The sequence below is a fragment of the Apteryx mantelli genome, unplaced genomic scaffold (genome assembly GCF_036417845.1).
Source record: "Apteryx mantelli isolate bAptMan1 unplaced genomic scaffold, bAptMan1.hap1 HAP1_SCAFFOLD_34, whole genome shotgun sequence".
Classification (NCBI taxonomy): Eukaryota; Metazoa; Chordata; class Aves; order Apterygiformes; family Apterygidae; genus Apteryx; species Apteryx mantelli.
The window spans coordinates 3,610,108-3,678,043 of record NW_027118693.1 but is presented as its reverse complement, the minus strand read 5'-3'; positions in this window follow the sequence as shown (position 1 = coordinate 3,678,043).

Below are 67,936 nucleotides of genomic sequence, written 5' to 3'. Positions count from 1 at the left end.
GCCTGATAGGCCAGTGCTGGTGATGTGGGTGCAGTTTGTGTTTGTGATGTCACTTGTGGCTCAGTGCCTGATAGGCCAGTGCTGGTGCTGTGGGTGCAGTTTGTGTTTGTGATGTCACTTGTGGCTCAGTGCCTGATAGGCCAGTGCTGGTGCTGTGGGTGGAGATTGTGTTTGTGATGTCACTTGTAGCTGAGTGCCTGATAGGCCAGTGCTGGTGCTGTGGGTGCAGTTTGTGTTTGTGATGTCACTTGTGGCTCAGTGCCTGATAGGCCAGTGCTGGTGCTGTGGGTGGAGTTTGTGGTTGTGATGTCACTTGTGGCTGAGTGCCTGATAGGCCAGTGCTGGTCCTGTGGGTGGGGTTTGTGTTTGTGATGTCACTTGTGGCTGACTGCCTGATAGGCCTGTGCTGGTCCTATGGCTGCAGTTTGTTTTTGTGATGTCACTTGTGGCTCAAGCCTGATAGGCCAGTGCTGGTCCTGTGGCTACAATTTGTAGTTGTAATGTCACCTGTGGCTGAGTGCCTGATAGGCCAGTGCTGGTGATGTGGGTGGAGTTTGTGCTTGTGATGTCACTTGTGGCTCAGTGCCTGATAGGCCAGTGCTGGTGCTGTGGGTGGAGTTTGTGTTTGTGATGTCACTTGTGGCTGAGTGCCTGATAGGCCAGTGCTGGTGCTGTGGGTGCAGTTTGTGTTTGTGATGTCACTTGTGGCTCAGTGCCTGATAGGCCAGTGCTGGTGCTGTGGGTGGAGTTTCTGGTTGTGATGTCACTTGTGGCTCAGTGCCTGATAGGCCAGTGCTGGTGCTGTGGGTGCAGTTTGTGGTTGTGATGTCACTTGTGGCTGAGTGCCTGATAGGCCAGTGCTGGTGCTGTGAGTGGGGTTTGTGGTTGTGGTGTCACTTGTGGCTGAGTGCCTGATAGGCCAGTGCTGGTGATGTGGGTGCAGTTTGTGTTTGTGATGTCACTTGTGGCTGAGTGCCTGATAGGCCAGTGCTGGTCCTGTGGGTGGGGTTTGTGTTTGTGATGTCACTTGTGGCTGACTGCCTGATAGGCCTGTGCTGGTCCTATGGCTGCAGTTTGTTTTTGTGATGTCACTTGTGGCTCAGTGCCTGATAGGCCAGTGCTGGTCCTGTGGCTACAATTTGTAGTTGTAATGTCACCTGTGGCTGAGTGCCTGATAGGCCAGTGCTGGTGATGTGGGTGCAGGTTGTGGTTGTGATGTCACTTGTGGCTGAGTGCCTGATAGGCCAGTGCTGGTCCTGTGGGTGGGGTTTGTGGTTGTGATGTCACTTGTGTCTGAGTGCCTGATAGGCCAGTGCTGGTGCTGTGGGTGCAGTTTGTGGTTGTTAGGTCACTTGTGGCTCAGTGCCTGATAGGCCAGTGCTGGTGATGTGGGTGAGGTTTGTGCTTGTGATGTCACTTGTGGCTGAGTGCCTGATAGGCCAGTGCTGGTGCTGTGGGTGGATTTTGTGTTTGTGATGTCACTTGTGGCTGAGTGCCTGATAGGCCAGTGCTGGTGCTGTGGGTGCAGGTTATGGTTGTGATGTCACTTGTGGCTGAGTGCCTGATAGGCCAGTGCTGGTGCTGTGGGTGTAGTTTGTGGTTGTTAGGTCACTTGTGGCTGAGTGCCTGATAGGCCAGTGCTGGTGCTGTGGGTGGAGTTTGTGTTTGTGATGTCACTTGTGGCTGAGTGCCTGATAGGCCAGTGCTGGTGCTGTGGGTGCAGTTTGTGTTTGTGATGTCACTTGTGGCTCAGTGCCTGATAGGCCAGTGCTGGTGCTGTGGGTGCAGTTTGTGTTTGTGATGTCACTTGTGGCTGAGTGCCTGATAGGCCAGTGCTGGTGATGTGGGTGGGGTTTGTGCTTGTGATGTCACTTGTGGCTCAGTGCCTGATAGGCCAGTGCTGGTGCTGTGGGTGCAGTTTGTTGTTGTGATGTCACTTGTGGGTCAGTGCCTGATAGGCCAGTGCTGGTCCTGTGGGTGCAATTTATGTTTGTGATGTCACTTGTGGCTGACTGCCTGATAGGCCTGTGCTGGTCCTATGGCTGCAGTTTGTGTTTGTGATGTCACTTGTGGCTCAAGCCTGATAGGCCAGTGCTGGTCCTGTGGCTACAATTTGTAGTTGTAATGTCACCTGTGGCTGAGTGCCTGATAGGCCAGTGCTGGTGATGTGGGTGCAGGTTGTAGTTGTGATGTCACTTGTGGCTGAGTGCCTGATAGGCCAGTGCTGGTGCTGTGGGTGCAGTTTGTGTTTGTGATGTCACTTGTGGCTCAGTGCCTGATAGGCCAGTGCTGGTGCTGTGGTTGGAGTTTGTTTTTGTGATGTCACTTGTGGCTCAGTGCCTGATAGGCCAGTGCTGGTGCTGTGGGTGGAGTTTGTGCTTGTGATGTCACTTGTGGCTCAGTGCCTGATAGGCCAGTGCTGGTGCTGTGGGTGGAGTTTGTGGTTGTGATGTCACTTGTGGCTGAGTGCCTGATAGGCCAGTGCTGGTGCTGTGGCTGCAGTTTGTGCTTGTGATGTCACTTGTGGCTCAAGCCTGATAGGCCAGTGCTGGTCCTGTGGCTACAATTTGTAGTTGTAATGTCACCTGTGGCTGAGTGCCTGATAGGCCAGTGCTGGTGATGTTGGTGGAATTTGTGTTTGTGATGTCACTTGTGGCTCAGTGCCTGATAGGCCAGTGCTGGTGCTGTGGGTGGAGTTTGTGGTTGTGATGTCGCTTGTGGCTGAGTGCCTGATAGGCCAGTGCTGGTGCTGTGAGTGGGGTTTGTGGTTGTGATGTCACTTGTGGCTGAGTGCCTGATAGGCCAGTGCTGGTGCTGTGGCTGCAGTTTGTGCTTGTGATGTCACTTGTGGCTGAGTGCCTGATAGGCCAGTGCTGGTGATGTGGGTGGAGTTTGTGGTTGTGATGTCGCTTGTGGGTCAGTGCCTGATAGGCCAGTGCTGGTGCTGTGGGTGCAGTTTGTGGTTGTGATGTCACTTGTGGCTGAGTGCCTGATAGGCCAGTGCTGGTGATGTGGGTGGAGTTTGTGTTTGTGATGTCCCTTGTGTCTCTGTGCCTGCTAGGCCAGTGCTGGTGCTGTGGGTGGAGTTTGTGGTTGTGATGTCACTTGTGGCTCAGTGCCTGATAGGCCAGTGCTGGTGCTGTGGGTGCAGTTTGTGGTTGTGATGTCACTTGTGGCTCAGTGCCTGATAGGCCAGTGCTGGTGCTGTGGGTGCAGTTTTTGGTTGTGATGTCACTTGTGGCTCAGTGCCTGATAGGCCAGTGCTGGTGCTGTGGGTGCAGTTTGTGGTTGTGATGTCACTTGTGGGTCAGTGCCTGATAGGCCAGTGCTGGTGCTGTGGCTGCAGTTTGTGATTGTGGGGTCACTTGTGGCTCAGTGCCTGATAGGCCAGTGCTGGTGCTGTGGGTGCAGTTTGTGTTTGTGATGTCACTTGTGGCTCAGTGCCTGATAGGCCAGTGCTGGTGCTGTGGGTGCAGTTTGTGTTTGTGATGTCACTTGTGGGTCAGTGCCTGATAGGCCAGTGCTGGTGCTGTGGGTGGAGTTTGTGTTTGTGATGTCACTTGTGGCTGAGTGCCTGATAGGCCAGTGCTGGTGCTGTGGGTGGAGTTTGTGGTTGCGATGTCACTTGTGGCTGAGTGCCTGATAGGCCAGTGCTGGTGCTGTGGGTGCAGTTTGTGTTTGTGATGTCACTTGTGGCTGAGTGCCTGATAGGCCAGTGCTGGTGCTGTGGGTGCAGTTTGTGTTTGTGATGTCACTTGTGGGTCAGTGCCTGATAGGCCAGTGCTGGTGCTGTGGGTGCAGTTTGTGTTTGTGATGTCACTTGTGGCTCAGTGCCTGATAGGCAAGTGTTGGTAATGTGGGTGGAATTTGTGTTTGTGATGTCACTTGTGGCTCAGTGCCTGATAGGCCAGTGCTGGTCCTGTGGGTGCAGGTTGTGTTTGTGATGTCACTTGTGGCTGACTGCCTGATAGGCCTGTGCTGGTCCTATGGCTGCAGTGTGTGTTTGTGATGTCACTTGTGGCTCAAGCCTGATAGGCCAGTGCTGGTCCTGTGGCTACAATTTGTAGTTGTAATGTCACCTGTGGCTGAGTGCCTGATAGGCCAGTGCTGGTGATGTGGGTGCAGGTTGTGGTTGTGATGTCACTTGTGGGTCAGTGCCTGATAGGCCAGTGCTGGTCCTGTGGGTGGGGTTTATGGTTGTGATGTCACTTGTGTCTGAGTGCCTGATAGGCCAGTGCTGGTGCTGTGGGTACAGTTTGTGGCTGTGAGGTCACTTGTGGCTCAGTGCCTGATAGGCCAGTGCTGGTGCTGTGGGTGCAGGTTATGGTTGTGAGGTCACTTGTGTCTGAGTGCCTGATAGGCCAGTGCTGGTGATGTGGGTGGAGTTTGTGGTTGTTAGGTCACTTGTGGCTGAGTGCCTGATAGGCCAGTGCTGGTGCTGTGGGTGGGGTTTGTGGTTGTGATGTCACTTGTGGCTGAGTGCCTGATAGGCCAGTGCTGGTGCTGTGGGTGCAGTTTGTGTTTGTGATGTCCCTTGTGTCTCTGTGCCTGATAGGCCAGTGCTGGTGCTGTGGCTGCAGGTTGTGGTTGTGATGTCACTTGTGGGTCAGTGCCTGATAGGCCAGTGCTGGTGCTGTGGGTGGAGTTTGTGGTTGTGATGTCACTTGTGGCTCAGTGCCTGATAGGCCAGTGCTGGTGCTGTGGGTGGAGTTTGTGTTTGTGATGTCCCTTGTGTCTCTGTGCCTGATAGGCCAGTGCTGGTGCTGTGGCTGCAGGTTGTGGTTGTGATGTCACTTGTGGGTCAGTGCCTGATAGGCCAGTGCTGGTGCTGTGGGTGGAGTTTGTGGTTGTGATGTCACTTGTGGCTGAGTGCCTGATAGGCCAGTGCTGGTCTCATGGCTGCAGTTTTTGTTTGTGATGTCACTTGTGGCTGAGTGCCTGATAGGCCAGTGCTGGTGCTGTGGGTGGAGTTTGTGGTTGTGATGTCACTTGTGGCTCAGTGCCTGATAGGCCAGTGCTGGTGCTGTGGGTGCAGTTTGTGTTTGTGATGTCACTTGTGGCTGAGTGCCTGATAGGCCAGTGCTGGTGATGTGGGTGGGGTTTGTGGTTGTGGTGTCACTTGTGGCTGAGTGCCTGATAGGCCAGTGCTGGTGATGTGGGTGCAGTTTGTGTTTGTGATGTCACTTGTGGCTGAGTGCCTGATAGGCCAGTGCTGGTCATGTGGGTGGAGTTTTCGTTTCTGATGTCACTTGTGGCTGAGTGCCTGATAGGCCAGTGCTGGTCCTGTGGCTGCAGTTTGTGGTTGTGATGTCACTTGTGGCTCAGTGCCTGATAGGCCAGTGCTGGTGCTGTGGGTGCAGTTTTTGTTTGTGATGTCACTTGTGGCTGAGTGCCTGATAGGCCAGTGCTGGTGCTGTGGGTGCAGTTTGTGTTTGTGATGTCACTTGTGGCTCAGTGCCTGATAGGCCAGTGCTGGTGCTGTGGGTGCAGTTTGTGTTTGTGATGTCACTTGTAGCTGAGTGCCTGATAGGCCAGTGCTGGTGCTGTGGGTGGAGTTTGTGGTTGTGATGTCACTTGTGGCTCAGTGCCTGATAGGCCAGTGCTGGTGATGTCAGGGGAGTTTGTGTTTGTGATGTCACTTGTGGCTGAGTGCCTGATAGGCCAGTGCTGGTGCTGTGGGTGGAGATTGTGTTTGTGATGTCACTTGTGGCTCAGTGCCTGATAGGCCAGTGCTGGTGCTGTGGGTGGAGTTTGTGGTTGTGATGTCACTTGTGGCTGAGTGCCTGATAGGCCAGTGCTGGTGCTGTGGGTGGAATTTGTGTTTGTGATGTCACTTGTGGCTGAGTGCCTGATAGGCCAGTGCTGGTGATGTCAGGGGAGTTTGTGTTTGTGATGTCACTTGTGGCTCAGTGCCTGATAGGCCAGTGCTGGTGCTGTGTGTGCAGGTTATGGTTGTGAGGTCACTTGTGGCTCAGTGCCTGATAGGCCAGTGCTGGTGATGTGCGTGCAGTTTGCGTTTGTGATGTCACTTGTGGCTCAAGCCTGATAGGCCAGTGCTGGTCCTGTGGCTACAATTTGTAGTTGTAATGTCACCTGTGTCTGAGTGCCTGATAGGCCAGTGCTGGTGCTGTGGGTGGAGATTGTGTTTGTGATGTCACTTGTGGCTCAGTGCCTGATAGGCCAGTGCAGGTGCTGTGGGTGGAGTTTGTGCTTGTGATGTCACTTGTGGCTGAGTGCCTGATAGGCCAGTGCTGGTGCTGTGGGTGCAGTTTGTGTTTGTGATGTCACTTGTGGCTGAGTGCCTGATAGGCCAGTGCTGGTGATGTGCGTGCTATTTGTGTTTGTGATGTCACTTGTGGCTCAGTGCCTGATAGGCCAGTGCTGGTGCTGTGGGTGCAGTTTGTGTTTGTGATGTCACTTGTGGCTCAGTGCCTGATAGGCCAGTGCTGGTGCTGTGGGTGGAGATTGTGTTTGTGATGTCACTTGTAGCTGACTGCCTGATAGGCCAGTGCTGGTGCTGTGGGTGCAGTTTGTGTTTGTGATGTCACTTGTGGCTGAGTGCCTGATAGGCCAGTGCTGGTGATGTCAGGGGAGTTTGTGCTTGTGATGTCACTTGTGGCTGAGTGCCTGATAGGCCAGTGCTGGTGATGTGGGTGGAGTTTGTGTTTGTGATGTCACTTGTGGCTCAGTGCCTGATAGGCCAGTGCTGGTGATGTCAGGGGAGTTTGTGCTTGTGATGTCACTTGTGGCTGAGTGCCTGATAGGCCAGTGCTGGTGATGTGGGTGGAGTTTGTGTTTGTGATGTCACTTGTGGCTCAGTGCCTGATAGGCCAGTGCTGGTGCTGTGGGTGGAGTTTGTGGTTGTGATGTCACTTGTGGCTGAGTGCCTGATAGGCCAGTGCTGGTGCTGTGGGTGCAGTTTGTGTTTGTGATGTCACTTGTGGCTGAGTGCCTGATAGGCCAGTGCTGGTGATGTCAGGGGAGTTTGTGTTTGTGATGTCACTTGTGGCTCAGTGCCTGATAGGCCAGTGCTGGTGCTGTGGGTGCAGTTTGCGTTTGTGATGTCACTTGTGGCTCAAGCCTGATAGGCCAGTGCTGGTCCTGTGGCTACAATTTGTAGTTGTAATGTCACCTGTGGCTGAGTGCCTGATAGGCCAGTGCTGGTGCTGTGGGTGGAGATTGTGTTTGTGATGTCACTTGTGGCTGAGTGCCTGATAGGCCAGTGCTGGTGATGTGGGTGCAGTTTGTGTTTGTGATGTCACTTGTGGCTCAGTGCCTGATAGGCCAGTGCTGGTGCTGTGGGTGCAGTTTGTGGTTGTGAATTCACTTGTGGCTGAGTGCCTGATAGGCCAGTGCTGGTGCTGTGGGTGGAGATTGTGTTTGTGATGTCACTTGTGGCTGAGTGCCTGATAGGCCAGTGCTGGTGCTGTGGGTGCAGTTTGTGTTTGTGATGTCACTTGTGGCTCAGTGCCTGATAGGCCAGTGCTGGTGCTGTGGGTGGAGTTTGTGGTTGTGATGTCACTTGTGGCTCAGTGCCTGATAGGCCAGTGCTGGTGATGTCAGGGGAGTTTGTGTTTGTGATGTCACTTGTGGCTGAGTGCCTGATAGGCCAGTGCTGGTGATGTGGGTGCAGTTTGTGTTTGTGATGTCACTTGTGGCTCAGTGCCTGATAGGCCAGTGCTGGTGCTGTGGGTGCAGTTTGTGTTTGTGATGTCACTTGTGGCTCAGTGCCTGATAGGCCAGTGCTGGTGCTGTGGGTGGAGATTGTGTTTGTGATGTCACTTGTAGCTGAGTGCCTGATAGGCCAGTGCTGGTGCTGTGGGTGCAGTTTGTGTTTGTGATGTCACTTGTGGCTCAGTGCCTGATAGGCCAGTGCTGGTGCTGTGGGTGGAGTTTGTGGTTGTGATGTCACTTGTGGCTGAGTGCCTGATAGGCCTGTGCTGGTCCTATGGCTGCAGTTTGTGTTTGTCATGTCACTTGTGGCTCAAGCCTGATAGGCCAGTGCTGGTCCTGTGGCTACAATTTGTAGTTGTAATGTCACCTGTGGCTTAGTGCCTGATAGGCCAGTGCTGGTCCTGTGGGTGCAGGTTATGGTTGTGATGCCACTTGTGGCTCAGTGCCTGATAGGCCAGTGCTGGTCCTGTGGGTGGGGTTTGTGGTTGTGATGTCACTTGTTGCTGAGTGCCTGATAGGCCAGTGCTGGTGCTGTGGGTACAGTTTGTGGCTGTGAGGTCACTTGTAGCTCAGTGCCTGATAGGCCAGTGCTGGTGATGTGGGTGGAGTTTGTGGTTGTGATGTCACTTGTGGCTGAGTGCCTGATAGGCCAGTGCTGGTGCTGTGGGTGCAGTTTGTGTTTGTGATGTCACTTGTGGCTCAGTGCCTGATAGGCCAGTGCTGGTGATGTGGGTGGAGTTTGTGTTTGTGATATCACTTGTGGGTCAGTGCCTGATAGGTCAGTGCTGGTGCTGTGGGTGGAGTTTGTGTTTGTGATGTCACTTGTGGGTCAGTGCCTGATAGGCCAGTGCTGGTGCTGTGGGTGGAGTTTGTGTTTGTGATGTCACTTGTGGCTCAGTGCCTGATAGGCAAGTGTTGGTAATGTGGGTGGAATTTGTGTTTGTGATGTCACTTGTGGCTGAATGCCTGATAGGCCAGTGCTGGTGCTGTGGGTGCAGTTTGTGTTTGTGATGTCACTTGTGGCTGACTGCCTGATAGGCCTGTGCTGGTCCTATGGCTGCAGTTTGTGTTTGTGATGTCACTTGTGGCTGAGTGCCTGATAGGCCAGTGCTGGTCCTGTGGCTACAATTTGTAGTTGTAATGTCACCTGTGGCTGAGTGCCTGATAGGCCAGTGCTGGTGATGTGGGTGGAGTTTGTGGTTGTGATGTCACTTGTGGCTGAGTGCCTGATAGGCCAGTGCTGGTCCTGTGGGTGGGGTTTGTGGTTGTGATGTCACTTGTGGCTGAGTGCCTGATAGGCCAGTGCTGGTGCTGTGGGTGCAGTTTGTGTTTGTGATGTCACTTGTGGGTCAGTGCCTGATAGGCCAGTGCTGGTGCTGTGGGTGCAGTTTGTGTTTGTGATGTCACTTGTGGCTCAGTGCCTGATAGGCCAGTGCTGGTGCTGTGGGTGCAGTTTGTGGTTGTGATGTCACTTGTGGCTGACTGCCTGATAGGCCTGTGCTGGTCCTATGGCTGCAGTTTGTTTTTGTGATGTCACTTGTGGCTCAAGCCTGATAGGCCAGTGCTGGTCCTGTGGCTACAATTTGTAGTTGTAATGTCACCTGTGGCTGAGTGCCTGATAGGCCAGTGCTGGTGATGTGGGTGCAGGTTGTAATTGTGATGTCACTTGTGGCTGAGTGCCTGATAGGCCAGTGCTGGTCCTGTGGGTGGGGTTTGTGGTTGTGATGTCACTTGTTGCTGAGTGCCTGATAGGCCAGTGCTGGTGCTGTGGGTACAGTTTGTGGCTGTGATGTCACTTGTGGGTCAGTGCCTGATAGGCCAGTGCTGGTGCTGTGGGTGCAGGTTATGGTTGTGATGTCACTTGTGGCTGAGTGCCTGATAGGCCAGTGCTGGTGCTGTGGGTGCAGTTTGTGTTTGTGATGTCACTTGTGGGTCAGTGCCTGATAGGCCAGTGCTGGTGCTGTGGGTGCAGTTTGTGTTTGTGATGTCACTTGTGGCTCAGTGCCTGATAGGCCAGTGCTGGTGATGTGGGTGCAGTTTTTGTTTGTGATGTCACTTGTGGCTGAGTGCCTGTTAGGCCAGTGCTGGTGCTGTGGGTGGAGTTTCTGGTTGTGATGTCACTTGTGGCTCAGTGCCTGATAGGCCAGTGCTGGTGCTGTGGCTGCAGGTTGTGGTTGTGATGTCACTTGTGGGTCAGTGCCTGATAGGCCAGTGCTGGTGCTGTGGGTGGAGATTGTGTTTGTGATGTCCCTTGTGGCTGAGTGCCTGATAGGCCAGTGCTGGTGATGTGGGTGGAGTTTGTGGTTGTGATGTCACTTGTGGCTCAGTGCCTGATAGGCCAGTGCTGGTGATGTGCGTGCTATTTGTGTTTATGATGTCACTTGTGGCTCAGTGTCTGATAGGCCAGTGCTGGTGCTGTGGGTGGAATTTGTGGTTGTGATGTCACTTGTGGCTGAGTGCCTGATAGGCCAGTGCTGGTGCTGTGGGTGCAGTTTGTGTTTGTGATGTCACTTGTGGCTGACTGCCTGATAGGCCTGTGCTGGTCCTATGGCTGCAGTTTGTGTTTGTGATGTCACTTGTGGCTCAAGCCTGATAGGCCAGTGCTGGTCCTGTGGCTACAATTTGTAGTTGTAATGTCACCTGTGGCTTAGTGCCTGATAGGCCAGTGCTGGTGATGTGGGTGCAGGTTGTGGTTGTGATGTCACTTGTGTCTCAGTGCCTGATAGGCCAGTGCTGGTGCTGTGGCTGCAGGTTGTGGTTGTGATGTCACTTGTGGCTGAGTGCCTGATAGGCCAGTGCTGGTGCTGTGGGTGCAGTTTTTGTTTGTGATGTCACTTGTGGCTCAGTGCCTGATAGGCCAGTGCTGGTGCTGTGGGTGCAGTTTGTGGTTGTGATGTCACTTGTAGCTCAGTGCCTGATAGGCCAGTACTGGTGCTGTGGGTGCAGTTTGTGGTTGTGATGTCACTTGTGGCTCAGTGCCTGATAGGCCAGTGCTGGTGCTGTGGGTGCAGTTTTTGTTTGTGATGTCACTTGTGGCTGAGTGCCTGATAGGCCAGTGCTGGTGCTGTGGGTGCAGTTTTTGTTTGTGATGTCACTTGTGGCTCAGTGCCTGATAGGCCAGTGCTGGTGCTGTGGGTGCAGTTTGTGGTTGTGATGTCACTTGTGGCTCAGTGCCTGATAGGCCAGTGCTGGTCCTGTGGGTGGAGATTGTGTTTGTGATGTCACTTGTGGCTCAGTGCCTGATAGGCCAGTGCTGGTGCTGTGGGTGCAGTTTGTGGTTGTGATGTCACTTGTGGCTGAGTGCCTGATAGGCCAGTGCTGGTGCTGTGGCTGCAGTTTGTGCTTGTGATGTCACTTGTGGCTCAGTGCCTGATAGGCCAGTGCTGGTGCTGTGGGTGCAGTTTGCGTTTGTGATGTCACTTGTGGGTCAGTGCCTGATAGGCCAGTGCTGGTGCTGTGGGTGCAGTTTGCGTTTGTGATGTCACTTGTGGCTGAGTGCCTGATAGGCCAGTGCTGGTCCTGTGGCTACAATTTGTAGTTGTAATGTCACCTGTGGCTGAGTGCCTGATAGGCCAGTGCTGGTGCTGTGGGTGGAGATTGTGTTTGTGATGTCACTTGTGGCTCAGTGCCTGATAGGCCAGTGCTGGTGCTGTGGGTGGAGTTTGTGGTTGTGATGTCACTTGTGGCTGAGTGCCTGATAGGCCTGTGCTGGTCCTATGGCTGCAGTTTGTGTTTGTCATGTCACTTGTGGCTCAAGCCTGATAGGCCAGTGCTGGTCCTGTGGCTACAATTTGTAGTTGTAATGTCACCTGTGGCTTAGTGCCTGATAGGCCAGTGCTGGTCCTGTGGGTGCAGGTTATGGTTGTGATGCCACTTGTGGCTCAGTGCCTGATAGGCCAGTGCTGGTCCTGTGGGTGGGGTTTGTGGTTGTGATGTCACTTGTTGCTGAGTGCCTGATAGGCCAGTGCTGGTGCTGTGGGTACAGTTTGTGGCTGTGAGGTCACTTGTAGCTCTGTGCCTGATAGGCCAGTGCTGGTGCTGTGGGTGGAGTTTGTGCTTGTGATGTCACTTGTGGCTCAGTGCCTGATAGGCCAGTGCTGGTGATGTGGGTGGAGTTTGTGTTTGTGATGTCACTTGTGGCTGAGTGCGTGATAGGCCAGTGCTGGTACTGTGGGTGCAGTTTGTGGTTGTGATGTCACTTGTGGGTCAGTGCCTGATAGGCCAGTGCTGGTGCTGTGGGTGGAGATTGTGTTTGTGATGTTACTTGTGGCTCAGTGCCTGATAGGCCAGTGCTGGTGCTGTGGGTGCAGTTTGTGTTTGTGATGTCACTTGTGGGTCAGTGCCTGATAGGCCAGTGCTGGTGCTGTGGGTGCAGTTTGTGGTTGTGATGTCACTTGTGGCTGAGTGCCTGATAGGCCAGTGCTGGTGCTGTGGGTGCAGTTTGTGTTTGTGATGTCACTTGTGGGTCAGTGCCTGATAGGCCAGTGCTGGTGCTGTGGGTGGAGTTTGTGTTTGTGATGTCACTTGTGGCTCAGTGCCTGATAGGCAAGTGTTGGTGCTGTGGGTGGAGATTGTGTTTGTGATGTCACTTGTGGCTGAGTGCCTGATAGGCCAGTGCTGGTCCTGTGGGTGCAGTTTGTTTGTGATGTCACTTGTGGCTGACTGCCTGATAGGCCTGTGCTGGTCCTATGGCTGCAGTGTGTGTTTGTGATGTCACTTGTGGCTCAAGCCTGATAGGCCAGTGCTGGTCCTGTGGCTACAATTTGTAGTTGTAATGTCACCTGTGGCTGAGTGCCTGATAGGCCAGTGCTGGTGATGTGGGTGCAGGTTGTGGTTGTGATGTCACTTGTGGGTCAGTGCCTGATAGGCCAGTGCTGGTCCTGTGGGTGGGGTTTATGGTTGTGATGTCACTTGTGTCTGAGTGCCTGATAGGCCAGTGCTGGTGCTGTGGGTACAGTTTGTGGCTGTGAGGTCACTTGTGGCTCAGTGCCTGATAGGCCAGTGCTGGTGCTGTGGGTGCAGGTTATGGTTGTGAGGTCACTTGTGTCTGAGTGCCTGATAGGCCAGTGCTGGTGATGTGGGTGGAGTTTGTGGTTGTTAGGTCACTTGTGGCTGAGTGCCTGATAGGCCAGTGCTGGTGCTGTGGGTGGGGTTTGTGGTTGTGATGTCACTTGTGGCTGAGTGCCTGATAGGCCAGTGCTGGTGCTGTGGGTGCAGTTTGTGGTTGTGATGTCACTTGTGGCTGAGTGCCTGATAGGCCAGTGCTGGTGCTGTGGGTGGAGTTTGTGTTTGTGATGTCACTTGTGGCTGAGTGCCTGATAGGCCAGTGCTGGTGCTGTGGGTGGAGTTTGTGTTTGTGATGTCCCTTGTGTCTCTGTGCCTGATAGGCCAGTGCTGGTGCTGTGGCTGCAGGTTGTGGTTGTGATGTCACTTGTGGGTCAGTGCCTGATAGGCCAGTGCTGGTGCTGTGGGTGGAGTTTGTGGTTGTGATGTCACTTGTGGCTCAGTGCCTGATAGGCCAGTGCTGGTGCTGTGGGTGGAGCTTGTGTTTGTGATGTCCCTTGTGTCTCTGTGCCTGATAGGCCAGTGCTGGTGCTGTGGCTGCAGGTTGTGTTTGTGATGTCACTTGTGGGTCAGTGCCTGATAGGCCAGTGCTGGTGCTGTGGGTGGAGTTTGTGGTTGTGATGTCACTTGTGGCTGAGTGCCTGATAGGCCAGTGCTGGTCTCATGGCTGCAGTTTTTGTTTGTGATGTCACTTGTGGCTGAGTGCCTGATAGGCCAGTGCTGGTGCTGTGGGTGGAGTTTGTGCTTGTGATGTCACTTGTGGCTGAGTGCCTGATAGGCCAGTGCTGGTGATGTGGGTGGGGTTTGTGGTTGTGGTGTCACTTGTGGCTGAGTGCCTGATAGGCCAGTGCTGGTGATGTGGGTGCAGTTTGTGTTTGTGATGTCACTTGTGGCTGAGTGCCTGATAGGCCAGTGCTGGCCATGTGGGTGGAGTTTTCGTTTCTGATGTCACTTGTGGCTGAGTGCCTGATAGGCCAGTGCTGGTCCTGTGGCTGCAGTTTGTGGTTGTGATGTCACTTGTGGGTCAGTGCCTGATAGGCCAGTGCTGGTGATGTGGGTGGAGTTTGTGGTTGTGATGTCACTTGTGTCTCTGTGCCTGATAGGCCAGTGCTGGTGCTGTGGGTGCAGTTTGTGGTTGTGATGTCACTTGTGGCTGAGTGCCTGATAGGCCAGTGCTGGTGATGTGGGTGGAGTTTGTGTTTGTGATGTCCCTTGTGTCTCTGTGCCTGATAGGCCAGTGATGGTGCTGTGGCTGCAGGTTGTGGTTGTGATGTCACTTGTGGCTCAGTGCCTGATAGGCCAGTGCTGGTGCTGTGGGTGGAGTTTGTGGTTGTGATGTCACTTGTGGCTCAGTGCCTGATAGGCCAGTGCTGGTGCTGTGGGTGCAGTTTGTGGTTGTGATGTCACTTGTGGCTCAGTGCCTGATAGGCCAGTGCTGGTGCTGTGGGTGCAGTTTGTGGTTGTGATGTCACTTGTGGCTCAGTGCCTGATAGGCCAGTGCTGGTGCTGTGGGTGCAGTTTGTTGTTGTGATGTCACTTGTGGGTCAGTGCCTGATAGGCCAGTGCTGGTGGTGTGGGTGCAGTTTGTGTTTGTGATGTCACTTGTGGGTCAGTGCCTGATAGGCCAGTGCTGGTGCTGTGGGTGGAGATTGTGTTTGTGATGTCACTTGTGGCTCAGTGCCTGATAGGCCAGTGCTGGTGCTGTGGGTGCAGTTTGTGTTTGTGATGTCACTTGTGGGTCAGTGCCTGATAGGCCAGTGCTGGTGCTGTGGGTGGAGTTTGTGTTTGTGATGTCACTTGTGGCTGAGTGCCTGATAGGCCAGTGCTGGTGCTGTGGGTGGAGTTTGTGGTTGCGATGTCACTTGTGGCTGAGTGCCTGATAGGCCAGTGCTGGTGCTGTGGGTGCAGTTTGTGTTTGTGATGTCACTTGTGGCTCAGTGCCTGATAGGCCAGTGCTGGTGATGTGGGTGCAGTTTGTGTTTGTGATGTCACTTGTGGCTCAGTGCCTGATAGGCCAGTGCTGGTGATGTGGGTGGGGTTTGTGCTTGTGATGTCACTTGTGGCTCAGTGCCTGATAGGCCAGTGCTGGTGCTGTGGGTGCAGTTTTTGTTTGTGATGTCACTTGTGGCTGAGTGCCTGATAGGCCAGTGCTGGTGCTGTGGGTGGAGATTGTGTTTGTGATGTCACTTGTGGCTGAGTGCCTGATAGGCCAGTGCTGATGATGTGGGTGGAGTTTGTGGTTGTGATGTCACTTGTGGCTGAGTGCCTGATAGGCCAGTGCTGGTGCTGTGGGTGCAGTTTGTGTTTGTGATGTCACTTGTGGGTCAGTGCCTGATAGGCCAGTGCTGGTCCTGTGGGTGCAATTTATGTTTGTGATGTCACTTGTGGCTGACTGCGTGATAGGCCTGTGCTGGTCCTATGGCTGCAGTTTGTGTTTGTTATGTCACTTGTGGCTCAAGCCTGATAGGCCAGTGCTGGTCCTGTGGCTACAATTTGTAGTTGTAATGTCACCTGTGGCTGAGTGCCTGATAGGCCAGTGCTGGTGATGTGGGTGCAGTTTGTGGTTGTGATGTCACTTGTGGCTGAGTGCCTGATAGGCCAGTGCTGGTGCTGTGGGTGCAGTTTGTGGTTGTGAATTCACTTGTGGCTGAGTGCCTGATAGGCCAGTGCTGGTGCTGTGGGTGGAGTTTGTGCTTGTGATGTCACTTGTGGCTGAGTGCCTGATAGGCCAGTGCTGGTGCTGTGGGTGCAGTTTGTGGTTGTGATGTCACTTGTGGCTGAGTGCCTGATAGGCCAGTGCTGGTGCTGTGGGTGCAGTTTGTGGTTGTGAATTCACTTGTGGCTGAGTGCCTGATAGGCCAGTGCTGGTGCTGTGGGTGGAGTTTGTGCTTGTGATGTCACTTGTGGCTGAGTGCCTGATAGGCCAGTGCTGGTGATGTGGGTGCAGGTTGTGGTTGTGATGTCACTTGTGGCTGAGTGCCTGATAGGCCAGTGCTGGTGCTGTGGGTACAGTTTGTGGCTGTGAGGTCACTTGTGGCTCAGTGCCTGATAGGCCAGTGCTGGTGATGTGGGTGGAGTTTGTGGTTGTTAGGTCACTTGTGGCTGAGTGCCTGATAGGCCAGTGCTGGTGCTGTGGGTGGAGTTTGTGTTTGTGATGTCACTTGTGGCTGAGTGCCTGATAGGCCAGTGCTGGTGCTGTGGGTGGAGTTTGTGTTTGTGATGTCCCTTGTGTCTCTGTGCCTGATAGGCCAGTGCTGGTGCTGTGGCTGCAGGTTGTGGTTGTGATGTCACTTGTGGGTCAGTGCCTGATAGGCCAGTGCTGGTGCTGTGGGTGGAGTTTGTGGTTGTGATGTCACTTGTGGCTCAGTGCCTGATAGGCCAGTGCTGGTGCTGTGGGTGGAGTTTGTGTTTGTGATGTCCCTTGTGTCTCTGTGCCTGATAGGCCAGTGCTGGTGCTGTGGCTGCAGGTTGTGGTTGTGATGTCACTTGTGGGTCAGTGCCTGATAGGCCAGTGCTGGTGCTGTGGGTGGAGTTTGTGGTTGTGATGTCACTTGTGGCTGAGTGCCTGATAGGCCAGTGCTGGTCTCATGGCTGCAGTTTTTGTTTGTGATGTCACTTGTGGCTCAGTGCCTGATAGGCCAGTGCTGGTGCTGTGGGTGGAGTTTCTGGTTGTGATGTCACTTGTGGGTCAGTGCCTGATAGGCCAGTGCTGGTGCTGTGGGTGCAGTTTGTGTTTGTGATGTCACTTGTGGCTGAGTGCCTGATAGGCCAGTGCTGGTGATGTGGGTGGGGTTTGTGGTTGTGGTGTCACTTGTGGCTCAGTGCCTGATAGGCCAGTGCTGGTGATGTGGGTGCAGTTTGTGTTTGTGATGTCACTTGTGGCTGAGTGCCTGATAGGCCAGTGCTGGTCATGTGGGTGGAGTTTTCGTTTCTGATGTCACTTGTGGCTGAGTGCCTGATAGGCCAGTGCTGGTCCTGTGGCTGCAGTTTGTGGTTGTGATGTCACTTGTGGCTGAGTGCCTGATAGGCCAGTGCTGGTCCTGTGGGTGGGGTTTGTGTTTGTGATGTCACTTGTGGCTGACTGCCTGATAGGCCTGTGCTGGTCCTATGGCTGCAGTTTGTTTTTGTGATGTCACTTGTGGCTCAAGCCTGATAGGCCAGTGCTGGTCCTGTGGCTACAATTTGTAGTTGTAATGTCACCTGTGGCTGAGTGCCTGATAGGCCAGTGCTGGTGATGTGGGTGGAGTTTGTGCTTGTGATGTCACTTGTGGCTCAGTGCCTGATAGGCCAGTGCTGGTGCTGTGGGTGGAGTTTGTGTTTGTGATGTCACTTGTGGCTGAGTGCCTGATAGGCCAGTGCTGGTCATGTGGGTGGAGTTTGTGTTTGTGATGTCACTTGTGGCTGAGTGCCTGATAGGCCAGTGCTGGTGCTGTGGGTGGAGTTTCTGGTTGTGATGTCACTTGTGGGTCAGTGCCTGATAGGCCAGTGCTGGTGCTGTGGGTGGAGTTTGTGGTTGTGATGTCACTTGTGGCTGAGTGCCTGATAGGCCAGTGCTGGTGATGTGGGTGGGGTTTGTGGTTGTGGTGTCACTTGTGGCTGAGTGCCTGATAGGCCAGTGCTGGTGATGTGGGTGCAGTTTGTGTTTGTGATGTCACTTGTGGCTGAGTGCCTGATAGGCCAGTGCTGGTGCTGTGGGTGGGGTTTGTGTTTGTGATGTCACTTGTGGCTGACTGCCTGATAGGCCTGTGCTGGTCCTATGGCTGCAGTTTGTTTTTGTGATGTCACTTGTGGCTCAAGCCTGATAGGCCAGTGCTGGTGCTGTGGCTACAATTTGTAGTTGTAATGTCACCTGTGGCTGAGTGCCTGATAGGCCAGTGCTGGTGATGTGGGTGCAGGTTGTGGTTGTGATGTCACTTGTGGCTGAGTGCCTGATAGGCCAGTGCTGGTCCTGTGGGTGGGGTTTGTGGTTGTGATGTCACTTGTGTCTGAGTGCCTGATAGGCCAGTGCTGGTGCTGTGGGTGCAGTTTGTGTTTGTGATGTCACTTGTGGCTCAAGCCTGATAGGCCAGTGCTGGTCCTGTGGCTAAAATTTGTAGTTGTAATGTCACCTGTGGCTGAGTGCCTGATAGGCCAGTGCTGGTGATGTGGGTGCAGTTTTTGTTTGTGATGTCACTTGTGGCTCAGTGCCTGATAGGCCAGTGCTGGTGCTGTGGGTGCAGTTTGTGTTTGTGATGTCACTTGTGGCTCAGTGCCTGATAGGCCAGTGCTGGTGATGTGGGTGCAGTTTGTGTTTGTGATGTCACTTGTGGGTCAGTGCCTGATAGGCCAGTGCTGGTGCTGTGGGTGCAGTTTGTGGTTATGATGTCACTTGTGGGTCAGTGCCTGATAGGCCAGTGCTGGTGCTGTGGGTGCAGTTTGTGTTTGTGATGTCACTTGTGGGTCAGTGCCTGATAGGCCAGTGCTGGTGCTGTGGGTGGAGTTTGTGGTTGTGATGTCACTTGTGGCTGAGTGCCTGATAGGCCAGTGCTGGTGCTGTGGCTGCAGTTTGTGCTTGTGATGTCACTTGTGGCTCAAGCCTGATAGGCCAGTGCTGGTCCTGTGGCTACAATTTGTAGTTGTAATGTCACTTGTGGCTGAGTGCCTGATAGGCCAGTGCTGGTGCTGTGGCTGCAGTTTGTGCTTGTGATGTCACTTGTGGGTCAGTGCCTGATAGGCCAGTGCTGGTGATGTGGGTGGAGTTTGTGGTTGTGATGTCGCTTGTGGGTCAGTGCCTGATAGGCCAGTGCTGGTGCTGTGGGTGCAGTTTGTGGTTGTGATGTCACTTGTGGCTGAGTGCCTGATAGGCCAGTGCTGGTGATGTGGGTGGAGTTTGTGTTTGTGATGTCCCTTGTGTCTCTGTGCCTGATAGGCCAGTGATGGTGCTGTGGCTGCAGGTTGTGGTTGTGATGTCACTTGTGGCTCAGTGCCTGATAGGCCAGTGCTGGTGCTGTGGGTGGAGTTTGTGGTTGTGATGTCACTTGTGGCTCAGTGCCTGATAGGCCAGTGCTGGTGCTGTGGGTGCAGTTTGTGTTTGTGATGTCCCTTGTGGCTGAGTGCCTGATAGGCCAGTGCTGGTGCTGTGGGTGCAGTTTGTGGTTGTGATGTCACTTGTGGCTGAGTGCCTGATAGGCCAGTGCTGGTGCTGTGGGTGCAGTTTGTTGTTGTGATGTCACTTGTGGGTCAGTGCCTGATAGGCCAGTGCTGGTGCTGTGGGTGCAGTTTGTGTTTGTGATGTCACTTGTGGCTCAGTGCCTGATAGGCCAGTGCTGGTGATGTGGGTGGAGTTTGTGTTTGTGATGTCACTTGTGGCTCAGTGCCTGATAGGCCAGTGCTGGTGATGTGGGTGGAGTTTGTGTTTGTGATGTCACTTGTGGCTCAGTGCCTGATAGGCCAGTGCTGGTGCTGTGGGTGCAGTTTGTGTTTGTGATGTCACTTGTGGCTGAGTGCCTGATAGGCCAGTGCTGGTGATGTGGGTGGGGTTTGTGGTTGTGGTGTCACTTGTGGCTGAGTGCCTGATAGGCCAGTGCTGGTGCTGTGGGTGCAGTTTGTGTTTGTGATGTCACTTGTGGCTGAGTGCCTGATAGGCCAGTGCTGGTCATGTGGGTGGAGTTTTCGTTTCTGATGTCACTTGTGGCTGAGTGCCTGATAGGCCAGTGCTGGTCCTGTGGGTGCAGTTTGTGGTTGTGATGTCACTTGTGGCTGAGTGCCTGATAGGCCAGTGCTGGTCCTGTGGGTGGAGATTGTGTTTGTGATGTCACTTGTGGCTGACTGCCTGATAGGCCTGTGCTGGTCCTATGGCTGCAGTTTGTTTTTGTGATGTCACTTGTGGCTCAAGCCTGATAGGCCAGTGCTGGTCCTGTGGCTACAATTTGTAGTTGTAATGTCACCTGTGGCTGAGTGCCTGATAGGCCAGTGCTGGTGATGTGGGTGGAGTTTGTGGTTGTGATGTCACTTGTGGCTGAGTGCCTGATAGGCCAGTGCTGGTCCTGTGGGTGGGGTTTGTGGTTGTGATGTCACTTGTGTCTGAGTGCCTGATAGGCCAGTGCTGGTGCTGTGGGTGCAGTTTGTGGTTGTGATGTCACTTGTGGCTGAGTGCCTGATAGGCCAGTGCTGGTCCTGTGGATGGGGTTTGTGGTTGTGATGTCACTTGTGGCTGAGTGCCTGATAGGCCAGTGCTGGTGCTGTGGGTGCAGTTTGTGTTTGTGATGTCACTTGTGGCTGAGTGCCTGATAGGCCAGTGCTGGTGCTGTGGGTGCAGTTTGTGGTTGTGATGTCACTTGTGGCTGACTGCCTGATAGGCCAGTGCTGGTGCTGTGGGTGAGGTTTGTGGTTGTGATGTCACTTGTGGCTGAGTGCCTGATAGGCCAGTGCTGGTGCTGTGGGTGGAGTTTGTGTTTGTGATGTCACTTGTGGGTCAGTGCCTGATAGGCCAGTGCTGGTGCTGTGGGTGGAGTTTGTGATTGTGATGTCACTTGTGTCTGAGTGCCTGATAGGCCTGTGCTGGTCCTATGGCTGCAGTGTGTGTTTGTGATGTCACTTGTGGCTCAAGCCTGATAGGCCAGTGCTGGTCCTGTGGCTACAATTTGTAGTTGTAATGTCACCTGTGGCTGAGTGCCTGATAGGCCAGTGCTGGTGATGTGGGTGCAGGTTGTGGTTGTGATGTCACTTGTGGCTCAGTGCCTGATAGGCCAGTGCTGGTGCTGTGGGTGCAGTTTTTGTTTGTGATGTCACTTGTGGCTGAGTGCCTGATAGGCCAGTGCTGGTGCTGTGGGTGCAGTTTTTGTTTGTGATGTCACTTGTGGCTCAGTGCCTGATAGGCCAGTGCTGGTGCTGTGGGTGCAGTTTGTGGTTGTGATGTCACTTGTGGCTCAGTGCCTGATAGGCCAGTGCTGGTCCTGTGGGTGGAGATTGTGTTTGTGATGTCACTTGTGGCTCAGTGCCTGATAGGCCAGTGCTGGTGCTGTGGGTGCAGTTTGTGGTTGTGATGTCACTTGTGGCTGAGTGCCTGATAGGCCAGTGCTGGTGCTGTGGCTGCAGTTTGTGCTTGTGATGTCACTTGTGGCTCAGTGCCTGATAGGCCAGTGCTGGTGCTGTGGGTGCAGTTTGCGTTTGTGATGTCACTTGTGGCTCAGTGCCTGATAGGCCAGTGCTGGTGCTGTGGGTGGAGTTTGCGTTTGTGATGTCACTTGTGGCTCAAGCCTGATAGGCCAGTGCTGGTCCTGTGGCTACAATTTGTAGTTGTAATGTCACCTGTGGCTGAGTGCCTGATAGGCCAGTGCTGGTGCTGTGGGTGGAGATTGTGTTTGTGATGTCACTTGTGGCTGAGTGCCTGATAGGCCAGTGCTGGTGATGTGGGTGCAGTTTGTGTTTGTGATGTCACTTGTGGCTCAGTGCCTGATAGGCCAGTGCTGGTGCTGTGGGTGCAGTTTGTGTTTGTGATGTCACTTGTGGCTCAGTGCCTGATAGGCCAGTGCTGGTGCTGTGGGTGGAGATTGTGTTTGTGATGTCACTTGTAGCTGAGTGCCTGATAGGCCAGTGCTGGTGCTGTGGGTGGAGTTTGTGTTTGTGATGTCACTTGTGGCTCAGTGCCTGATAGGCCAGTGCTGGTGCTGTGGGTGGAGTTTGTGGTTGTGATGTCACTTGTGGCTCAGTGCCTGATAGGCCAGTGCTGGTGATGTCAGGGGAGTTTGTGTTTGTGATGTCACTTGTGGCTGAGTGCCTGATAGGCCAGTGCTGGTGATGTGGGTGGAGTTTGTGTTTGTGATGTCACTTGTGGCTCAGTGCCTGATAGGCCAGTGCTGGTGCTGTGGGTGGAGTTTGTGGTTGTGATGTCACTTGTGGCTGAGTGCCTGATAGGCCTGTGCTGGTCCTATGGCTGCAGTTTGTGTTTGTCATGTCACTTGTGGCTCAAGCCTGATAGGCCAGTGCTGGTCCTGTGGCTACAATTTGTAGTTGTAATGTCACCTGTGGCTTAGTGCCTGATAGGCCAGTGCTGGTCCTGTGGGTGCAGGTTATGGTTGTGATGCCACTTGTGGCTCAGTGCCTGATAGGCCAGTGCTGGTCCTGTGGGTGGGGTTTGTGGTTGTGATGTCACTTGTTGCTGAGTGCCTGATAGGCCAGTGCTGGTGCTGTGGGTACAGTTTGTGGCTGTGAGGTCACTTGTAGCTCAGTGCCTGATAGGCCAGTGCTGGTGATGTGGGTGGGGTTTGTGCTTGTGATGTCACTTGTGGCTCAGTGCCTGATAGGCCAGTGCTGGTGCTGTGGGTGCAGGTTGTGGTTGTGATGTCACTTGTGGCTGAGTGCCTGATAGGCCAGTGCTGGTGCTGCGGGTGCAGTTTGTGGTTGTGATGTCACTTGTGGCTGAGTGCCTGATAGGCCAGTGCTGGTGCTGTGGGTGGAGTTTGTGCTTGTGATGTCACTTGTGGCTCAGTGCCTGATAGGCCAGTGCTGGTGATGTGGGTGGAGTTTGTGTTTGTGATGTCACTTGTGGCTGAGTGCCTGATAGGCCAGTGCTGGTGCTGTGGGTGCAGTTTGTGTTTGTGATGTCACTTGTGGGTCAGTGCCTGATAGGCCAGTGCTGGTGCTGTGGGTGGAGTTTGTGTTTGTGATGTCACTTGTGGCTCAGTGCCTGATAGGCAAGTGTTGGTAATGTGGGTGGAATTTGTGTTTGTGATGTCACTTGTGGCTGAATGCCTGATAGGCCAGTGCTGGTCCTGTGGGTGCAGTTTGTTTGTGATGTCACTTGTGGCTGACTGCCTGATAGGCCTGTGCTGGTCCTATGGCTGCAGTGTGTGTTTGTGATGTCACTTGTGGCTCAAGCCTGATAGGCCAGTGCTGGTCCTGTGGCTACAATTTGTAGTTGTAATGTCACCTGTGGCTGAGTGCCTGATAGGCCAGTGCTGGTGATGTGGGTGCAGGTTGTGGTTGTGATGTCACTTGTGGGTCAGTGCCTGATAGGCCAGTGCTGGTCCTGTGGGTGGGGTTTATGGTTGTGATGTCACTTGTGTCTGAGTGCCTGATAGGCCAGTGCTGGTGCTGTGGGTACAGTTTGTGGCTGTGAGGTCACTTGTGGCTCAGTGCCTGATAGGCCAGTGCTGGTGCTGTGGGTGCAGGTTATGGTTGTGAGGTCACTTGTGTCTGAGTGCCTGATAGGCCAGTGCTGGTGATGTGGGTGGAGTTTGTGGTTGTTAGGTCACTTGTGGCTGAGTGCCTGATAGGCCAGTGCTGGTGCTGTGGGTGGGGTTTGTGGTTGTGATGTCACTTGTGGCTGAGTGCCTGATAGGCCAGTGCTGGTGCTGTGGGTGCAGTTTGTGGTTGTGATGTCACTTGTGGCTGAGTGCCTGATAGGCCAGTGCTGGTGCTGTGGGTGGAGTTTGTGTTTGTGATGTCACTTGTGGCTGAGTGCCTGATAGGCCAGTGCTGGTGCTGTGGGTGGAGTTTGTGTTTGTGATGTCCCTTGTGTCTCTGTGCCTGATAGGCCAGTGCTGGTGCTGTGGCTGCAGGTTGTGGTTGTGATGTCACTTTTGGGTCAGTGCCTGATAGGCCAGTGCTGGTGCTGTGGGTGGAGTTTGTGGTTGTGATGTCACTTGTGGCTCAGTGCCTGATAGGCCAGTGCTGGTGCTGTGGGTGGAGCTTGTGTTTGTGATGTCCCTTGTGTCTCTGTGCCTGATAGGCCAGTGCTGGTGCTGTGGCTGCAGGTTGTGTTTGTGATGTCACTTGTGGGTCAGTGCCTGATAGGCCAGTGCTGGTGCTGTGGGTGGAGTTTGTGGTTGTGATGTCACTTGTGGCTGAGTGCCTGATAGGCCAGTGCTGGTCTCATGGCTGCAGTTTTTGTTTGTGATGTCACTTGTGGCTGAGTGCCTGATAGGCCAGTGCTGGTGCTGTGGGTGCAGTTTGTGTTTGTGATGTCACTTGTGGGTCAGTGCCTGATAGGCCAGTGCTGGTGCTGTGGGTGGAGTTTGTGTTTGTGATGTCACTTGTGGCTCAGTGCCTGATAGGCAAGTGTTGGTAATGTGGGTGGAATTTGTGTTTGTGATGTCACTTGTGTCTGAGTGCCTGATAGGCCAGTGCTGGTGATGTGGGTGGGGTTTGTGGTTGTGGTGTCACTTGTGGCTGAGTGCCTGATAGGCCAGTGCTGGTGATGTGGGTGCAGTTTGTGTTTGTGATGTCACTTGTGGCTGAGTGCCTGATAGGCCAGTGCTGGTCATGTGGGTGGAGTTTTCGTTTCTGATGTCACTTGTGGCTGAGTGCCTGATAGGCCAGTGCTGGTCCTGTGGCTGCAGTTTGTGGTTGTGATGTCACTTGTGGGTCAGTGCCTGATAGGCCAGTGCTGGTGATGTGGTTGGAGTTTGTGGTTGTGATGTCGCTTGTGGGTCAGTGCCTGATAGGCCAGTGCTGGTGCTGTGGGTGCAGTTTGTGGTTGTGATGTCACTTGTGGCTGAGTGCCTGATAGGCCAGTGCTGGTGATGTGGGTGGAGTTTGTGTTTGTGATGTCCCTTGTGTCTCTGTGCCTGATAGGCCAGTGATGGTGCTGTGGCTGCAGGTTGTGGTTGTGATGTCACTTGTGGCTCAGTGCCTGATAGGCCAGTGCTGGTGCTGTGGGTGGAGTTTGTGGTTGTGATGTCACTTGTGGCTCAGTGCCTGATAGGCCAGTGCTGGTGCTGTGGGTGCAGTTTGTGGTTGTGATGTCACTTGTGGCTCAGTGCCTGATAGGCCAGTGCTGGTGCTGTGGGTGCAGTTTGTGGTTGTGATGTCACTTGTGGCTCAGTGCCTGATAGGCCAGTGCTGGTGCTGTGGGTGCAGTTTGTTGTTGTGATGTCACTTGTGGGTCAGTGCCTGATAGGCCAGTGCTGGTGGTGTGGGTGCAGTTTGTGTTTGTGATGTCACTTGTGGCTGAGTGCCTGATAGGCCAGTGCTGGTGCTGTGGGTGGAGATTGTGTTTGTGATGTCACTTGTGGCTCAGTGCCTGATAGGCCAGTGCTGGTGCTGTGGGTGCAGTTTGTGTTTGTGATGTCACTTGTGGCTCAGTGCCTGATAGGCCAGTGCTGGTGCTGTGGGTGGAGTTTGTGTTTGTGATGTCACTTGTGGCTGAGTGCCTGATAGGCCAGTGCTGGTGCTGTGGGTGGAGTTTGTGGTTGCGATGTCACTTGTGGCTGAGTGCCTGATAGGCCAGTGCTGGTGCTGTGGGTGCAGTTTGTGTTTGTGATGTCACTTGTGGCTCAGTGCCTGATAGGCCAGTGCTGGTGATGTGGGTGCAGTTTGTGTTTGTGATGTCACTTGTGGCTCAGTGCCTGATAGGCCAGTGCTGGTGATGTGGGTGGGGTTTGTGCTTGTGATGTCACTTGTGGCTCAGTGCCTGATAGGCCAGTGCTGGTGATGTGGGTGCAGTTTGTTGTTGTGATGTCACTTGTGGGTCAGTGCCTGATAGGCCAGTGCTGGTGCTGTGGGTGCAGTTTTTGTTTGTGATGTCACTTGTGGCTGAGTGCCTGATAGGCCAGTGCTGGTGCTGTGGGTGGAGATTGTGTTTGTGATGTCACTTGTGGCTGAGTGCCTGATAGGCCAGTGCTGATGATGTGGGTGGAGTTTGTGGTTGTGATGTCACTTGTGGCTGAGTGCCTGATAGGCCAGTGCTGGTGCTGTGGGTGCAGTTTGTGTTTGTGATGTCACTTGTGGCTCAGTGCCTGATAGGCCAGTGCTGGTGCTGTGGGTACAGTTTGTGGCTGTGAGGTCACTTGTGGCTCAGTGCCTGATAGGCCAGTGCTGGTGCTGTGGGTGCAGGTTATGGTTGTGAGGTCACTTGTGTCTGAGTGCCTGATAGGCCAGTGCTGGTGATGTGGGTGGAGTTTGTGGTTGTTAGGTCACTTGTGGCTGAGTGCCTGATAGGCCAGTGCTGGTGCTGTGGGTGGAGTTTGTGTTTGTGATGTCACTTGTGGCTCAGTGCCTGATAGGCCAGTGCTGGTGCTGTGGGTGGAGTTTGTGTTTGTGATGTCCCTTGTGTCTCTGTGCCTGATAGGCCAGTGCTGGTGCTGTGGCTGCAGTTTGTGGTTGTGATGTCACTTGTGGGTCAGTGCCTGATAGGCCAGTGCTGGTGCTGTGGGTGGAGTTTGTGGTTGTGATGTCACTTGTGGCTGAGTGCCTGATAGGCCAGTGCTGGTGCTGTGGGTGGAGTTTGTGTTTGTGATGTCCCTTGTGTCTCTGTGCCTGATAGGCCAGTGCTGGTGCTGTGGCTGCAGGTTGTGGTTGTGATGTCACTTGTGGCTGAGTGCCTGATAGGCCAGTGCTGGTGCTGTGGGTGGAGTTTCTGGTTGTGATGTCACTTGTGGGTCAGTGCCTGATAGGCCAGTGCTGGTGCTGTGGGTGCAGTTTGTGTTTGTGATGTCACTTGTGGCTGAGTGCCTGATAGGCCAGTGCTGGTGATGTGGGTGGGGTTTGTGGTTGTGGTGTCACTTGTGGCTCAGTGCCTGATAGGCCAGTGCTGGTGCTGTGGGTGCAGTTTGTGTTTGTGATGTCACTTGTGGCTGAGTGCCTGATAGGCCAGTGCTGGTCATGTGGGTGGAGTTTTCGTTTCTGATGTCACTTGTGGCTGAGTGCCTGATAGGCCAGTGCTGGTCCTGTGGCTGCAGTTTGTGGTTGTGATGTCACTTGTGGCTGAGTGCCTGATAGGCCAGTGCTGGTCCTGTGGGTGGGGTTTGTGTTTGTGATGTCACTTGTGGCTGACTGCCTGATAGGCCTGTGCTGGTCCTATGGCTGCAGTTTGTTTTTGTGATGTCACTTGTGGCTCAAGCCTGATAGGCCAGTGCTGGTCCTGTGGCTACAATTTGTAGTTGTAATGTCACCTGTGGCTGAGTGCCTGATAGGCCAGTGCTGGTGATGTGGGTGGAGTTTGTGCTTGTGATGTCACTTGTGGCTGAGTGCCTGATAGGCCAGTGCTGGTGCTGTGGGTGGAGTTTGTGTTTGTGATGTCACTTGTGGCTGAGTGCCTGATAGGCCAGTGCTGGTCATGTGGGTGGAGTTTGTGTTTGTGATGTCACTTGTGGCTGAGTGCCTGATAGGCCAGTGCTGGTGCTGTGGGTGGAGTTTCTGGTTGTGATGTCACTTGTGGGTCAGTGCCTGATAGGCCAGTGCTGGTGCTGTGGGTGCAGTTTGTGGTTGTGATGTCACTTGTGGCTGAGTGCCTGATAGGCCAGTGCTGGTGATGTGGGTGGGGTTTGTGGTTGTGGTGTCACTTGTGGCTGAGTGCCTGATAGGCCAGTGCTGGTGATGTGGGTGCAGTTTGTGTTTGTGATGTCACTTGTGGCTGAGTGCCTGATAGGCCAGTGCTGGTGCTGTGGGTGGGGTTTGTGTTTGTGATGTCACTTGTGGCTGACTGCCTGATAGGCCTGTGCTGGTCCTATGGCTGCAGTTTGTTTTTGTGATGTCACTTGTGGCTCAAGCCTGATAGGCCAGTGCTGGTGCTGTGGCTACAATTTGTAGTTGTAATGTCACCTGTGGCTGAGTGCCTGATAGGCCAGTGCTGGTGATGTGGGTGCAGGTTGTGGTTGTGATGTCACTTGTGGCTGAGTGCCTGATAGGCCAGTGCTGGTCCTGTGGGTGGGGTTTGTGGTTGTGATGTCACTTGTGTCTGAGTGCCTGATAGGCCAGTGCTGGTGCTGTGGGTGCAGTTTGTGGTTGTGATGTCACTTGTGGCTCAAGCCTGATAGGCCAGTGCTGGTCCTGTGGCTACAATTTGTAGTTGTAATGTCACCTGTGGCTGAGTGCCTGATAGGCCAGTGCTGGTGCTGTGGGTGCAGTTTTTGTTTGTGATGTCACTTGTGGCTCAGTGCCTGATAGGCCAGTGCTGGTGCTGTGGGTGCAGTTTGTGTTTGTGATGTCACTTGTGGCTCAGTGCCTGATAGGCCAGTGCTGGTGATGTGGGTGCAGTTTGTGTTTGTGATGTCACTTGTGGGTCAGTGCCTGATAGGCCAGTGCTGGTGCTGTGGGTGCAGTTTGTGGTTGTGATGTCACTTGTGGGTCAGTGCCTGATAGGCCAGTGCTGGTGCTGTGGGTGCAGTTTGTGTTTGTGATGTCACTTGTGGGTCAGTGCCTGATAGGCCAGTGCTGGTGCTGTGGGTGGAGTTTGTGGTTGTGATGTCACTTGTGGCTGAGTGCCTGATAGGCCAGTGCTGGTCCTATGGCTGCAGTTTGTGCTTGTGATGTCACTTGTGGCTCAAGCCTGATAGGCCAGTGCTGGTCCTGTGGCTACAATTTGTAGTTGTAATGTCACTTGTGGCTGAGTGCCTGATAGGCCAGTGCTGGTGCTGTGGCTGCAGTTTGTGCTTGTGATGTCACTTGTGGGTCAGTGCCTGATAGGCCAGTGCTGGTGATGTGGGTGGAGTTTGTGGTTGTGATGTCGCTTGTGGGTCAGTGCCTGATAGGCCAGTGCTGGTGCTGTGGGTGCAGTTTGTGGTTGTGATGTCACTTGTGGCTGAGTGCCTGATAGGCCAGTGCTGGTGATGTGGGTGGAGTTTGTGTTTGTGATGTCCCTTGTGTCTCTGTGCCTGATAGGCCAGTGATGGTGCTGTGGCTGCAGGTTGTGGTTGTGATGTCACTTGTGGCTCAGTGCCTGATAGGCCAGTGCTGGTGCTGTGGGTGGAGTTTGTGGTTGTGATGTCACTTGTGGCTCAGTGCCTGATAGGCCAGTGCTGGTGCTGTGGGTGCAGTTTGTGTTTGTGATGTCCCTTGTGGCTGAGTGCCTGATAGGCCAGTGCTGGTGCTGTGGGTGCAGTTTGTGGTTGTGATGTCACTTGTGGCTCAGTGCCTGATAGGCCAGTGCTGGTGCTGTGGGTGCAGTTTGTTGTTGTGATGTCACTTGTGGGTCAGTGCCTGATAGGCCAGTGCTGGTGCTGTGGGTGCAGTTTGTGTTTGTGATGTCACTTGTGGCTCAGTGCCTGATAGGCCAGTGCTGGTGATGTGGGTGGAGTTTGTGTTTGTGATGTCACTTGTGGCTGAGTGCCTGATAGGCCAGTGCTGGTGATGTGGGTGGAGTTTGTGTTTGTGATGTCACTTGTGGCTCAGTGCCTGATAGGCCAGTGCTGGTGCTGTGGGTGCAGTTTGTGTTTGTGATGTCACTTGTGGCTGAGTGCCTGATAGGCCAGTGCTGGTGATGTGGGTGGGGTTTGTGCTTGTGGTGTCACTTGTGGCTGAGTGCCTGATAGGCCAGTGCTGGTGATGTGGGTGCAGTTTGTGTTTGTGATGTCACTTGTGGCTGAGTGCCTGATAGGCCAGTGCTGGTCATGTGGGTGGAGTTTTCGTTTCTGATGTCACTTGTGGCTGAGTGCCTGATAGGCCAGTGCTGGTCCTGTGGGTGCAGTTTGTGGTTGTGATGTCACTTGTGGCTGAGTGCCTGATAGGCCAGTGCTGGTCCTGTGGGTGGAGATTGTGTTTGTGATGTCACTTGTGGCTGACTGCCTGATAGGCCTGTGCTGGTCCTATGGCTGCAGTTTGTTTTTGTGATGTCACTTGTGGCTCAAGCCTGATAGGCCAGTGCTGGTCCTGTGGCTACAATTTGTAGTTGTAATGTCACCTGTGGCTGAGTGCCTGATAGGCCAGTGCTGGTGATGTGGGTGGAGTTTGTGGTTGTGATGTCACTTGTGGCTGAGTGCCTGATAGGCCAGTGCTGGTCCTGTGGGTGGGGTTTGTGGTTGTGATGTCACTTGTGTCTGAGTGCCTGATAGGCCAGTGCTGGTGCTGTGGGTGCAGTTTGTGGTTGTGATGTCACTTGTGGCTGAGTGCCTGATAGGCCAGTGCTGGTGCTGTGGGTGGGGTTTGTGGTTGTGATGTCACTTGTGTCTGAGTGCCTGATAGGCCAGTGCTGGTGCTGTGGGTGCAGTTTGTGGTTGTGATGTCACTTGTGTCTGAGTGCCTGATAGGCCAGTGCTGGTGATGTGGGTGGGGTTTGTGGTTGTGGTGTCACTTGTGGCTGAGTGCCTGATAGGCCAGTGCTGGTGCTGTGGGTGCAGTTTGTGTTTGTGATGTCACTTGTGGCTGAGTGCCTGATAGGCCAGTGCTGGTGCTGTGGGTGCAGTTTGTGGTTGTGATGTCACTTGTGGCTCAGTGCCTGATAGGCCAGTGCTGGTGCTGTGGCTGCAGTTTGTGATTGTGGGGTCACTTGTGGCTCAGTGCCTGATAGGCCTGTGCTGGTGCTGTGTGTGCAGGTTGTGTTTGTGATGTCACTTGTGTCTCAGTGCCTGATAGGCCAGTGCTGGTGATGTGGGTGCAGTTTGTGGTTGTGATGTCACTTGTGGCTGACTACCTGATAGGCCAGTGCTGGTGCTGTGGGTGAGGTTTGTGGTTGTGATGTCACTTGTGGCTGAGTGCCTGATAGGCCAGTGCTGGTGCTGTGGGTGCAGTTTGTGTTTGTGATGTCACTTGTGGGTCAGTGCCTGATAGGCCAGTGCTGGTGCTGTGGGTGGAGTTTGTGATTGTGATGTCACTTGTGTCTGAGTGCCTGATAGGCCTGTGCTGGTCCTATGGCTGCAGTGTGTGTTTGTGATGTCACTTGTGGCTCAAGCCTGATAGGCCAGTGCTGGTCCTGTGGCTACAATTTGTAGTTGTAATGTCACCTGTGGCTGAGTGCCTGATAGGCCAGTGCTGGTGATGTGGGTGCAGGTTGTGGTTGTGATGTCACTTGTGGCTGAGTGCCTGATAGGCCAGTGCTGGTCCTGTGGGTGGGGTTTGTGTTTGTGATGTCACTTGTGTCTGAGTGCCTGATAGGCCAGTGCTGGTGCTGTGGGTACAGTTTGTGGCTGTGAGGTCACTTGTGGCTCAGTGCCTGATAGGCCAGTGCTGGTGCTGTGGGTGCAGGTTATGGTTGTGATGTCACTTGTGGCTCAGTGCCTTATAGGCCAGTGCTGGTCCTGTGGGTGCAGTTTGTGGTTGTTAGGTCACTTGTGGCTGAGTGCCTGATAGGCCAGTGCTGGTGCTGTGGGTGGGGTTTGTGGTTGTGATGTCACTTGTGGCTGAGTGCCTGATAGGCCAGTGCTGGTCATGTGGGTGGAGTTTTCGTTTCTGATGTCACTTGTGGCTGAGTGCCTGATAGGCCAGTGCTGGTGATGTGGGTGCAGTTTGTGGTTGTGATGTCACTTGTGGCTGAGTGCCTGATAGGCCAGTGCTGGTCCTGTCGGTGGAGATTGTGTTTGTGATGTCACTTGTGGCTGACTGCCTGATAGGCCTGTGCTGGTCCTATGGCTGCAGTTTGTTTTTGTGATGTCACTTGTGGCTCAAGCCTGATAGGCCAGTGCTGGTCCTGTGGCTACAATTTGTAGTTGTAATGTCACCTGTGGCTGAGTGCCTGATAGGCCAGTGCTGGTGATGTGGGTGGAGTTTGTGGTTGTGATGTCACTTGTGGCTGAGTGCCTGATAGGCCAGTGCTGGTCCTGTGGGTGGGGTTTGTGGTTGTGATGTCACTTGTTGCTGAGTGCCTGATAGGCCAGTGCTGGTGCTGTGGGTGCAGTTTGTGTTTGTGATGTCACTTGTGGCTGAGTGCCTGATAGGCCAGTGCTGGTGCTGTGGGTGGGGTTTGTGGTTGTGATGTCACTTGTGTCTGAGTGCCTGATAGGCCAGTGCTGGTGCTGTGGGTGCAGTTTGTGGTTGTGATGTCACTTGTGGCTGAGTGCCTGATAGGCCAGTGCTGGTGATGTGGGTGGGGTTTGTGGTTGTGGTGTCACTTGTGGCTGAGTGCCTGATAGGCCAGTGCTGGTGCTGTGGGTGAAGTTTGTGTTTGTGATGTCACTTGTGGCTGAGTGCCTGATAGGCCAGTGCTGGTGCTGTGGGTGCAGTTTGTGGTTGTGATGTCACTTGTGGCTGAGTGCCTGATAGGCCAGTGCTGGTGATGTGGGTGGGGTTTGTGGTTGTGGTGTCACTTGTGGCTGAGTGCCTGATAGGCCAGTGCTGGTGATGTGGGTGCAGTTTGTGTTTGTGATGTCACTTGTGGGTCAGTGCCTGATAGGCCAGTGCTGGTGCTGTGGGTGGGGTTTGTGTTTGTGATGTCACTTGTGGCTGACTGCCTGATAGGCCTGTGCTGGTCCTATGGCTGCAGTTTGTTTTTGTGATGTCACTTGTGGCTCAAGCCTGATAGGCCAGTGCTGGTCCTGTGGCTACAATTTGTAGTTGTAATGTCACCTGTGGCTGAGTGCCTGATAGGCCAGTGCTGGTCCTGTGGGTGGGGTTTGTGTTTGTGATGTCACTTGTGTCTGAGTGCCTGATAGGCCAGTGCTGGTGCTGTGGGTGCAGTTTGTGGTTGTTAGGTCACTTGTGGGTCAGTGCCTGATAGGCCAGTGCTGGTCCTGTGGGTGGGGTTTGTGTTTGTGATGTCACTTGTGGCTGAGTGCCTGATAGGCCAGTGCTGGTGCTTTGGCTGCAGTTTGTGCTTGTGATGTCACTTGTGGCTGAGTGCCTGATAGGCCAGTGCTGGTGATGTGGGTGGAGTTTGTGGTTGTGATGTCACTTGTGTCTCTGTGCCTGATAGGCCAGTGCTGGTGCTGTGGGTGCAGTTTGTGGTTGTGATGTCACTTGTGGCTGAGTGCCTGATAGGCCAGTGCTGGTGATGTGGGTGGAGTTTGTGTTTGTGATGTCCCTTGTGTCTCTGTGCCTGATAGGCCAGTGATGGTGCTGTGGCTGCAGGTTGTGGTTGTGATGTCACTTGTGGCTGAGTGCCTGATAGGCCAGTGCTGGTGCTGTGGGTGGAGTTTGTGCTTGTGATGTCACTTGTGGGTCAGTGCCTGATAGGCCAGTGCTGGTGCTGTGGGTGCAGTTTTTGTTTGTGATGTCACTTGTGGCTCAGTGCCTGATAGGCCAGTGCTGGTGCTGTGGGTGCAGTTTGTGGTTGTGATGTCACTTGTGGCTGAGTGCCTGATAGGCCAGTGCTGGTGATGTGGGTGGGGTTTGTGGTTGTGGTGTCACTTGTGGCTGAGTGCCTGATAGGCCAGTGCTGGTGCTGTGGGTGCAGTTTGTGGTTGTGATGTCACTTGTGGCTCAGTGCCTGATAGGCCAGTGCTGGTGCTGTGGCTGCAGTTTGTGATTGTGGGGTCACTTGTGGCTCAGTGCCTGATAGGCTAGTGCTGGTGCTGTGGGTGGAGTTTGTGGTTGTGATGTCACTTGTGGCTCAGTGCCTGATAGGCCAGTGCTGGTGCTGTGGGTGCAGTTTGTGTTTGTGATGTCCCTTGTGTCTCTGTGCCTGATAGGCCAGTGCTGGTGCTGTGGGTGCAGTTTGTTTGTGATGTCACTTGTGGCTGACTGCCTGATAGGCCAGTGCTGGTGCTGTGGGTGCAGTTTGTTGTTGTGATGTCACTTGTGGCTGAGTGCCTGATAGGCCAGTGCTGGTGATGTGGGTGGGGTTTGTGGTTGTGGTGTCACTTGTGGCTGAGTGCCTGATAGGCCAGTGCTGGTGATGTGGGTGCAGTTTGTGTTTGTGATGTCACTTGTGGCTGAGTGCCTGATAGGCCAGTGCTGGTCATGTGGGTGGAGTTTTCGTTTCTGATGTCACTTGTGGCTGAGTGCCTGATAGGCCAGTGCTGGTCCTGTGGGTGCAGTTTGTGGTTGTGATGTCACTTGTGGCTGAGTGCCTGATAGGCCAGTGCTGGTCCTGTGGGTGGAGATTGTGTTTGTGATGTCACTTGTGGCTGACTGCCTGATAGGCCTGTGCTGGTCCTATGGCTGCAGTTTGTTTTTGTGATGTCACTTGTGGCTCAAGCCTGATAGGCCAGTGCTGGTCCTGTGGCTACAATTTGTAGTTGTAATGTCACCTGTGGCTGAGTGCCTGATAGGCCAGTGCTGGTGATGTGGGTGGAGTTTGTGGTTGTGATGTCACTTGTGGCTGAGTGCCTGATAGGCCAGTGCTGGTCCTGTGGGTGGGGTTTGTGGTTGTGATGTCACTTGTGTCTGAGTGCCTGATAGGCCAGTGCTGGTGCTGTGGGTGCAGTTTGTGGTTGTGATGTCACTTGTGGCTGAGTGCCTGATAGGCCAGTGCTGGTCCTGTGGGTGGGGTTTGTGGTTGTGATGTCACTTGTGTCTGAGTGCCTGATAGGCCAGTGCTGGTGCTGTGGGTGCAGTTTGTGGTTGTGATGTCACTTGTGTCTGAGTGCCTGATAGGCCAGTGCTGGTGATGTGGGTGGGGTTTGTGGTTGTGGTGTCACTTGTGGCTGAGTGCCTGATAGGCCAGTGCTGGTGCTGTGGGTGCAGTTTGTGTTTGTGATGTCACTTGTGGCTGAGTGCCTGATAGGCCAGTGCTGGTGCTGTGGGTGCAGTTTGTGGTTGTGATGTCACTTGTGGCTCAGTGCCTGATAGGCCAGTGCTGGTGCTGTGGCTGCAGTTTGTGATTGTGGGGTCACTTGTGGCTCAGTGCCTGATAGGCCTGTGCTGGTGCTGTGTGTGCAGGTTGTGTTTGTGATGTCACTTGTGGCTCAGTGCCTGATAGGCCAGTGCTGGTGATGTGGGTGCAGTTTGTGGTTGTGATGTCACTTGTGGCTGACTACCTGATAGGCCAGTGCTGGTGCTGTGGGTGAGGTTTGTGGTTGTGATGTCACTTGTGGCTGAGTGCCTGATAGGCCAGTGCTGGTGCTGTGGGTGCAGTTTGTGTTTGTGATGTCACTTGTGGGTCAGTGCCTGATAGGCCAGTGCTGGTGCTGTGGGTGGAGTTTGTGATTGTGATGTCACTTGTGTCTGAGTGCCTGATAGGCCTGTGCTGGTCCTATGGCTGCAGTGTGTGTTTGTGATGTCACTTGTGGCTCAAGCCTGATAGGCCAGTGCTGGTCCTGTGGCTACAATTTGTAGTTGTAATGTCACCTGTGGCTGAGTGCCTGATAGGCCAGTGCTGGTGATGTGGGTGCAGGTTGTGGTTGTGATGTCACTTGTGGCTGAGTGCCTGATAGGCCAGTGCTGGTCCTGTGGGTGGGGTTTGTGTTTGTGATGTCACTTGTGTCTGAGTGCCTGATAGGCCAGTGCTGGTGCTGTGGGTACAGTTTGTGGCTGTGAGGTCACTTGTGGCTCAGTGCCTGATAGGCCAGTGCTGGTGCTGTGGGTGCAGGTTATGGTTGTGATGTCACTTGTGGCTCAGTGCCTTATAGGCCAGTGCTGGTCCTGTGGGTGCAGTTTGTGGTTGTTAGGTCACTTGTGGCTGAGTGCCTGATAGGCCAGTGCTGGTGCTGTGGGTGGGGTTTGTGGTTGTGATGTCACTTGTGGCTGAGTGCCTGATAGGCCAGTGCTGGTCATGTGGGTGGAGTTTTCGTTTCTGATGTCACTTGTGGCTGAGTGCCTGATAGGCCAGTGCTGGTGATGTGGGTGCAGTTTGTGGTTGTGATGTCACTTGTGGCTGAGTGCCTGATAGGCCAGTGCTGGTCCTGTGGGTGGAGATTGTGTTTGTGATGTCACTTGTGGCTGACTGCCTGATAGGCCTGTGCTGGTCCTATGGCTGCAGTTTGTTTTTGTGATGTCACTTGTGGCTCAAGCCTGATAGGCCAGTGCTGGTCCTGTGGCTACAATTTGTAGTTGTAATGTCACCTGTGGCTGAGTGCCTGATAGGCCAGTGCTGGTGATGTGGGTGGAGTTTGTGGTTGTGATGTCACTTGTGGCTGAGTGCCTGATAGGCCAGTGCTGGTCCTGTGGGTGGGGTTTGTGGTTGTGATGTCACTTGTTGCTGAGTGCCTGATAGGCCAGTGCTGGTGCTGTGGGTGCAGTTTGTGTTTGTGATGTCACTTGTGGCTGAGTGCCTGATAGGCCAGTGCTGGTGCTGTGGGTGCAGTTTGTGGTTGTGATGTCACTTGTGTCTGAGTGCCTGATAGGCCAGTGCTGGTGCTGTGGGTGCAGTTTGTGGTTGTGATGTCACTTGTGGCTGAGTGCCTGATAGGCCAGTGCTGGTGATGTGGGTGGGGTTTGTGGTTGTGGTGTCACTTGTGGCTGAGTGCCTGATAGGCCAGTGCTGGTGCTGTGGGTGCAGTTTGTGTTTGTGATGTCACTTGTGGCTGAGTGCCTGATAGGCCAGTGCTGGTGCTGTGGGTGCAGTTTGTGGTTGTGATGTCACTTGTGGCTGAGTGCCTGATAGGCCAGTGCTGGTGATGTGGGTGGGGTTTGTGGTTGTGGTGTCACTTGTGGCTGAGTGCCTGATAGGCCAGTGCTGGTGATGTGGGTGCAGTTTGTGTTTGTGATGTCACTTGTGGGTCAGTGCCTGATAGGCCAGTGCTGGTGCTGTGGGTGGGGTTTGTGTTTGTGATGTCACTTGTGGCTGACTGCCTGATAGGCCTGTGCTGGTCCTATGGCTGCAGTTTGTTTTTGTGATGTCACTTGTGGCTCAAGCCTGATAGGCCAGTGCTGGTCCTGTGGCTACAATTTGTAGTTGTAATGTCACCTGTGGCTGAGTGCCTGATAGGCCAGTGCTGGTGATGTGGGTGGAGTTTGTGGTTGTGATGTCACTTGTGGCTGAGTGCCTGATAGGCCAGTGCTGGTCCTGTGGGTGGGGTTTGTGGTTGTGATGTCACTTGTGTCTGAGTGCCTGATAGGCCAGTGCTGGTGCTGTGGGTGCAGTTTGTGGTTGTGATGTCACTTGTGGCTGAGTGCCTGATAGGCCAGTGCTGGTCCTGTGGGTGGGGTTTGTGGTTGTGATGTCACTTGTGTCTGAGTGCCTGATAGGCCAGTGCTGGTGCTGTGGGTGCAGTTTGTGGTTGTGATGTCACTTGTGTCTGAGTGCCTGATAGGCCAGTGCTGGTGATGTGGGTGGGGTTTGTGGTTGTGGTGTCACTTGTGGCTGAGTGCCTGATAGGCCAGTGCTGGTGCTGTGGGTGCAGTTTGTGTTTGTGATGTCACTTGTGGCTGAGTGCCTGATAGGCCAGTGCTGGTGCTGTGGGTGCAGTTTGTGGTTGTGATGTCACTTGTGGCTCAGTGCCTGATAGGCCAGTGCTGGTGCTGTGGCTGCAGTTTGTGATTGTGGGGTCACTTGTGGCTCAGTGCCTGATAGGCCTGTGCTGGTGCTGTGTGTGCAGGTTGTGTTTGTGATGTCACTTGTGGCTCAGTGCCTGATAGGCCAGTGCTGGTGATGTGGGTGCAGTTTGTGGTTGTGATGTCACTTGTGGCTGACTACCTGATAGGCCAGTGCTGGTGCTGTGGGTGAGGTTTGTGGTTGTGATGTCACTTGTGGCTGAGTGCCTGATAGGCCAGTGCTGGTGCTGTGGGTGCAGTTTGTGTTTGTGATGTCACTTGTGGGTCAGTGCCTGATAGGCCAGTGCTGGTGCTGTGGGTGGAGTTTGTGATTGTGATGTCACTTGTGTCTGAGTGCCTGATAGGCCTGTGCTGGTCCTATGGCTGCAGTGTGTGTTTGTGATGTCACTTGTGGCTCAAGCCTGATAGGCCAGTGCTGGTCCTGTGGCTACAATTTGTAGTTGTAATGTCACCTGTGGCTGAGTGCCTGATAGGCCAGTGCTGGTGATGTGGGTGCAGGTTGTGGTTGTGATGTCACTTGTGGCTGAGTGCCTGATAGGCCAGTGCTGGTCCTGTGGGTGGGGTTTGTGTTTGTGATGTCACTTGTGTCTGAGTGCCTGATAGGCCAGTGCTGGTGCTGTGGGTACAGTTTGTGGCTGTGAGGTCACTTGTGGCTCAGTGCCTGATAGGCCAGTGCTGGTGCTGTGGGTGCAGGTTATGGTTGTGATGTCACTTGTGGCTCAGTGCCTTATAGGCCAGTGCTGGTCCTGTGGGTGCAGTTTGTGGTTGTTAGGTCACTTGTGGCTGAGTGCCTGATAGGCCAGTGCTGGTGCTGTGGGTGGGGTTTGTGGTTGTGATGTCACTTGTGGCTGAGTGCCTGATAGGCCAGTGCTGGTCATGTGGGTGGAGTTTTCGTTTCTGATGTCACTTGTGGCTGAGTGCCTGATAGGCCAGTGCTGGTGATGTGGGTGCAGTTTGTGGTTGTGATGTCACTTGTGGCTGAGTGCCTGATAGGCCAGTGCTGGTCCTGTCGGTGGAGATTGTGTTTGTGATGTCACTTGTGGCTGACTGCCTGATAGGCCTGTGCTGGTCCTATGGCTGCAGTTTGTTTTTGTGATGTCACTTGTGGCTCAAGCCTGATAGGCCAGTGCTGGTCCTGTGGCTACAATTTGTAGTTGTAATGTCACCTGTGGCTGAGTGCCTGATAGGCCAGTGCTGGTGATGTGGGTGGAGTTTGTGGTTGTGATGTCACTTGTGGCTGAGTGCCTGATAGGCCAGTGCTGGTCCTGTGGGTGGGGTTTGTGGTTGTGATGTCACTTGTTGCTGAGTGCCTGATAGGCCAGTGCTGGTGCTGTGGGTGCAGTTTGTGTTTGTGATGTCACTTGTGGCTGAGTGCCTGATAGGCCAGTGCTGGTGCTGTGGGTGCAGTTTGTGGTTGTGATGTCACTTGTGTCTGAGTGCCTGATAGGCCAGTGCTGGTGCTGTGGGTGCAGTTTGTGGTTGTGATGTCACTTGTGGCTGAGTGCCTGATAGGCCAGTGCTGGTGATGTGGGTGGGGTTTGTGGTTGTGGTGTCACTTGTGGCTGAGTGCCTGATAGGCCAGTGCTGGTGCTGTGGGTGCAGTTTGTGTTTGTGATGTCACTTGTGGCTGAGTGCCTGATAGGCCAGTGCTGGTGCTGTGGGTGCAGTTTGTGGTTGTGATGTCACTTGTGGCTGAGTGCCTGATAGGCCAGTGCTGGTGATGTGGGTGGGGTTTGTGGTTGTGGTGTCACTTGTGGCTGAGTGCCTGATAGGCCAGTGCTGGTGATGTGGGTGGGGTTTGTGGTTGTGGTGTCACTTGTGGCTGAGTGCCTGATAGGCCAGTGCTGGTGCTGTGGCTGCAGTTTGTGATTGTGGGGTCACTTGTGGCTCAGTGCCTGATAGGCCTGTGCTGGTGCTGTGTGTGCAGGTTGTGTTTGTGATGTCACTTGTGGCTCAGTGCCTGATAGGCCAGTGCTGGTGATGTGGGTGCAGTTTGTGGTTGTGATGTCACTTGTGGCTGACTACCTGATAGGCCAGTGCTGGTGCTGTGGGTGAGGTTTGTGGTTGTGATGTCACTTGTGGCTGAGTGCCTGATAGGCCAGTGCTGGTGCTGTGGGTGCAGTTTGTGTTTGTGATGTCACTTGTGGGTCAGTGCCTGATAGGCCAGTGCTGGTGCTGTGGGTGGAGTTTGTGATTGTGATGTCACTTGTGTCTGAGTGCCTGATAGGCCTGTGCTGGTCCTATGGCTGCAGTGTGTGTTTGTGATGTCACTTGTGGCTCAAGCCTGATAGGCCAGTGCTGGTCCTGTGGCTACAATTTGTAGTTGTAATGTCACCTGTGGCTGAGTGCCTGATAGGCCAGTGCTGGTGATGTGGGTGCAGGTTGTGGTTGTGATGTCACTTGTGGCTGAGTGCCTGATAGGCCAGTGCTGGTCCTGTGGGTGGGGTTTGTGTTTGTGATGTCACTTGTGTCTGAGTGCCTGATAGGCCAGTGCTGGTGCTGTGGGTACAGTTTGTGGCTGTGAGGTCACTTGTGGCTCAGTGCCTGATAGGCCAGTGCTGGTGCTGTGGGTGCAGGTTATGGTTGTGATGTCACTTGTGGCTCAGTGCCTTATAGGCCAGTGCTGGTCCTGTGGGTGCAGTTTGTGGTTGTTAGGTCACTTGTGGCTGAGTGCCTGATAGGCCAGTGCTGGTGCTGTGGGTGGGGTTTGTGGTTGTGATGTCACTTGTGGCTGAGTGCCTGATAGGCCAGTGCTGGTCATGTGGGTGGAGTTTTCGTTTCTGATGTCACTTGTGGCTGAGTGCCTGATAGGCCAGTGCTGGTGATGTGGGTGCAGTTTGTGGTTGTGATGTCACTTGTGGCTGAGTGCCTGATAGGCCAGTGCTGGTCCTGTGGGTGGAGATTGTGTTTGTGATGTCACTTGTGGCTGACTGCCTGATAGGCCTGTGCTGGTCCTATGGCTGCAGTTTGTTTTTGTGATGTCACTTGTGGCTCAAGCCTGATAGGCCAGTGCTGGTCCTGTGGCTACAATTTGTAGTTGTAATGTCACCTGTGGCTGAGTGCCTGATAGGCCAGTGCTGGTGATGTGGGTGGAGTTTGTGGTTGTGATGTCACTTGTGGCTGAGTGCCTGATAGGCCAGTGCTGGTCCTGTGGGTGGGGTTTGTGGTTGTGATGTCACTTGTTGCTGAGTGCCTGATAGGCCAGTGCTGGTGCTGTGGGTGCAGTTTGTGTTTGTGATGTCACTTGTGGCTGAGTGCCTGATAGGCCAGTGCTGGTGCTGTGGGTGCAGTTTGTGGTTGTGATGTCACTTGTGTCTGAGTGCCTGATAGGCCAGTGCTGGTGCTGTGGGTGCAGTTTGTGGTTGTGATGTCACTTGTGGCTGAGTGCCTGATAGGCCAGTGCTGGTGCTGTGAGTGGGGTTTGTGGTTGTGGTGTCACTTGTGGCTGAGTGCCTGATAGGCCAGTGCTGGTGCTGTGGGTGCAGTTTGTGTTTGTGATGTCACTTGTGGCTGAGTGCCTGATAGGCCAGTGCTGGTGCTGTGGGTGCAGTTTGTGGTTGTGATGTCACTTGTGGCTGAGTGCCTGATAGGCCAGTGCTGGTGATGTGGGTGGGGTTTGTGGTTGTGGTGTCACTTGTGGCTGAGTGCCTGATAGGCCAGTGCTGGTGATGTGGGTGCAGTTTGTGTTTGTGATGTCACTTGTGGGTCAGTGCCTGATAGGCCAGTGCTGGTGCTGTGGGTGGGGTTTGTGTTTGTGATGTCACTTGTGGCTGACTGCCTGATAGGCCTGTGCTGGTCCTATGGCTGCAGTTTGTTTTTGTGATGTCACTTGTGGCTCAAGCCTGATAGGCCAGTGCTGGTCCTGTGGCTACAATTTGTAGTTGTAATGTCACCTGTGGCTGAGTGCCTGATAGGCCAGTGCTGGTGATGTGGGTGGAGTTTGTGGTTGTGATGTCACTTGTGGCTGAGTGCCTGATAGGCCAGTGCTGGTCCTGTGGGTGGGGTTTGTGGTTGTGATGTCACTTGTGTCTGAGTGCCTGATAGGCCAGTGCTGGTGCTGTGGGTGCAGTTTGTGGTTGTGATGTCACTTGTGGCTGAGTGCCTGATAGGCCAGTGCTGGTCCTGTGGGTGGGGTTTGTGGTTGTGATGTCACTTGTGTCTGAGTGCCTGATAGGCCAGTGCTGGTGCTGTGGGTGCAGTTTGTGGTTGTGATGTCACTTGTGTCTGAGTGCCTGATAGGCCAGTGCTGGTGATGTGGGTGGGGTTTGTGGTTGTGGTGTCACTTGTGGCTGAGTGCCTGATAGGCCAGTGCTGGTGCTGTGGGTGCAGTTTGTGTTTGTGATGTCACTTGTGGCTGAGTGCCTGATAGGCCAGTGCTGGTGCTGTGGGTGCAGTTTGTGGTTGTGATGTCACTTGTGGCTCAGTGCCTGATAGGCCAGTGCTGGTGCTGTGGCTGCAGTTTGTGATTGTGGGGTCACTTGTGGCTCAGTGCCTGATAGGCCTGTGCTGGTGCTGTGTGTGCAGGTTGTGTTTGTGATGTCACTTGTGGCTCAGTGCCTGATAGGCCAGTGCTGGTGATGTGGGTGCAGTTTGTGGTTGTGATGTCACTTGTGGCTGACTACCTGATAGGCCAGTGCTGGTGCTGTGGGTGAGGTTTGTGGTTGTGATGTCACTTGTGGCTGAGTGCCTGATAGGCCAGTGCTGGTGCTGTGGGTGCAGTTTGTGTTTGTGATGTCACTTGTGGGTCAGTGCCTGATAGGCCAGTGCTGGTGCTGTGGGTGGAGTTTGTGATTGTGATGTCACTTGTGTCTGAGTGCCTGATAGGCCTGTGCTGGTCCTATGGCTGCAGTGTGTGTTTGTGATGTCACTTGTGGCTCAAGCCTGATAGGCCAGTGCTGGTCCTGTGGCTACAATTTGTAGTTGTAATGTCACCTGTGGCTGAGTGCCTGATAGGCCAGTGCTGGTGATGTGGGTGCAGGTTGTGGTTGTGATGTCACTTGTGGCTGAGTGCCTGATAGGCCAGTGCTGGTCCTGTGGGTGGGGTTTGTGTTTGTGATGTCACTTGTGTCTGAGTGCCTGATAGGCCAGTGCTGGTGCTGTGGGTACAGTTTGTGGCTGTGAGGTCACTTGTGGCTCAGTGCCTGATAGGCCAGTGCTGGTGCTGTGGGTGCAGGTTATGGTTGTGATGTCACTTGTGGCTCAGTGCCTTATAGGCCAGTGCTGGTCCTGTGGGTGCAGTTTGTGGTTGTTAGGTCACTTGTGGCTGAGTGCCTGATAGGCCAGTGCTGGTGCTGTGGGTGGGGTTTGTGGTTGTGATGTCACTTGTGGCTGAGTGCCTGATAGGCCAGTGCTGGTCATGTGGGTGGAGTTTTCGTTTCTGATGTCACTTGTGGCTGAGTGCCTGATAGGCCAGTGCTGGTGATGTGGGTGCAGTTTGTGGTTGTGATGTCACTTGTGGCTGAGTGCCTGATAGGCCAGTGCTGGTCCTGTCGGTGGAGATTGTGTTTGTGATGTCACTTGTGGCTGACTGCCTGATAGGCCTGTGCTGGTCCTATGGCTGCAGTTTGTTTTTGTGATGTCACTTGTGGCTCAAGCCTGATAGGCCAGTGCTGGTCCTGTGGCTACAATTTGTAGTTGTAATGTCACCTGTGGCTGAGTGCCTGATAGGCCAGTGCTGGTGATGTGGGTGGAGTTTGTGGTTGTGATGTCACTTGTGGCTGAGTGCCTGATAGGCCAGTGCTGGTCCTGTGGGTGGGGTTTGTGGTTGTGATGTCACTTGTTGCTGAGTGCCTGATAGGCCAGTGCTGGTGCTGTGGGTGCAGTTTGTGTTTGTGATGTCACTTGTGGCTGAGTGCCTGATAGGCCAGTGCTGGTGCTGTGGGTGCAGTTTGTGGTTGTGATGTCACTTGTGTCTGAGTGCCTGATAGGCCAGTGCTGGTGCTGTGGGTGCAGTTTGTGGTTGTGATGTCACTTGTGGCTGAGTGCCTGATAGGCCAGTGCTGGTGATGTGGGTGGGGTTTGTGGTTGTGGTGTCACTTGTGGCTGAGTGCCTGATAGGCCAGTGCTGGTGCTGTGGGTGCAGTTTGTGTTTGTGATGTCACTTGTGGCTGAGTGCCTGATAGGCCAGTGCTGGTGCTGTGGGTGCAGTTTGTGGTTGTGATGTCACTTGTGGCTGAGTGCCTGATAGGCCAGTGCTGGTGATGTGGGTGGGGTTTGTGGTTGTGGTGTCACTTGTGGCTGAGTGCCTGATAGGCCAGTGCTGGTGATGTGGGTGCAGTTTGTGTTTGTGATGTCACTTGTGGGTCAGTGCCTGATAGGCCAGTGCTGGTGCTGTGGGTGGGGTTTGTGTTTGTGATGTCACTTGTGGCTGACTGCCTGATAGGCCTGTGCTGGTCCTATGGCTGCAGTTTGTTTTTGTGATGTCACTTGTGGCTCAAGCCTGATAGGCCAGTGCTGGTCCTGTGGCTACAATTTGTAGTTGTAATGTCACCTGTGGCTGAGTGCCTGATAGGCCAGTGCTGGTCCTGTGGGTGGGGTTTGTGGTTGTGATGTCACTTGTGTCTGAGTGCCTGATAGGCCAGTGCTGGTGCTGTGGGTGCAGTTTGTGGTTGTTAGGTCACTTGTGGGTCAGTGCCTGATAGGCCAGTGCTGGTCCTGTGGGTGGGGTTTGTGTTTGTGATGTCACTTGTGGCTGAGTGCCTGATAGGCCAGTGCTGGTGCTTTGGCTGCAGTTTGTGCTTGTGATGTCACTTGTGGCTGAGTGCCTGATAGGCCAGTGCTGGTGATGTGGGTGGAGTTTGTGGTTGTGATGTCACTTGTGTCTCTGTGCCTGATAGGCCAGTGCTGGTGCTGTGGGTGCAGTTTGTGGTTGTGATGTCACTTGTGGCTGAGTGCCTGATAGGCCAGTGATGGTGCTGTGGCTGCAGGTTGTGGTTGTGATGTCACTTGTGGCTCAGTGCCTGATAGGCCAGTGCTGGTGCTGTGGGTGGAGTTTGTGCTTGTGATGTCACTTGTGGGTCAGTGCCTGATAGGGCAGTGCTGGTGCTGTGGGTGCAGTTTTTGTTTGTGATGTCACTTGTGGCTCAGTGCCTGATAGGCCAGTGCTGGTGCTGTGGGTGCAGTTTGTGGTTGTGATGTCACTTGTGGCTGAGTGCCTGATAGGCCAGTGCTGGTGATGTGGGTGGGGTTTGTGGTTGTGGTGTCACTTGTGGCTGAGTGCCTGATAGGCCAGTGCTGGTGCTGTGGGTGGAGTTTGTGCTTGTGATGTCACTTGTGGCTGAGTGCCTGATAGGCCAGTGCTGGTGCTGTGGGTGCAGTTTTTGTTTGTGATGTCACTTGTGGCTCAGTGCCTGATAGGCCAGTGCTGGTGCTGTGGGTGCAGTTTGTGGTTGTGATGTCACTTGTGGCTGAGTGCCTGATAGGCCAGTGCTGGTGATGTGGGTGGGGTTTGTGGTTGTGGTGTCACTTGTGGCTGAGTGCCTGATAGGCCAGTGCTGGTGCTGTGGGTGCAGTTTGTGGTTGTGATGTCACTTGTGGCTCAGTGCCTGATAGGCCAGTGCTGGTGCTGTGGCTGCAGTTTGTGATTGTGGGGTCACTTGTGGCTCAGTGCCTGATAGGCCTGTGCTGGTGCTGTGTGTGCAGGTTGTGTTTGTGATGTCACTTGTGGCTCAGTGCCTGATAGGCCAGTGCTGGTGATGTGGGTGCAGTTTGTGGTTGTGATGTCACTTGTGGCTGACTACCTGATAGGCCAGTGCTGGTGCTGTGGGTGAGGTTTGTGGTTGTGATGTCACTTGTGGCTGAGTGCCTGATAGGCCAGTGCTGGTGCTGTGGGTGCAGTTTGTGTTTGTGATGTCACTTGTGGGTCAGTGCCTGATAGGCCAGTGCTGGTGCTGTGGGTGGAGTTTGTGATTGTGATGTCACTTGTGTCTGAGTGCCTGATAGGCCTGTGCTGGTCCTATGGCTGCAGTGTGTGTTTGTGATGTCACTTGTGGCTCAAGCCTGATAGGCCAGTGCTGGTCCTGTGGCTACAATTTGTAGTTGTAATGTCACCTGTGGCTGAGTGCCTGATAGGCCAGTGCTGGTGATGTGGGTGCAGGTTGTGGTTGTGATGTCACTTGTGGCTGAGTGCCTGATAGGCCAGTGCTGGTCCTGTGGGTGGGGTTTGTGTTTGTGATGTCACTTGTGTCTGAGTGCCTGATAGGCCAGTGCTGGTGCTGTGGGTACAGTTTGTGGCTGTGAGGTCACTTGTGGCTCAGTGCCTGATAGGCCAGTGCTGGTGCTGTGGGTGCAGGTTATGGTTGTGATGTCACTTGTGGCTCAGTGCCTTATAGGCCAGTGCTGGTCCTGTGGGTGCAGTTTGTGGTTGTTAGGTCACTTGTGGCTGAGTGCCTGATAGGCCAGTGCTGGTGCTGTGGGTGGGGTTTGTGGTTGTGATGTCACTTGTGGCTGAGTGCCTGATAGGCCAGTGCTGGTCATGTGGGTGGAGTTTTCGTTTCTGATGTCACTTGTGGCTGAGTGCCTGATAGGCCAGTGCTGGTGATGTGGGTGCAGTTTGTGGTTGTGATGTCACTTGTGGCTGAGTGCCTGATAGGCCAGTGCTGGTCCTGTCGGTGGAGATTGTGTTTGTGATGTCACTTGTGGCTGACTGCCTGATAGGCCTGTGCTGGTCCTATGGCTGCAGTTTGTTTTTGTGATGTCACTTGTGGCTCAAGCCTGATAGGCCAGTGCTGGTCCTGTGGCTACAATTTGTAGTTGTAATGTCACCTGTGGCTGAGTGCCTGATAGGCCAGTGCTGGTGATGTGGGTGGAGTTTGTGGTTGTGATGTCACTTGTGGCTGAGTGCCTGATAGGCCAGTGCTGGTCCTGTGGGTGGGGTTTGTGGTTGTGATGTCACTTGTTGCTGAGTGCCTGATAGGCCAGTGCTGGTGCTGTGGGTGCAGTTTGTGTTTGTGATGTCACTTGTGGCTGAGTGCCTGATAGGCCAGTGCTGGTGCTGTGGGTGCAGTTTGTGGTTGTGATGTCACTTGTGTCTGAGTGCCTGATAGGCCAGTGCTGGTGCTGTGGGTGCAGTTTGTGGTTGTGATGTCACTTGTGGCTGAGTGCCTGATAGGCCAGTGCTGGTGATGTGGGTGGGGTTTGTGGTTGTGGTGTCACTTGTGGCTGAGTGCCTGATAGGCCAGTGCTGGTGCTGTGGGTGCAGTTTGTGTTTGTGATGTCACTTGTGGCTGAGTGCCTGATAGGCCAGTGCTGGTGCTGTGGGTGCAGTTTGTGGTTGTGATGTCACTTGTGGCTGAGTGCCTGATAGGCCAGTGCTGGTGATGTGGGTGGGGTTTGTGGTTGTGGTGTCACTTGTGGCTGAGTGCCTGATAGGCCAGTGCTGGTGATGTGGGTGCAGTTTGTGTTTGTGATGTCACTTGTGGGTCAGTGCCTGATAGGCCAGTGCTGGTGCTGTGGGTGGGGTTTGTGTTTGTGATGTCACTTGTGGCTGACTGCCTGATAGGCCTGTGCTGGTCCTATGGCTGCAGTTTGTTTTTGTGATGTCACTTGTGGCTCAAGCCTGATAGGCCAGTGCTGGTCCTGTGGCTACAATTTGTAGTTGTAATGTCACCTGTGGCTGAGTGCCTGATAGGCCAGTGCTGGTCCTGTGGGTGGGGTTTGTGGTTGTGATGTCACTTGTGTCTGAGTGCCTGATAGGCCAGTGCTGGTGCTGTGGGTGCAGTTTGTGGTTGTTAGGTCACTTGTGGGTCAGTGCCTGATAGGCCAGTGCTGGTCCTGTGGGTGGGGTTTGTGTTTGTGATGTCACTTGTGGCTGAGTGCCTGATAGGCCAGTGCTGGTGCTTTGGCTGCAGTTTGTGCTTGTGATGTCACTTGTGGCTGAGTGCCTGATAGGCCAGTGCTGGTGATGTGGGTGGAGTTTGTGGTTGTGATGTCACTTGTGTCTCTGTGCCTGATAGGCCAGTGCTGGTGCTGTGGGTGCAGTTTGTGGTTGTGATGTCACTTGTGGCTGAGTGCCTGATAGGCCAGTGATGGTGCTGTGGCTGCAGGTTGTGGTTGTGATGTCACTTGTGGCTCAGTGCCTGATAGGCCAGTGCTGGTGCTGTGGGTGGAGTTTGTGCTTGTGATGTCACTTGTGGGTCAGTGCCTGATAGGGCAGTGCTGGTGCTGTGGGTGCAGTTTTTGTTTGTGATGTCACTTGTGGCTCAGTGCCTGATAGGCCAGTGCTGGTGCTGTGGGTGCAGTTTGTGGTTGTGATGTCACTTGTGGCTGAGTGCCTGATAGGCCAGTGCTGGTGATGTGGGTGGGGTTTGTGGTTGTGGTGTCACTTGTGGCTGAGTGCCTGATAGGCCAGTGCTGGTGCTGTGGGTGGAGTTTGTGCTTGTGATGTCACTTGTGGCTGAGTGCCTGATAGGCCAGTGCTGGTGCTGTGGGTGCAGTTTTTGTTTGTGATGTCACTTGTGGCTCAGTGCCTGATAGGCCAGTGCTGGTGCTGTGGGTGCAGTTTGTGGTTGTGATGTCACTTGTGGCTGAGTGCCTGATAGGCCAGTGCTGGTGATGTGGGTGGGGTTTGTGGTTGTGGTGTCACTTGTGGCTGAGTGCCTGATAGGCCAGTGCTGGTGCTGTGGGTGCAGTTTGTGGTTGTGATGTCACTTGTGGCTCAGTGCCTGATAGGCCAGTGCTGGTGCTGTGGCTGCAGTTTGTGATTGTGGGGTCACTTGTGGCTCAGTGCCTGATAGGCCTGTGCTGGTGCTGTGTGTGCAGGTTGTGTTTGTGATGTCACTTGTGGCTCAGTGCCTGATAGGCCAGTGCTGGTGATGTGGGTGCAGTTTGTGGTTGTGATGTCACTTGTGGCTGACTACCTGATAGGCCAGTGCTGGTGCTGTGGGTGAGGTTTGTGGTTGTGATGTCACTTGTGGCTGAGTGCCTGATAGGCCAGTGCTGGTGCTGTGGGTGCAGTTTGTGTTTGTGATGTCACTTGTGGGTCAGTGCCTGATAGGCCAGTGCTGGTCCTGTGGGTTGGGTTTGTGTTTGTGATGTCACTTGTGGCTGAGTGCCTGATAGGCCTGTGCTGGTCCTATGGCTGCAGTTTGTTTTTGTGATGTCACTTGTGGCTCAAGCCTGATAGGCCAGTGCTGGTCCTGTGGCTACAATTTGTAGTTGTAATGTCACCTGTGGCTGAGTGCCTGATAGGCCAGTGCTGGTGATGTGGGTGCAGGTTGTGGTTGTGATGTCACTTGTGGCTGAGTGCCTGATAGGCCAGTGCTGGTGATGTGGGTGGGGTTTGTGCTTGTGATGTCACTTGTGGCTCAGTGCCTGATAGGCCAGTGCTGGTGCTGTGGGTGCAGTTTGTGGTTGTTAGGTCACATGTGGGTCAGTGCCTGATAGGCCAGTGCTGGTGCTGTGAGTGGGGTTTGTGTTTGTGATGTCACTTGTGGCTCAGTGCCTGATAGGCCAGTGCTGGTGCTGTGGGTCCAGTTTTTGTTTGTGATGTCACTTGTGGCTCAGTGCCTGATAGGCCAGTGCTGGTGCTGTGGGTGCAGTTTGTGGTTGTGATGTCACTTGTGGCTGAGTGCCTGATAGGCCAGTGCTGGTGCTGTGGGTGGAGTTTGTGTTTGTGATGTCACTTGTGGCTCAGTGCCTGATAGGCCAGTGCTGGTGCTGTGGGTGCAGTTTGTGTTTGTGATGTCACTTGTGGCTGAGTGCCTGATAGGCCAGTGCTGGTGCTGTGGGTGGAGTTTGTGTTTGTGATGTCACTTGTGGCTCAGTGCCTGATAGGCCAGTGCTGGTGCTGTGGGTGCAGTTTGTGTTTGTGATGTCACTTGTGGCTGAGTGCCTGATAGGCCAGTGCTGGTGCTGTGGGTGGAGTTTGTGTTTGTGATGTCCCTTGTGTCTCTGTGCCTGATAGGCCAGTGCTGGTCCTGTGGGTGGGGTTTGTGGTTGTGATGTCACTTGTGGGTCAGTGCCTGATAGGCCAGTGCTGGTGCTGTGGGTGGAGTTTGTGTTTGTGATGTCACTTGTGGCTCAGTGCCTGATAGGCAAGTGTTGGTAATGTGGGTGGAATTTGTGTTTGTGATGTCACTTGTGGCTCAGTGCCTGATAGGCCAGTGCTGGTCCTGTGGGTGCAGGTTGTGGTTGTGATGTCACTTGTGGCTGACTGCCTGATAGGCCTGTGCTGGTCCTATGGCTGCAGTGTGTGTTTGTGATGTCACTTGTGGCTCAAGCCTGATAGGCCAGTGCTGGTCCTGTGGCTACAATTTGTAGTTGTAATGTCACCTGTGGCTGAGTGCCTGATAGGCCAGTGCTGGTCCTGTGGGTGCAGGTTGTGGTTGTGATGTCACTTGTGTCTGAGTGCCTGATAGGCCAGTGCTGGTGCTGTGGGTGGAGTTTGTGTTTGTGATGTCACTTGTGGCTCAGTGCCTGATAGGCCAGTGCTGGTGCTGTGGGTGCAGGTTATGGTTGTGAGGTCACTTGTGGCTCAGTGCCTTATAGGCCAGTGCTGGTCCTGTGGGTGCAGTTTGTGGTTGTTAGGTCACTTGTGGCTGAGTGCCTGATAGGCCAGTGCTGGTGCTGTGGGTGGGGTTTGTGGTTGTGATGTCACTTGTGGCTGAGTGCCTGATAGGCCAGTGCTGGTCCTGTGGGTGCAGTTTGTGGTTGTTAGGTCACTTGTGGCTCAGTGCCTGATAGGCCAGTGCTGGTGCTGTGGGTGGGGTTTCTGGTTGTGATGTCACTTGTGGCTGAGTGCCTGATAGGCCTGTGCTGGTCCTATGGCTGCAGTTTGTTTTTGTGATGTCACTTGTGGCTCAAGCCTGATAGGCCAGTGCTGGTCCTGTGGCTACAATTTGTAGTTGTAATGTCACCTGTGGCTGAAGTGCCTGATAGGCCAGTGCTGGTGATGTGGGTGGAGTTTGTGGTTGTGATGTCACTTGTGTCTGAGTGCCTGATAGGCCAGTGCTGGTCCTGTGGGTGGGATTTGTGGTTGTGATGTCACTTGTTGCTGAGTGCCTGATAGGCCAGTGCTGGTGCTGTGGGTGCAGTTTGTGTTTGTGATGTCACTTGTGGCTGAGTGCCTGATAGGCCAGTGCTGGTCCTGTGGGTGGGGTTTGTGGTTGTGATGTCACTTGTGTCTGAGTGCCTGATAGGCCAGTGCTGGTGCTGTGGGTGCAGTTTGTGGTTGTGATGTCACTTGTGGCTGAGTGCCTGATAGGCCAGTGCTGGTGCTGTGGGTGCAGTTTGTGTTTGTGATGTCACTTGTGGCTGAGTGCCTGATAGGCCAGTGCTGGTGCTGTGGGTGCAGTTTGTGGTTGTGATGTCACTTGTGGCTGAGTGCCTGATAGGCCAGTGCTGGTGATGTGGGTGGGGTTTGTGGTTGTGGTGTCACTTGTGGCTGAGTGCCTGATAGGCCAGTGCTGGTGATGTGGGTGCAGTTTGTGTTTGTGATGTCACTTGTGGGTCAGTGCCTGATAGGCCAGTGCTGGTGCTGTGGGTGGGGTTTGTGATTGTGATGTCACTTGTGTCTGAGTGCCTGATAGGCCTGTGCTGGTCCTATGGCTGCAGTGTGTGTTTGTGATGTCACTTGTGGCTCAAGCCTGATAGGCCAGTGCTGGTCCTGTGGCTACAATTTGTAGTTGTAATGTCACCTGTGGCTGAGTGCCTGATAGGCCAGTGCTGGTGATGTGGGTGCAGGTTGTGGTTGTGATGTCACTTGTGGCTGAGTGCCTGATAGGCCAGTGCTGGTCCTGTGGGTGGGGTTTGTGGTTGTGATGTCACTTGTGTCTGAGTGCCTGATAGGCCAGTGCTGGTGCTGTGGGTGCAGTTTGTGGTTGTTAGGTCACTTGTGGCTGAGTGCCTGATAGGCCAGTGCTGGTGATGTGGGTGGAGTTTGTGGTTGTGATGTCACTTGTGTCTCTGTGCCTGATAGGCCAGTGCTGGTGCTGTGGGTGCAGTTTGTGGTTGTGATGTCACTTGTGGCTGAGTGCCTGATAGGCCAGTGCTGGTGATGTGGGTGGAGTTTGTGTTTGTGATGTCCCTTGTGTCTCTGTGCCTGATAGGCCAGTGATGGTGCTGTGGCTGCAGGTTGTGGTTGTGATGTCACTTGTGGCTCAGTGCCTGATAGGCCAGTGCTGGTGCTGTGGGTGGAGTTTGTGCTTGTGATGTCACTTGTGGGTCAGTGCCTGATAGGGCAGTGCTGGTGCTGTGGGTGCAGTTTTTGTTTGTGATGTCACTTGTGGCTGAGGGCCTGATAGGCCAGTGCTGGTGCTGTGGGTGCAGTTTGTGTTTGTGATGTCACTTGTGGCTGAGTGCCTGATAGGCCAGTGCTGGTGCTGTGGGTGGAGTTTGTGTTTGTGATGTCACTTGTGGCTCAGTGCCTGATAGGCCAGTGCTGGTGCTGTGGGTGGAGTTTGTGGTTGTGATGTCACTTGTGGCTCAGTGCCTGATAGGCCAGTGCTGGTGCTGTGGGTGGAGTTTGTGTTTGTGATGTCACTTGTGGGTCAGTGCCTGATAGGCCAGTGCTGGTGCTGTGGGTGCAGTTTGTGTTTGTGATGTCACTTGTGGCTGAGTGCCTGATAGGCCAGTGCTGGTGCTGTGGGTGGAGTTTGTGTTTGTGATGTCCCTTGTGTCTCTGTGCCTGATAGGCCAGTGCTGGTGCTGTGGCTGCAGGTTGTGGTTGTGATGTCACTTGTGGGTCAGTGCCTGATAGGCCAGTGCTGGTGCTGTGGGTGGAGTTTGTGGTTGTGATGTCACTTGTGGCTCAGTGCCTGATAGGCCAGTGCTGGTCATGTGGGTGGAGTTTGTGTTTGTGATGTCCCTTGTGTCTCTGTGCCTGATAGGCCAGTGCTGGTCCTGTGGGTGGAGATTGTGTTTGTGATGTCACTTGTGGCTGACTGCCTGATAGGCCTGTGCTGGTCCTATGGCTGCAGTTTGTTTTTGTGATGTCACTTGTGGCTCAAGCCTGATAGGCCAGTGCTGGTCCTGTGGCTACAATTTGTAGTTGTAATGTCACCTGTGGCTGAGTGCCTGATAGGCCAGTGCTGGTGATGTGGGTGGAGTTTGTGGTTGTGATGTCACTTGTGGCTGAGTGCCTGATAGGCCAGTGCTGGTCCTGTGGGTGGGGTTTGTGGTTGTGATGTCACTTGTGGCTGAGTGCCTGATAGGCCAGTGCTGGTGCTGTGGGTGCAGTTTGTGGTTGTGATGTCACTTGTGGCTGAGTGCCTGATAGGCCAGTGCTGGTCCTGTGGGTGGGGTTTGTGGTTGTGATGTCACTTGTGTCTGAGTGCCTGATAGGCCAGTGCTGGTGCTGTGGGTGCAGTTTGTGGTTGTGATGTCACTTGTGGCTGAGTGCCTGATAGGCCAGTGCTGGTGATGTGGGTGGGGTTTGTGGTTGTGGTGTCACTTGTGGCTGAGTGCCTGATAGGCCAGTGCTGGTGCTGTGGGTGCAGTTTGTGGTTGTGATGTCACTTGTGGCTGAGTGCCTGATAGGCCAGTGCTGGTGCTGTGGGTGCAGTTTGTGGTTGTGATGTCACTTGTGGCTGAGTGCCTGATAGGCCAGTGCTGGTGCTGTGGCTGCAGTTTGTGATTGTGGGGTCACTTGTGGCTCAGTGCCTGATAGGCCTGTGCTGGTGCTGTGTGTGCAGGTTGTGTTTGTGATGTCACTTGTGGCTCAGTGCCTGATAGGCCAGTGCTGGTGATGTGGGTGCAGTTTGTGGTTGTGATGTCACTTGTGGCTGACTACCTGATAGGCCAGTGCTGGTGCTGTGGGTGAGGTTTGTGGTTGTGATGTCACTTGTGGCTGAGTTCCTGATAGGCCAGTGCTGGTGCTGTGGGTGGAGATTGTGTTTGTGATGTCACTTGTGGCTTAGTGCCTGATAGGCCAGTGCTGGTGCTGTGGGTGGAGTTTGTGATTGTGATGTCACTTGTGGCTGAGTGCCTGATAGGCCGGTGCTGGTGATGTGGGTGGGGTTTGTGGTTGTGGTGTCACTTGTGGCTCAGTGCCTGATAGGCCAGTGCTGGTGATGTGGGTGCAGTTTGTGTTTGTGATGTCACTTGTGGGTCAGTGCCTGATAGGCCAGTGCTGGTCCTGTGGGTGGGGTTTGTGGTTGTGATGTCACTTGTGGCTGACTGCCTGATAGGCCTGTGCTGGTCCTATGGCTGCAGTGTGTGTTTGTGATGTCACTTCTGGCTCAAGCCTGATAGGCCAGTGCTGGTCCTGTGGCTACAATTTGTAGTTGTAATGTCACCTGTGGCTGAGTGCCTGATAGGCCAGTGCTGGTGATGTGGGTGCAGGTTGTGGTTGTGATGTCACTTGTGGCTGAGTGCCTGATAGGCCAGTGCTGGTGATGTGGGTGGGGTTTGTGGTTGTGATGTCACTTGTGGCTCAGTGCCTGATAGGCCAGTGCTGGTGCTGTGGGTGGAGTTTGTGCTTGTGATGTCACTTGTGGCTCAGTGCCTGATAGGCCAGTGCTGGTCCTGTGGGTGGGGTTTGTGTTTGTGATGTCACTTGTGGCTGAGTGCCTGATAGGCCTGTGCTGGTCCTATGGCTGCAGTTTGTTTTTGTGATGTCACTTGTGGCTCAAGCCTGATAGGCCAGTGCTGGTCCTGTGGCTACAATTTGTAGTTGTAATGTCACCTGTGGCTGAGTGCCTGATAGGCCAGTGCTGGTGATGTGGGTGCAGGTTGTGGTTGTGATGTCACTTGTGGCTGAGTGCCTGATAGGCCAGTGCTGGTGATGTGGGTGGGGTTTGTGCTTGTGATGTCACTTGTGGCTCAGTGCCTGATAGGCCAGTGCTGGTGCTGTGGGTGCAGTTTGTGGTTGTTAGGTCACATGTGGGTCAGTGCCTGATAGGCCAGTGCTGGTGCTGTGAGTGGGGTTTGTGTTTGTGATGTCACTTGTGGCTCAGTGCCTGATAGGCCAGTGCTGGTGCTGTGGGTGCAGTTTTTGTTTGTGATGTCACTTGTGGCTCAGTGCCTGATAGGCCAGTGCTGGTGCTGTGGGTGCAGTTTGTGGTTGTGATGTCACTTGTGGCTGAGTGCCTGATAGGCCAGTGCTGGTGCTGTGGGTGGAGTTTGTGTTTGTGATGTCACTTGTGGCTCAGTGCCTGATAGGCCAGTGCTGGTGCTGTGGGTGCAGTTTGTGTTTGTGATGTCACTTGTGGCTGAGTGCCTGATAGGCCAGTGCTGGTGCTGTGGGTGGAGTTTGTGTTTGTGATGTCACTTGTGGCTCAGTGCCTGATAGGCCAGTGCTGGTGCTGTGGGTGCAGTTTGTGTTTGTGATGTCACTTGTGGCTGAGTGCCTGATAGGCCAGTGCTGGTGCTGTGGGTGGAGTTTGTGTTTGTGATGTCCCTTGTGTCTCTGTGCCTGATAGGCCAGTGCTGGTCCTGTGGGTGGGGTTTGTGGTTGTGATGTCACTTGTGGGTCAGTGCCTGATAGGCCAGTGCTGGTGCTGTGGGTGGAGTTTGTGGTTGTGATGTCACTTGTGGCTCAGTGCCTGATAGGCAAGTGTTGGTAATGTGGGTGGAATTTGTGTTTGTGATGTCACTTGTGGCTCAGTGCCTGATAGGCCAGTGCTGGTCCTGTGGGTGCAGGTTGTGGTTGTGATGTCACTTGTGGCTGACTGCCTGATAGGCCTGTGCTGGTCCTATGGCTGCAGTGTGTGTTTGTGATGTCACTTGTGGCTCAAGCCTGATAGGCCAGTGCTGGTCCTGTGGCTACAATTTGTAGTTGTAATGTCACCTGTGGCTGAGTGCCTGATAGGCCAGTGCTGGTCCTGTGGGTGCAGGTTGTGGTTGTGATGTCACTTGTGTCTGAGTGCCTGATAGGCCAGTGCTGGTGCTGTGGGTACAGTTTGTGGCTGTGAGGTCACTTGTGGCTCAGTGCCTGATAGGCCAGTGCTGGTGCTGTGGGTGCAGTTTGTGGTTGTGAGGTCACTTGTGGCTCAGTGCCTTATAGGCCAGTGCTGGTCCTGTGGGTGCAGTTTGTGGTTGTTAGGTCACTTGTGGCTGAGTGCCTGATAGGCCAGTGCTGGTGCTGTGGGTGGGGTTTGTGGTTGTGATGTCACTTGTGGCTGAGTGCCTGATAGGCCCGTGCTGGTGCTGTGGGTGCAGTTTGTGTTTGTGATGTCACTTGTGGCTCAGTGCCTGATAGGCCAGTGCTGGTGCTGTGGGTGGGGTTTCTGGTTGTGATGTCACTTGTGGCTGAGTGCCTGATAGGCCTGTGCTGGTCCTATGGCTGCAGTTTGTTTTTGTGATGTCACTTGTGGCTCAAGCCTGATAGGCCAGTGCTGGTCCTGTGGCTACAATTTGTAGTTGTAATGTCACCTGTGGCTGAGTGCCTGATAGGCCAGTGCTGGTGATGTGGGTGGAGTTTGTGGTTGTGATGTCACTTGTGGCTGAGTGCCTGATAGGCCAGTGCTGGTCCTGTGGGTGGGATTTGTGGTTGTGATGTCACTTGTTGCTGAGTGCCTGATAGGCCAGTGCTGGTGCTGTGGGTGCAGTTTGTGTTTGTGATGTCACTTGTGGCTGAGTGCCTGATAGGCCAGTGCTGGTCCTGTGGGTGGGGTTTGTGGTTGTGATGTCACTTGTGTCTGAGTGCCTGATAGGCCAGTGCTGGTGCTGTGGGTGCAGTTTGTGGTTGTGATGTCACTTGTGGCTGAGTGCCTGATAGGCCAGTGCTGGTGCTGTGGGTGCAGTTTGTGTTTGTGATGTCACTTGTGGCTGAGTGCCTGATAGGCCAGTGCTGGTGATGTGGGTGGGGTTTGTGGTTGTGGTGTCACTTGTGGCTGAGTGCCTGATAGGCCAGTGCTGGTGATGTGGGTGCAGTTTGTGTTTGTGATGTCACTTGTGGGTCAGTGCCTGATAGGCCAGTGCTGGTGCTGTGGGTGGGGTTTGTGATTGTGATGTCACTTGTGTCTGAGTGCCTGATAGGCCTGTGCTGGTCCTATGGCTGCAGTGTGTGTTTGTGATGTCACTTGTGGCTCAAGCCTGATAGGCCAGTGCTGGTCCTGTGGCTACAATTTGTAGTTGTAATGTCACCTGTGGCTGAGTGCCTGATAGGCCAGTGCTGGTGATGTGGGTGCAGGTTGTGGTTGTGATGTCACTTGTGGCTGAGTGCCTGATAGGCCAGTGCTGGTCCTGTGGGTGGGGTTTGTGGTTGTGATGTCACTTGTGTCTGAGTGCCTGATAGGCCAGTGCTGGTGCTGTGGGTGCAGTTTGTGGTTGTTAGGTCACTTGTGGCTGAGTGCCTGATAGGCCAGTGCTGGTGATGTGGGTGGAGTTTGTGGTTGTGATGTCACTTGTGTCTCTGTGCCTGATAGGCCAGTGCTGGTGCTGTGGGTGCAGTTTGTGGTTGTGATGTCACTTGTGGCTGAGTGCCTGATAGGCCAGTGCTGGTGATGTGGGTGGAGTTTGTGTTTGTGATGTCCCTTGTGTCTCTGTGCCTGATAGGCCAGTGATGGTGCTGTGGCTGCAGGTTGTGGTTGTGATGTCACTTGTGGCTCAGTGCCTGATAGGCCAGTGCTGGTGCTGTGGGTGGAGTTTGTGCTTGTGATGTCACTTGTGGGTCAGTGCCTGATAGGGCAGTGCTGGTGCTGTGGGTGCAGTTTTTGTTTGTGATGTCACTTGTGGCTCAGTGCCTGATAGGCCAGTGCTGGTGCTGTGGGTGCAGTTTGTGTTTGTGATGTCACTTGTGGCTGAGTGCCTGATAGGCCAGTGCTGGTGCTGTGGGTGGAGTTTGTGTTTGTGATGTCACTTGTGGCTCAGTGCCTGATAGGCCAGTGCTGGTGCTGTGGGTGGAGTTTGTGGTTGTGATGTCACTTGTGGCTCAGTGCCTGATAGGCCAGTGCTGGTGCTGTGGGTGGAGTTTGTGTTTGTGATGTCACTTGTGTCTCTGTGCCTGATAGGCCAGTGCTGGTGCTGTGGGTGCAGTTTGTGGTTGTGATGTCACTTGTGGCTGAGTGCCTGATAGGCCAGTGCTGGTCCTGTGGGTGGGGTTTGTGGTTGTGATGTCACTTGTGGCTGAGTGCCTGATAGGCCAGTGCTGGTGCTGTGGGTGCAGTTTGTGGTTGTGATGTCACTTGTGGCTGAGTGCCTGATAGGCCAGTGCTGGTCCTGTGGGTGGGGTTTGTGGTTGTGATGTCACTTGTGTCTGAGTGCCTGATAGGCCAGTGCTGGTGCTGTGGGTGCAGTTTGTGGTTGTGATGTCACTTGTGGCTGAGTGCCTGATAGGCCAGTGCTGGTGATGTGGGTGGGGTTTGTGGTTGTGGTGTCACTTGTGGCTGAGTGCCTGATAGGCCAGTGCTGGTGCTGTGGGTGCAGTTTGTGGTTGTGATGTCACTTGTGTCTGAGTGCCTGATAGGCCAGTGCTGGTGCTGTGGGTGCAGTTTGTGGTTGTGATGTCACTTGTGGCTGAGTGCCTGATAGGCCAGTGCTGGTGCTGTGGCTGCAGTTTGTGATTGTGGGGTCACTTGTGGCTCAGTGCCTGATAGGCCTGTGCTGGTGCTGTGTGTGCAGGTTGTGTTTGTGATGTCACTTGTGGCTCAGTGCCTGATAGGCCAGTGCTGGTGATGTGGGTGCAGTTTGTGGTTGTGATGTCACTTGTGGCTGACTACCTGATAGGCCAGTGCTGGTGCTGTGGGTGAGGTTTGTGGTTGTGATGTCACTTGTGGCTGAGTTCCTGATAGGCCAGTGCTGGTGCTGTGGGTGGAGATTGTGTTTGTGATGTCACTTGTGGCTTAGTGCTTGATAGGCCAGTGCTGGTGCTGTGGGTGGAGTTTGTGATTGTGATGTCACTTGTGGCTGAGTGCCTGATAGGCCGGTGCTGGTGATGTGGGTGGGGTTTGTGGTTGTGGTGTCACTTGTGGCTGAGTGCCTGATAGGCCAGTGCTGGTGATGTGGGTGCAGTTTGTGTTTGTGATGTCACTTGTGGGTCAGTGCCTGATAGGCCAGTGCTGGTCCTGTGGGTGGGGTTTGTGTTTGTGATGTCACTTGTGGCTGACTGCCTGATAGGCCTGTGCTGGTCCTATGGCTGCAGTGTGTGTTTGTGATGTCACTTCTGGCTCAAGCCTGATAGGCCAGTGCTGGTCCTGTGGCTACAATTTGTAGTTGTAATGTCACCTGTGGCTGAGTGCCTGATAGGCCAGTGCTGGTGATGTGGGTGCAGGTTGTGGTTGTGATGTCACTTGTGGCTGAGTGCCTGATAGGCCAGTGCTGGTGATGTGGGTGGGGTTTGTGGTTGTGATGTCACTTGTGGCTGAGTGCCTGATAGGCCAGTGCTGGTGCTGTGGGTGGAGTTTGTGCTTGTGATGTCACTTGTGGCTCAGTGCCTGATAGGCCAGTGCTGGTCCTGTGGGTGGGGTTTGTGTTTGTGATGTCACTTGTGGCTGAGTGCCTGATAGGCCTGTGCTGGTCCTATGGCTGCAGTTTGTTTTTGTGATGTCACTTGTGGCTCAAGCCTGATAGGCCAGTGCTGGTCCTGTGGCTACAATTTGTAGTTGTAATGTCACCTGTGGCTGAGTGCCTGATAGGCCAGTGCTGGTGATGTGGGTGCAGGTTGTGGTTGTGATGTCACTTGTGGCTGAGTGCCTGATAGGCCAGTGCTGGTGATGTGGGTGGGGTTTGTGCTTGTGATGTCACTTGTGGCTCAGTGCCTGATAGGCCAGTGCTGGTGCTGTGGGTGCAGTTTGTGGTTGTTAGGTCACATGTGGGTCAGTGCCTGATAGGCCAGTGCTGGTGCTGTGAGTGGGGTTTGTGTTTGTGATGTCACTTGTGGCTCAGTGCCTGATAGGCCAGTGCTGGTGCTGTGGGTGCAGTTTTTGTTTGTGATGTCACTTGTGGCTCAGTGCCTGATAGGCCAGTGCTGGTGCTGTGGGTGCAGTTTGTGGTTGTGATGTCACTTGTGGCTGAGTGCCTGATAGGCCAGTGCTGGTGCTGTGGGTGGAGTTTGTGTTTGTGATGTCACTTGTGGCTCAGTGCCTGATAGGCCAGTGCTGGTGCTGTGGGTGCAGTTTGTGTTTGTGATGTCACTTGTGGCTGAGTGCCTGATAGGCCAGTGCTGGTGCTGTGGGTGGAGTTTGTGTTTGTGATGTCACTTGTGGCTCAGTGCCTGATAGGCCAGTGCTGGTGCTGTGGGTGCAGTTTGTAGTTGTAATGTCACCTGTGGCTGAGTGCCTGATAGGCCAGTGCTGGTCCTGTGGGTGCAGGTTGTGGTTGTGATGTCACTTGTGTCTGAGTGCCTGATAGGCCAGTGCTGGTGCTGTGGGTACAGTTTGTGGCTGTGAGGTCACTTGTGGCTCAGTGCCTGATAGGCCAGTGCTGGTGCTGTGGGTGCAGGTTATGGTTGTGAGGTCACTTGTGGCTCAGTGCCTTATAGGCCAGTGCTGGTCCTGTGGGTGCAGTTTGTGGTTGTTAGGTCACTTGTGGCTGAGTGCCTGATAGGCCAGTGCTGGTGCTGTGGGTGGGGTTTGTGGTTGTGATGTCACTTGTGGCTGAGTGCCTGATAGGCCCGTGCTGGTGCTGTGGGTGCAGTTTGTGTTTGTGATGTCACTTGTGGCTCAGTGCCTGATAGGCCAGTGCTGGTGCTGTGGGTGGGGTTTCTGGTTGTGATGTCACTTGTGGCTGAGTGCCTGATAGGCCTGTGCTGGTCCTATGGCTGCAGTTTGTTTTTGTGATGTCACTTGTGGCTCAAGCCTGATAGGCCAGTGCTGGTCCTGTGGCTACAATTTGTAGTTGTAATGTCACCTGTGGCTGAGTGCCTGATAGGCCAGTGCTGGTGATGTGGGTGGAGTTTGTGGTTGTGATGTCACTTGTGGCTGAGTGCCTGATAGGCCAGTGCTGGTCCTGTGGGTGGGATTTGTGGTTGTGATGTCACTTGTTGCTGAGTGCCTGATAGGCCAGTGCTGGTGCTGTGGGTGCAGTTTGTGTTTGTGATGTCACTTGTGGCTGAGTGCCTGATAGGCCAGTGCTGGTCCTGTGGGTGGGGTTTGTGGTTGTGATGTCACTTGTGTCTGAGTGCCTGATAGGCCAGTGCTGGTGCTGTGGGTGCAGTTTGTGGTTGTGATGTCACTTGTGGCTGAGTGCCTGATAGGCCAGTGCTGGTGCTGTGGGTGCAGTTTGTGTTTGTGATGTCACTTGTGGCTGAGTGCCTGATAGGCCAGTGCTGGTGCTGTGGGTGCAGTTTGTGGTTGTGATGTCACTTGTGGCTGAGTGCCTGATAGGCCAGTGCTGGTGATGTGGGTGGGGTTTGTGGTTGTGGTGTCACTTGTGGCTGAGTGCCTGATAGGCCAGTGCTGGTGATGTGGGTGCAGTTTGTGTTTGTGATGTCACTTGTGGGTCAGTGCCTGATAGGCCAGTGCTGGTGCTGTGGGTGGGGTTTGTGATTGTGATGTCACTTGTGTCTGAGTGCCTGATAGGCCAGTGCTGGTGATGTGGCTGGAGTTTGTGTTTGTGATGTCACTTGTGGCTGAGTGCCTGATAGGCCAGTGCTGGTCGTGTGACTGCAGTTTGTGGTTGTGATGTCACTTGTGGCTGAGTGCCTGATAGGCCAGTGCTGGTGCTGTTGGTGGATTTTGTGTTTGTGATGTCACTTGTGGCTGACTGCCTGATAGGCCAGTGCTGGTGATGTGGGTGGAGTTTGTGGTTGTGATGTCACTTGTGTCTCTGTGCCTGATAGGCCAGTGCTGGTGCTGTGGGTGCAGTTTGTGGTTGTGATGTCACTTGTGGCTGAGTGCCTGATAGGCCAGTGCTGGTGCTGTGGGTGGAGTTTGTGTTTGTGATGTCCCTTGTGTCTCTGTGCCTGATAGGCCAGTGCTGGTGCTGTGGCTGCAGGTTGTGGTTGTGATGTCACTTGTGGCTCAGTGCCTGATAGGCCAGTGCTGGTGCTGTGGGTGGAGTTTGTGCTTGTGATGTCACTTGTGGGTCAGTGCCTGATAGGGCAGTGCTGGTGCTGTGGGTGCAGTTTTTGTTTGTGATGTCACTTGTGGCTGAGTGCCTGATAGGCCAGTGCTGGTGCTGTGGGTGCAGTTTGTGTTTGTGATGTCACTTGTGGCTGAGTGCCTGATAGGCCAGTGCTGGTGCTGTGGGTGGAGTTTGTGTTTGTGATGTCACTTGTGGCTCAGTGCCTGATAGGCCAGTGCTGGTGCTGTGGGTGGAGTTTGTGGTTGTGATGTCACTTGTGGCTCAGTGCCTGATAGGCCAGTGCTGGTGCTGTGGGTGGAGTTTGTGTTTGTGATGTCACTTGTGGCTCAGTGCCTGATAGGCCAGTGCTGGTGCTGTGGGTGCAGTTTGTGTTTGTGATGTCACTTGTGGCTGAGTGCCTGATAGGCCAGTGCTGGTGCTGTGGGTGGAGTTTGTGTTTGTGATGTCCCTTGTGTCTCTGTGCCTGATAGGCCAGTGCTGGTGCTGTGGCTGCAGGTTGTGGTTGTGATGTCACTTGTGGGTCAGTGCCTGATAGGCCAGTGCTGGTGCTGTGGGTGGAGTTTGTGGTTGTGATGTCACTTGTGGCTCAGTGCCTGATAGGCCAGTGCTGGTGCTGTGGGTGGAGTTTGTGTTTGTGATGTCCCTTGTGTCTCTGTGCCTGATAGGCCAGTGCTGGTCCTGTGGGTGGAGATTGTGTTTGTGATGTCACTTGTGGCTGACTGCCTGATAGGCCTGTGCTGGTCCTATGGCTGCAGTTTGTTTTTGTGATGTCACTTGTGGCTCAAGCCTGATAGGCCAGTGCTGGTCCTGTGGCTACAATTTGTAGTTGTAATGTCACCTGTGGCTGAGTGCCTGATAGGCCAGTGCTGGTGCTGTGGGTGGAGTTTGTGGTTGTGATGTCACTTGTGGCTGAGTGCCTGATAGGCCAGTGCTGGTCCTGTGGGTGGGGTTTGTGGTTGTGATGTCACTTGTGTCTGAGTGCCTGATAGGCCAGTGCTGGTGCTGTGGGTGCAGTTTGTGGTTGTGATGTCACTTGTGGCTGAGTGCCTGATAGGCCAGTGCTGGTCCTGTGGGTGGGGTTTGTGGTTGTGATGTCACTTGTGTCTGAGTGCCTGATAGGCCAGTGCTGGTGCTGTGGGTGCAGTTTGTGGTTGTGATGTCACTTGTGGCTGAGTGCCTGATAGGCCAGTGCTGGTGATGTGGGTGGGGTTTGTGGTTGTGGTGTCACTTGTGGCTGAGTGCCTGATAGGCCAGTGCTGGTGCTGTGGGTGCAGTTTGTGTTTGTGATGTCACTTGTGGCTGAGTGCCTGATAGGCCAGTGCTGGTGCTGTGGGTGCAGTTTGTGGTTGTGATGTCACTTGTGGCTCAGTGCCTGATAGGCCAGTGCTGGTGCTGTGGCTGCAGTTTGTGATTGTGGGGTCACTTGTGGCTCAGTGCCTGATAGGCCTGTGCTGGTGCTGTGTGTGCAGGTTGTGTTTGTGATGTCACTTGTGGCTCAGTGCCTGATAGGCCAGTGCTGGTGATGTGGGTGCAGTTTGTGGTTGTGATGTCACTTGTGGCTGACTACCTGATAGGCCAGTGCTGGTGCTGTGGGTGAGGTTTGTGGTTGTGATGTCACTTGTGGCTGAGTTCCTGATAGGCCAGTGCTGGTGCTGTGGGTGGAGATTGTGTTTGTGATGTCACTTGTGGCTTAGTGCCTGATAGGCCAGTGCTGGTGCTGTGGGTGGAGTTTGTGATTGTGATGTCACTTGTGGCTGAGTGCCTGATAGGCCGGTGCTGGTGATGTGGGTGGGGTTTGTGGTTGTGGTGTCACTTGTGGCTGAGTGCCTGATAGGCCAGTGCTGGTGATGTGGGTGCAGTTTGTGTTTGTGATGTCACTTGTGGGTCAGTGCCTGATAGGCCAGTGCTGGTCCTGTGGGTGGGGTTTGTGGTTGTGATGTCACTTGTGGCTGACTGCCTGATAGGCCTGTGCTGGTCCTATGGCTGCAGTGTGTGTTTGTGATGTCACTTGTGGCTCAAGCCTGATAGGCCAGTGCTGGTCCTGTGGCTACAATTTGTAGTTGTAATGTCACCTGTGGCTGAGTGCCTGATAGGCCAGTGCTGGTGATGTGGGTGCAGGTTGTGGTTGTGATGTCACTTGTGGCTGAGTGCCTGATAGGCCAGTGCTGGTCTCATGGCTGCAGTTTTTGTTTGTGATGTCACTTGTGGCTCAGTGCCTGATAGGCCAGTGCTGGTGCTGTGGGTGGAGTTTCTGGTTGTGATGTCACTTGTGGCTCAGTGCCTGATAGGCCAGTGCTGGTGCTGTGGGTGCAGTTTGTGTTTGTGATGTCACTTGTGGCTCAGTGCCTGATAGGCCAGTGCTGGTGCTGTGGGTGCAGTTTGTGTTTGTGATGTCACTTGTGGCTGAGTGCCTGATAGGCCAGTGCTGGTGCTGTGGGTGGAGTTTGTGTTTGTGATGTCACTTGTGGCTCAGTGCCTGATAGGCCAGTGCTGGTGCTGTGGGTGCAGTTTGTGTTTGTGATGTCACTTGTGGCTCAGTGCCTGATAGGCCAGTGCTGGTGCTGTGGGTGGAGTTTGTGTTTGTGATGTCCCTTGTGTCTCTGTGCCTGATAGGCCAGTGCTGGTGGTGTGGCTGCAGGTTGTGGTTGTGATGTCACTTGTGGGTCAGTGCCTGATAGGCCAGTGCTGGTGCTGTGGGTGGAGTTTGTGGTTGTGATGTCACTTGTGGCTCAGTGCCTGATAGGCCAGTGCTGGTGCTGTGGGTGTGGTTTGTGGTTGTGATGTGACTTGTGGCTGAGTGCCTGATAGGCCAGTGCTGGTGCTGTGGGTGCAGTTTGTGGTTGTGATGTCACTTGTGGGTCAGTGCCTGATAGGCCAGTGCTGGTCCTGTGGGTGCAGTTTGTGTTTGTGATGTCACTTGTGGCTCAGTGCCTGATAGGCAAGTGTTGGTAATGTGGGTGGAATTTGTGTTTGTGATGTCACTTGTGGCTCAGTGCCTGATAGGCCAGTGCTGGTCCTGTGGGTGCAGGTTGTGGTTGTGATGTCACTTGTGGCTGACTGCCTGATAGGCCTGTGCTGGTCCTATGGCTGCAGTGTGTGTTTGTGATGTCACTTGTGGCTCAAGCCTGATAGGCCAGTGCTGGTCCTGTGGCTACAATTTGTAGTTGTAATGTCACCTGTGGCTGAGTGCCTGATAGGCCAGTGCTGGTCCTGTGGGTGCAGGTTGTGGTTGTGATGTCACTTGTGTCTGAGTGCCTGATAGGCCAGTGCTGGTGCTGTGGGTACAGTTTGTGGCTGTGAGGTCACTTGTGGCTCAGTGCCTGATAGGCCAGTGCTGGTGCTGTGGGTGCAGGTTATGGTTGTGAGGTCACTTGTGGCTGAGTGCCTTATAGGCCAGTGCTGGTCCTGTGGGTGCAGTTTGTGGTTGTTAGGTCACTTGTGGCTGAGTGCCTGATAGGCCAGTGCTGGTGCTGTGGGTGGGGTTTGTGGTTGTGATGTCACTTGTGGCTGAGTGCCTGATAGGCCAGTGCTGGTCATGTGGGTGGAGTTTTCGTTTCTGATGTCACTTGTGGCTGAGTGCCTGATAGGCCAGTGCTGGTGATGTGGGTGCAGTTTGTGGTTGTGATGTCACTTGTGGCTGAGTGCCTGATAGGCCAGTGCTGGTCCTGTGGGTGGAGATTGTGTTTGTGATGTCACTTGTGGCTGACTGCCTGATAGGCCTGTGCTGGTCCTATGGCTGCAGTTTGTTTTTGTGATGTCACTTGTGGCTCAAGCCTGATAGGCCAGTGCTGGTCCTGTGGCTACAATTTGTAGTTGTAATGTCACCTGTGGCTGAGTGCCTGATAGGCCAGTGCTGGTGATGTGGGTGGAGTTTGTGCTTGTGATGTCACTTGTGGCTGAGTGCCTGATAGGCCAGTGCTGGTCCTGTGGGTGGGGTTTGTGGTTGTGATGTCACTTGTTGCTGAGTGCCTGATAGGCCAGTGCTGGTGCTGTGGGTGCAGTTTGTGGTTGTGATGTCACTTGTGGCTGAGTGCCTGATAGGCCAGTGCTGGTGATGTGGGTGGGGTTTGTGGTTGTGGTGTCACTTGTGGCTGAGTGCCTGATAGGCCAGTGCTGGTGCTGTGGGTGCAGTTTGTGGTTGTGATGTCACTTGTGGCTGAGTGCCTGATAGGCCAGTGCTGGTGCTGTGGGTGCAGTTTGTGTTTGTGATGTCACTTGTGGCTGAGTGCCTGATAGGCCAGTGCTGGTGCTGTGGGTGGAGTTTGTGGTTGTGATGTCACTTGTGGCTCAGTGCCTGATAGGCCAGTGCTGGTGCTGTGGGTGCAGTTTGTTGTTGTGATGTCACTTGTGGGTCAGTGCCTGATAGGCCAGTGCTGGTGCTGTGGCTGCAGGTTGTGGTTGTGATGTCACTTGTGGGTCAGTGCCTGATAGGCCAGTGCTGGTGCTGTGGGTGGAGTTTGTGGTTGTGATGTCACTTGTGGCTCAGTGCCTGATAGGCCAGTGCTGGTCTCATGGCTGCAGTTTTTGTTTGTGATGTCACTTGTGGCTGAGTGCCTGATAGGCCAGTGCTGGTGCTGTGGGTGGAGTTTCTGGTTGTGATGTCACTTGTGGCTCAGTGCCTGATAGGCCAGTGCTGGTGCTGTGGGTGCAGTTTGTGTTTGTGATGTCACTTGTGGCTGAGTGCCTGATAGGCCAGTGCTGGTCATGTGGGTGGAGTTTTCGTTTCTGATGTCACTTGTGGCTGAGTGCCTGATAGGCCAGTGCTGGTCCTGTGGGTGCAGTTTGTGGTTGTGATGTCACTTGTGGCTGAGTGCCTGATAGGCCAGTGCTGGTCCTGTGGGTGGAGATTGTGTTTGTGATGTCACTTGTGGCTGACTGCCTGATAGGCCTGTGCTGGTCCTATGGCTGCAGTTTGTTTTTGTGATGTCACTTGTGGCTCAAGCCTGATAGGCCAGTGCTGGTCCTGTGGCTACAATTTGTAGTTGTAATGTCACCTGTGGCTGAGTGCCTGATAGGCCAGTGCTGGTGGTGTGGGTGCAGTTTGTGTTTGTGATGTCACTTGTGGGTCAGTGCCTGATAGGCCAGTGCTGGTGCTGTGGGTGGAGTTTGTGTTTGTGATGTCACTTGTGGCTGAGTGCCTGATAGGCCAGTGCTGGTGCTGTGGGTGGAGTTTGTGTTTGTGATGTCCCTTGTGTCTCTGTGCCTGATAGGCCAGTGCTGGTGCTGTGGCTGCAGGTTGTGGTTGTGATGTCAGTTGTGGCTCAGTGCCTGATAGGCCAGTGCTGGTGCTGTGGGTGGAGTTTGTGATTGTGATGTCACTTGTGGCTGAGTGCCTGATAGGCCAGTGCTGGTGATGTGGGTGCAGGTTGTGTTTGTGATGTCACTTGTGGCTGAGTGCCTGATAGGCCGGTGCTGGTGATGTGGGTGGGGTTTGTGGTTGTGGTGTCACTTGTGGCTGAGTGCCTGATAGGCCAGTGCTGGTGATGTGGGTGCAGTTTGTGTTTGTGATGTCACTTGTGGGTCAGTGCCTGATAGGCCAGTGCTGGTCCTGTGGGTGGGGTTTGTGGTTGTGATGTCACTTGTGGCTGACTGCCTGATAGGCCTGTGCTGGTCCTATGGCTGCAGTGTGTGTTTGTGATGTCACTTGTGGCTCAAGCCTGATAGGCCAGTGCTGGTCCTGTGGCTACAATTTGTAGTTGTAATGTCACCTGTGGCTGAGTGCCTGATAGGCCAGTGCTGGTGATGTGGGTGCAGGTTGTGGTTGTGATGTCACTTGTGGCTGAGTGCCTGATAGGCCAGTGCTGGTGATGTGGGTGGGGTTTGTGGTTGTGATGTCACTTGTGGCTCAGTGCCTGATAGGCCAGTGCTGGTGCTGTGGGTGCAGTTTGTGGTTGTTAGGTCACTTGTGGGTCAGTGCCTGATAGGCCAGTGCTGGTGCTGTGAGTGGGGTTTGTGTTTGTGATGTCACTTGTGGCTCAGTGCCTGATAGGCCAGTGCTGGTCCTGTGGGTGGAGTTTCTGGTTGTGATGTCACTTGTGGCTCAGTGCCTGATAGGCCAGTGCTGGTGCTGTGGGTGGAGTTTGTGTTTGTGATGTCCCTTGTGTCTCTGTGCCTGATAGGCCAGTGCTGGTGCTGTGGCTGCAGGTTGTGGTTGTGATGTCACTTGTGGCTGAGTGCCTGATAGGCCAGTGCTGGTGCTGTGGGTGGAGTTTGTGGTTGTGATGTCACTTGTGGCTCAGTGCCTGATAGGCCAGTGCTGGTCATGTGGGTGGAGTTTGTGTTTGTGATGTCCCTTGTGTCTCTGTGCCTGATAGGCCAGTGCTGGTGCTGTGGCTGCAGGTTGTGGTTGTGATGTCACTTGTGGGTCAGTGCCTGATAGGCCAGTGCTGGTGCTGTGGGTGCAGTTTGTGGTTGTGGTGTCACTTGTGGCTGAGTGCCTGATAGGCCAGTGCTGGTGATGTGGCTGAAGTTTGTGTTTGTGATGTCACTTGTGGCTGAGTGCCTGATAGGCCAGTGCTGGTCGTGTGACTGCAGTTTGTGGTTGTGATGTCACTTGTGGCTGAGTGCCTGATAGGCCAGTGCTGGTGCTGTTGGTGGATTTTGTGTTTGTGATGTCACTTGTGGCTGACTGCCTGATAGGCCAGTGCTGGTGATGTGGGTGGAGTTTGTGGTTGTGATGTCACTTGTGGCTGAGTGCCTGATAGGCCAGTGCTGGTGCTGTGGGTGCAGTTTGTGGTTGTGATGTCACTTGTGGCTGAGTGCCTGATAGGCCAGTGCTGGTGCTGTGGGTGCAGTTTGTGTTTGTGATGTCACTTGTGGGTCAGTGCCTGATAGGCCAGTGCTGGTGCTGTGGGTGGAGATTGTGTTTGTGATGTCACTTGTGGCTGAGTGCCTGATAGGCCAGTGCTGGTGATGTTGGTGGAATTTGTGGTTGTGATGTCACTTGTGGCTCAGTGCCTGATAGGCCAGTGCTGGTCCTGTGGCTACAATTTGTAGTTGTAATGTCACCTGTGGCTGAGTGCCTGATAGGCCAGTGCTGGTGCTGTGGGTGGAGTTTGTGCTTGTGATGTCACTTGTGGCTGAGTGCCTGATAGGCCAGTGCTGGTGCTGTGGGTGCAGTTTGTGTTTGCGATGTCACTTGTGGCTGAGTGCCTGATAGGCCAGTGCTGGTGCTGTGGGTGGAGTTTGCCTTTGTGATGTCACTTGTGGCTCAGTGCCTGATAGGCCAGTGCTGGTGCTGTGGGTGCAGTTTGTGGTTGTGATGTCACTTGTGGCTCAGTGCCTGATAGGCCAG